The 72,089-nt window shown below is 35.1% G+C and overlaps 1 protein-coding gene across 1 annotated transcript; it reads left to right on the forward strand.

Moving 5' to 3' along the window:
• Window positions 1-21,602: 21,602 nt before the first annotated feature.
• Window positions 21,603-58,829, forward strand: ATP6V0D2 (ATPase H+ transporting V0 subunit d2). Its single transcript, XM_051970796.1, has 8 exons — window positions 21,603-21,868; window positions 38,604-38,775; window positions 46,705-46,883; window positions 49,637-49,716; window positions 51,370-51,447; window positions 54,718-54,894; window positions 58,176-58,253; window positions 58,493-58,829. The coding sequence occupies exons 1-8, from the start codon at window positions 21,739-21,741 to the stop codon at window positions 58,652-58,654; spliced, it is 1,056 nt and encodes a 351-aa protein (XP_051826756.1). The 5' UTR covers window positions 21,603-21,738; the 3' UTR covers window positions 58,655-58,829.
• The last annotated feature ends 13,260 nt before the right edge of the window (window positions 58,830-72,089 follow it).

The raw sequence follows: 72,089 nt of genomic DNA on the forward strand, positions 1-72,089 counted from the left end.
ATGCTACTTATTATCATACATTGTAAAATAAGAGTTCTGATGTAACCACTTATATATTTGAGTTTTTGAGATAATTAACCATTACAGGATTTTGAACACATCTTTGTCCCACAGAATTATGTAAATTCATGAATAAATCTTGAAATGAAAAACTGAATGGACAATCTGAATTGAATTTTTTAAAATTTATTCATAGTTCCAAGAATTGTTTTAAGGGAGGCAATAAGCATTCATATTATTATTATTCCCCTTTTACAATTGAAGAAATTGATATATAGAGAGCTTAAGTGTATTTCCCAGGGTCATACAGAAAAGAAGTGTATACATTTAGTTAAATTTGAACTGATATCAATCCCAGTATTCTAACCACTACCTTGTATAGCTATCTTTAATAAAGATGCTGTGAAAAGAAACAGGAAAACACTTGGATAGTGTTAAAGCAATCAGCTTTTTCAGGGAATACTTACTCCGAAAATAAAGGTGGGAGCAAAGAGAGAAATGCCTTTTAAAGATGCAAGGAAGTTACTACAGATCATACTCATATGTTTTCAGGATCCTGTGCCATATGCTGGTTTAAGACAAATCAAAAATGTGTGACTCTTTAGTTCTCAAAGTCCATTTAAATCCAAGAAAATATTGCGAGAAAAGGCTCTTTTCTGTTTCAGGTATAAATTAATAGCTTTTAAAAATACTATTGTGTTAAAGCCACAAAAGCATATGGTACATTATATCATGTGAAGATTTTAGATGTTTGATTAACTTGAAATCTTTTTAGTATCTTTCTAATTAATGATAGCCAGTGTGGCTCAAAACACCCACTATAAGTAAAAAATTGTCCCAGATCATGAAAAAAGAAATGAATCATTATTGTACATGAGTAGAGCTAGAGAGTCAATGACTGAAAAAGGGAGAGCTAAAACTTATGGTTTTCTATTGAGAACCAGGATAGCTATTTTGAATCCATGTTAAGAAATATTCTGCTCATATGCAGGGAACAAAGAATCACATGTTTCTGATTTGTCTCAAACCAGCACAAGTAGGACATGAGCTCCTGAGAACACATGAGCATGAGCTGTGGTGTACAATTCTTGCATCTTTAAAAGATCTTCCCCTCTCGGCAAATTATTCACTGCAAAAAGATGGTTCCCTTGGGAATGTCTAGATGCTAGTCACTTGGGAAGAGGGGGAGGAAGAGGGAAAGGCTGATTCCACCTTGATTAACTCCAATCAAATATAATTTAGAACTAAGGAGAACAAGATTTATGAATAACTGTGTTGCAGCTCTCCATACTATCCATTTACTGAAAAAGTCTATCTTCTTCAAGGTTGTCATATACAGTCATGATTTCTAGCTTCCAGTTAAATGCAGAGAGAGGTGTGACCAATGCTGTGCTGATAAATGTTTAACCGCCAGCTAGCTCTAAAGGAAAAAAATACACACACACACACACACACACACACACACACACACACACACATACATAGACACATACACACATTTGTTAAACGCAACCCCAAGGAAATGTTTCTGAGGCAAATTTTTAAGATTAATCTGCATTATTAACATTTCTCCAACATTTCTTGAATCCACACAATCAACAAAACAATAAATAAAACTGATTTCTGAGGCTCAGGTATTTAACTAGCTGTGTTTTCCTGACCTGCACTTAAACATCTGACTGCTCCAACTGTAAACTGGGGATAATATTTCTTAGGACTCTTGTGAAGACCAAACGAGATATTTGTAAAGTACTTAATATACTTCTTGGCACATTCTAGGTCCTTAATAAATGCTTGTTTCCTTCCCTTCCTTAAATTTGTGTCTTCTTGAACCAAGTACAAGATCCTACTACTATTCCACCTTGCTTCTCACTGTTTACCAAACACTATAAAATGGAAGAGACATAATATTTAAAGGAAAAAAAAAAAAAAGGAATCTGTTCTCATGGAATTTGCAGCTTGTTTATTCCAAAACATTCTTGCACTTTTGTGGGCACTCCCCAGGTACTAAGGTATACAGAGCACAGTATGTCCTGATTCAAAAAGATGTTTTTGTACTTTGCTTCTTTCTGTATGTCAATAAATATCCCTTTGTTGTAAAATCGAATTCATGCTAATTATATAAATTAATATCAAGACATTAATAATTGATTAAATGATATTAAATTGATATGGAGGAACTTACCAGATGGGAGGCTTATGAGAAATAGTACTAAAGAAAAATAACCTTTATAAAATGGTGTTTGGACTAGAAGGTTTCATAAAATTTCTCCCAGCTTTAAATCTAGGATAATACAACTAAAAAGTTCTTGTAATGATTCCAAAGCTTCTCCTTGAAACAAAGGCTCATGTTTGTACTATCAACATTGTTCCATTATTATTGTCTGGCTGTAAGTAATAGAACACTATGATCAATGAAGAATTTAAATAGAGATTCACCCAAAAAGTAATGGTAAAGTATATGATAGATATGAATAATCTGCAATATATCACAAATAACAAATTAGGAAGGCAAAGGATGTCATCAAAAAGATTTGATCTAAAAAGAAGATTGGTTGATCATGTGGTGGATATAAAAGATAATTGATAGATAGCCCAACAAAGCTCTTGTCACATTAGATAGAACACTGTAGTGAATTGATGAAAAGATATGGATATGAGCTAGATAGGAGAGATAGCCATAGCTAGTGGTATTGTTGGTGGAAATATTTACCTTAACAGTGTCAAAGATCCATCTGAATATGATAAAAACTGTTCATAAATTTTATGTTTCTTATAGAGAAAACAAATATGATCCAAAATGTTTTTAAAATATCTTTCACTCTTTATGGTTCTGCCTCAATTTATTGTAAAACAGGTTTCCAGATTGAATTTGAAGATTTAATTGGATCTCCATTCTGAGACAGTTCTTATGTCAAAGTGATCTTTACTTACTGGGATACTAGTGGAATGCAAGTTTTAATAGGTCCTCTACCAACTTGGAAAGGCCTTAAGTGTGAGTTAGCAATATACTGTTTGTCCTTGCCTTGAGAAATGATCATGTAGCAAGGGGCTCATGCCAATGGAAGTTGCTGGAGCTTTAGCTGCTCCTGGTTCCAACTATCTTGGGCAATGCTTACAACCCTTGGTGATTGGGGGAGCAGTGCCAGAGATAGTGACACATTAATAGCATATAAGACCTATCTTAATTGGAACATCCAGAAGTCTGCCATTTAAGTGAAGACCAGTCACAAATATCCTTTGGCCATTTCTGCTTTTTTTAGAAAAGAGCCTGTCCCAATAATGTTTCTTATTACCAAAGTCTTGAGTACTGTCAAATTTATCAATATCAGAAATGGATGCTGTTTTATCCATAGAAAGGACACTAAAAAAGATGCATTGCTATCTACCTTGCTACTATACCCAATGGGTAATTGAGTCTTTCCCTCTACTTTGCTGGGGATGATTTTCTATGTCTCATCTCCTCCTAACAGAACATAAGACCTTGGAGAACAGAAATTTGCTTAGCTTTTGTACATCTATTTCCTTTGCTTTGCACGTAAATGATCAATAATTTTTTTTTTTCATTCATCATCAAGGTAGTCACTGGTAATAATTTTATGTGTGTCAGCAACACAAAAAAATCTTTGGAAGGAGTAGTCATACTATCTCTCTTCAAGTTTTTGAAATATTGTTGAAAGAAGAAGAAAAATCACAAAAAAAATTTAGCTTAATTAGTGTAGCAATAATAATTTTGGCATAAAAATATAAAATGTAAAAAGAAAAATAAGAAAATATTTCACTTGAAGTTAAACTTATTAAAATCTGCCAAACTCACTACCAAAACTTGCCATTTCATTTGAACAAACAATTGTTCAATTGCCTACAATGTGCAAGGTACTATAAAAAACTACAATATTATATGTAGATAGGTGTGTGGCACAGTGATTAAAATGTTGGATCTAGAATCAGGAAGACCAGAGTTCAAATCAAGTCACAGACACTAATAGCTTAACACTGGTTAAGTTACCTAAACTCTGTCTTTCTTAATTTCTAAGATTTTGTCTTTGTTCTTCTGCTCTTTTCTCTTGATACACCCCCTCTAAGACTTTGTTCAATTCATTGACTTTAAATATTAATATGTTTATGGATGATTTCAGTACCTCTCTAAACTCTCTCCAAAGTTCTAACGGGCATCTCCAAATGCTTATCAGATGCTTTCATCTTCCTTTCTGTTCCATTTCTACCTCCAAGATGTCAAAACCCATAATTATTTTAATTATTATTATATTAATTATATTATTCTATAATAGAATAAATAATATAAGTATCATTATATTAAATAACTCATCTTCCCTCTGTTTCTCCCTTTGACCTCCATATTTCAGTATATGATAGCACTATTCTCTCATTCTCAATGGATAAAGATTGAGTCATTTTTAATCTCTTCTTTTAGATATTTCACGCATCTATTCTCCCCTCCCCATTCTCACTGCAATATATGAAAAGGAAGCCACAAAAGATGAATTAATATTCATCTTTAACGAGGACCAAGTTGAAAATAAATAGAATTTTTCTGAGATTAAGTCATAGCTAGGCAGTCACAGAGATAGGCATTCAGCCAATAAAGTTTATAGCTTTCTGTAGTAGAGTTCAGCAGTCCAGGAACTGGAGAGGATAAAACAAAAATTGGTGAGAATGACCCAATTTGTATGATGACATTAGTTAGAGAATAGAAGGTCAGTTAGGTACCATTGTGAAGATAACCTTGACTTATGGATAAAGAAGGCTCATGGATTGTAATTCTGCCTCAGATATTTGTTAGGTGTATATGAACCTAGACAAATCCCATATACTAGGTGCCAAACATTATGCTAAGCACTTTATAATTAGTTTCTCACTATCAGGAGTCCTCAAATTTTTTAAATAGGGGGCCAGTTCACCGTCCCTCAGACTGTTGGAGGGCCAGACTACAGTAAAAACAAAAACATTGTTTTGTGGGCCTTTAAAGAAAGAAACTTCATAGCCCTGGGTGAGGGGGATAAATGTCCTCAGCTGCCGCATCTGGCCCACGGGCTGTAGTTTAAGGACCCCTGCAATCCTCACTACAAACCAGGCAAGTAGCTGCTGTTATTATCCACATTTTACAGATAAAGAAATTGAGGCATATTGAGATTAAGTGACTTGACCAGAATCACACAGCTACTCAATGTCTGAAGCTAATTTAAATTCAAGTCTTCCTGAATCTAAACCTAGCACTCTATCCAGTGCACCACCTATAGTGCACCTCATCTATAAAATGGGGACAGTAGCAATACCTACCTCATAGGGTTATTGCCAGGATTGAATGAGATAATGCATGTTAAGTACCTTGTAAACTTTAAGATATTATATAAATGTTAGTCATTGTTTGAGAGATGAAAAGATTTAGGATGTTAGACAGGATAGCTTTGAAATGTCTGACCAAGGTCTAAGAGGGCCAATGAGGCAAGTGAAATGAGACAAAGGTTTCTTAACAATTAGATCTTTAAAAACTAGAGCTGGATTGCCTTCGTTAGATAATGGAATTGTTCAGGCAGGGTAGTTCTGTTAGGAAATCATTGAGTTTGCTAGTCAGTCAATAAACAATTATTAAACACCTACTATGTGCTCAACATTGTACTAAAATTGATCTGTTAACCTCTCTTTTAGCCTCCAGTGCAATATCTCTAGCTGTCTTTTAGATATTTTGATTTGTATGTTCCATAGGCATCTTAAATTTAACATTTCCAAAATGAACTAAGTATTTTTTTCCCAAAACTTTTCTTTCCTCCTAACTTTCCTATTACTGTGTAGAATATCATATCTCCTCAGTCACCCATGCTCAAAATTTAGATATGATTTTCAACTCCTCATTTTTTTATCACCCTCCAGGTCCAACCAATGATTAATTCTTGCCCTTTCTACCTTCATAATTTTTCTAATATATATCCTCTTACCACTTCATGCTAAAACTGTTGTAATCAACTTTCTCCTCTTGCCTTAAGTCTCCCACTCCAATCCATCTTTCACTCAATCGTCAATGTGATCTTCCTCAAATGTAGATGTTAGAATATCATCCCCTCTACATAATAAACTCTAGTGGTTTCCTATTATCTTCAAGATCAAATATAAAATCCATGTCTGGTTCCCAATTCCAGTGATCTCCTATCACCTCCAAAATCAAACAGAAAACACTGTTTGGAATTTAAATTTAAATCTGCAGCCTCTATATTTCCATCTTTTTACACCTTATACTACTCATGGATTGTGGAGCAATGACATTGACATATAGTGTTCCATGAACAGGACATTCTATCTCTCACCTCTGGGCATTTTCCTTGGCTTGCCTGGAAAGCTTTCCTTTAACAATGCTATTTCTGCTTTTTTCAATTTTAATCTAAAGCCTCATCTTCTCCAAGAAACCTTTCCCCCTGTTCTTTGTTTTTAGTGCTTTTCCTCTAAGATTATCTCCAATTACCCTTAAACTATAATTTGTTTTCATGCAGTTATTTGCAAGTTGTCTACCTCATTAAACCTTTGAGGGCAGGGAATGCTTTGTGCATTTCATTGTATCCTCAGACTTAGTACAATGTTGAGCACATAGTAGGTGTTTAATAATTGTTTATTGACTGACTAGCTTTTTATATCCTGTACTTTCTCAATGTCACATCTTAAAACCCTTGGCTTTCTTCAGATCTTGACCACCTTATAGATGAGACTTTCCCTAATGCTTCTAGTAACTAATGTTATATTAATACTCAGCCAAAATATACTTTTTATTTCTCATCTATTTAAATGTGTATATTGTTGTCTGGCAACTGGGTGGCACAGTGGAGTGCTTCAAAAGTCAGAATGATTCTTCCTCCTCAATTCAAATCTGGCTTCATATATTTACTAGCTATATGATCCTGGGCAAATCACTTGCTATTTCCTCATTTGTACAGTAAACTAGAGAAGGAAATGATAAATCACTCCAGTATCTTTTGCAAGAAAACCCTAAATGGGGTAATGAAGAGTAGAATAGAATTTAAAAAGAATTGAACAACAACAAAACATATTGTCTTTCTCCAATAAATTATAAACTCCTTAGAGATAAAGACCATTTTCTTTTAACCTACTTAGTGCAATTCTTGACACATTATTAAGAGCATTTGTTCATAGATTTAGTCAGAAAAGGCCTCAAAGGCTAGCTAGACTACCTAATTTTATTGATGAGAAAATAAACTTACAGAGGCAAAGTGATTTATCCAAGATCACATGGATAATAAATGAACAGTAGTAACTCAATATAATATTTTATTGATTGAATCTAACTTTTCAGGGCAAATATTTGTTCAACTGTTTGATTTTTCCCCCCTGGAAATGAACTGATAAAGTCAAACACATAATACAAAGAAGTCCCAGAATATCTATGGAGCTATGGCATCTGATTACATTTAGCACTGTGATTCACTGCTTTTTCAAACTAATGATTTATCTGGAGAGAACAAGAGGTTCTGTTGGGTCAGTAGCCAGCAAATCAGTCTTCTGGCAACTCTGCTAAAACCAAACAGTCCTAATTCTGAAGCTGACGCACAAAATTCCAAATATACTTTCAAAAATAGCTGAGAACTTTTGAAAAGATATGCTATTTTGAAATGTTGTAAAGTTATAAAGAAACTTTTCAAAATATTTTTATGCTTTGGACTTTACCCATAAAGCTTCTGCTTTATTTTGCCCAGAGCCTGACCTCCAGGCATTCCCTTTCTATCTCCACTTTAGGCTACCTGCTCTCCAGACATCATCCCCATTCTCCTCCCACTGGAAACATGGACTCTGCGCTTGGGAGCCTTTATTTTTATATGTGAGCTTTTTTGCCTAATTTTATTTGGAACTAGGCTTCTATATCAACTATTCTTTTCTCTCCTGCTTCCTAATTTTATTTTAACATGTTATCTTAAAGAGGCTTTATCAAAGATACTTGCTATAAAGATTATTTCAGTTTTCTGTTTTCCTTGGTTGCATTTTTTATTTGTGTAAACTCTTATTAATTTATTAAAATCAAAATTATCTATTTTACATTTCATCATGCTCTCTATTTCTGATTCGATCATGAACCTATAACTCACTTAACTTCTTCAAGAATTTGGATACCACACTACTTGGTGCATATTTGTTTAGTTTTGATATTATTTCTTTGTCTATCATATTTTTTAGCAAGATGTAGTTTCCTTCCTTATCTCTTTTAATTAGATCTATTTTTTTGTCTTTTTTTTTTTTTTACTTTGTCTTTTACTTTGTCTGAGATCAGGATTGTTTCCCCTACTTATTTTTTTTATCTTCAACTGAAGCAGAATAGATTCTGCTCCAACCTCTTACATTTACTCTGTGTGTCTCTCTGCATCAAGTATGTTTCTTATAAATAACAGGTTGTAGAATTGTTGGTTTTTTAAATCTACTCTGCTGTCCATTTATTTTTTATGGGATATTTCATCCTATAATTACTATTTCCCACCATCCTATTTTTTTTCCTGTTTATTTTATCTTTTCTTTCACCCTTTCTTTCCATGAAACTGTTTTGTTTCTGTTTACCACCTTCCTCTGTTTGCTCTCTCTTCATCAGTTTCTTCCAGCATCCAAAATTCTGGCACCTTTACTTAATCTCCTCCCTTCCTACTTTGCAGTCCAGACATTGTTCCTCTTCTGAGTTTGTCTCGATCTTCTTCTCTGTCAACATCATAACTTTCTAGGGTTGGATTCTTTTTTTTATTCTTTTTTGTTCATTTTTTTTCCTGGTCTTTTTCTTTTCTTTTAAATTTAAGTTTGCTCTCAGGATGGAAGAGACACTGTGCCAGTGGCTGCAGGCCCTGACTGTTTATCTGATTTTGTTCTCCAGTCCACAGGCGACTCTTGTATATGATGATGTATATGAGGCAGCTTATATAGTGCAGAAGTGGAGTCCTAGTGAGGTATCTAAGGCCAGTGAAGTGTTTCTGCATTTCCTGGGCCTACACTAAAGCTCAGTGGAAGATGACTATTTTCTAGGGTCCATTGTGGTTCTTGAAGCCAAAATCTGCCATCTCCCCTGGATCTGCTGATGCACATAAGGGATCCTAGTGTTCGTATTTATTTGTTTTACTACACTGGGGTTCAGGATCTCCTGTTGGTTTGCTGAGATGGGGCTTGCTGTCCCGGACTGTGCTCTAGCTTTTACCTGAGTGAGATAGAACTTTCTTGACAATATTCAAAATTTCTTGGGCTAAAAGAATTACATTGCATTACAACCTATATTTCTACAGCACCTCCAACATTTGTTATTTTTTTTCCATCAACTTTGCCAGAATCTCAATTGTTTTAATTTTCAATTTCATTAGTTATTTAGAATATTTTTATGACTATTGATAGTTTCAGTTTTGTCTCTTGAAAACTGTCCCATTCTCCAGTTGATAAATGGTCAAAGGACATGAACAGACAATTCTCAGATGAAGAAATTGAAACTATTTCTAAACATATGAAAATATGCTCCAAATCATTATTAATCAGAGAAATGCAAATAAAGACAACTCTGAGATACCAGATTGTCTAGATTGGCTAGAATGACAGGGAAAGATAACGCAGAATGTTGGAGGGGATGTGGGAAAACAGGGACACTGATACATTGTTAGTGGAATTGTGAACACATCCAGCCATTCTGGAGAGCAATTTGGAACTATGCTCAAAAAGTTATCAAACTGTGCATACCCTTTGATCCAGCAGTGTTTCTACTGGGTTTATACCCCAAAGAGATACTAAAGAAGGGAAAGGGACCTGTATGTGCCAAAATGTTTGTGGCAGCCCCGTTTGTAGTGGCTAGAAACTGGAAAATGAATGGATGCCCATCAATTAGAGAATGGTTAGGTAAATTGTGGTATATGAATGTTATAGAATATTATTGTTCTGTAAGAAATGACCAGCAGGATAAATACAGAGAGGCTTGGAGAGACTTACGTGAACTGATGCTAAGTGAAATGAGGAGAACCAGGAGATCATTATATACTTCAACAATGATACTGTATGAAGATGTGTTCTGAGGGAAGTGGATTTCTTCAACAAAGAGATCTAATTCAGTTTCAATTGATCAATGATGGACAGAAGCAGCTACACCCAGAGAAGAAACACTGGGAAATGAATGTAAACCATTTGCATTTTGTTTTTCTTCCCAGGTTATTTCTACCTTCTGAATCCAATTTTTCCTGTGCAACAAGACAACTGTTCGGTTCTGCACACATATATTGTATCTAGGATATACTGTAACCTATTTAACATGTAAAGGACTGCTTACCATCTGGGGGAGAAGGAGGGGGAAGAGGGAGGGGAAAAATCGGAACAGAAGTGAATGCAAGGGATAATGTAAAAAATTACCCTGGCATGGGTTCTGTCAATAAAAAGTTATTTTTAAAAAACTGTCTATATCCTTTGACTATTTGTTAGTTGGGGAATGACTCTTATTCTTATAAATTTGAATTAGTTATTTATATAGCATAGATATGAGATCTTTACTAGAGAAATTTGCTTCAAAGATTTTTTTCCCCCCTGTAACTAGTTTCTCTTCTAATATTAGCATGTTTTAATCTATCTTTTTGCTGGTTCTGCTGTTTCAGAATTTTTTCTGGAGCTCTCTTTTATTGTTGCTTGGATTTGAAGATAGAAGCATTATAGCAATTTATTGCTTTTCAGTTAACCTTTTAAAAATAAAGATGCAAGGAGTTCTGTAGTAATGGAATATTGCATGATCTTTCAGATGAAGTCACTGCTTAATTGTTTTGACTTGGCTAAAAGAGACCTCTCATGGAGGGAGGATAATCTGTAAATGTTTGCAATATATAAAAACAAAACACATCAGTAAAATTCTAAAATGTCAAAACAAAATACTTGGAACAAAAATGCAAATACATAGTAAAGCAAAACAAATGTTCATATTAACTATTCCCAAAAATAGTTTCATTTAAACCAGGGTTGCTCTTTGGTGATCTGAGCATTTGGTGATACCTTGTTATCATCTGAAATCATAGTTGATCACTGCACTGATCAGAGTTTTATCTTTCAAAATTTATCTTTTTATAATGTTGCTATTTTATAAACTGTCCTTTTGGTCCTGCTCTTTTTTACTTCATATTACTCCATATAAATCTTTCCAGGTTGGGGCAGCTAGGTAGTGCAGTGGATAATCTACCAGTCCTGAAGTCAGGAAGACCTGAGTTCAAATCTGGTCTTGGACATTTATTACTTTCCTGGCTGTGTGATCCTGAGTAAGTTAATTAACCCCAATTGCCTCAGGGGAAAAAGAAAACTTTCCAGATTTCTCTGAATCTTTTTCTTTCATCACTTGTTACAATGCAATGGTACAGTCCATTAAAATCATATGCCATAAATTTGTCCAGCTATTTCCCAATTGATTTTCACCTTCTAAGTTTTCAGTTTTTTTCACTACAAAAGGAGCCAATATAAATATTTCTTACTTTCTTTGATCTCTATTGATCTAGTAGTAGTATTTCTGGATCAAAAAGTATAACCGGGGCAGATAAAGTACCAGCCCTGAAGTCAGGAGTAACTGAGTTCAAATCTGACCTCAGACACTTAACCCGTCCTAGCTGTGTGACCCCAGGCAAGTCACTGAACCCCAAGGGCCTCAGCAAAAAAAAAAAAAAAAAAAAAAAAAAAAGTATAACCAGTTTAGTTACTTTGAGAGCATAGGTCCAAATTGCTTTCTAGAATAAAAATACCAACTCACAGAGCTACCAACAGAATACTAGTGTTATCTATTCACTTGTTGTTCAGTCTTTTTCAGTAGTGTCTGACTCTTCATGACCCCATTTGGGGTTTTCTTGTCAGATACTGGAGGAGTTGACCATTTCTTTCTCCAATTCATTTTACAGGTGAGGAAACTGAGGCAAACAGGGACCAGTGATTTGCTCAGGATCACATGGCTGTCTGAGGCCAGATTTGAATTTGAAAAAAAAGTCTTCCTGTTTCCAGCTTCAGTACTCTATCCACTCTATGTCATATCTATGTCAGCCAGTGATAAATAGTATGACTAGTATAATCCCAGCATCACTCCCCATTTTTAGGCCTAGATAGAATGGTATTGTTAAGGGTAATTTTCCTAGTTCTCTATTCCTCATTCCCAGTTCCATGTTCCTCATTCCTCTTCCTTATTAGGTAATCTAGAAAATATCTGTATTTTATTAGTTCTGTAGATAACAGAACAGTCTCATCATAATCATACTCTCTCTTTGTCTCAAATGACACATAAGGCAAAGCCTTGAGCTGTCTGAGCCTTTGGAGTATGGATCTCCCACCCCTCTGCTAATAGCAACTGTTTTCTATTTTCCTTTGTAAGTAGCAATAAAAATTGTTACAGCTACCTCTATGTTTTTTATCTGGACTTTTCATCTGGACTGTGTCTGCATTACAACCTATATTTCTACAGCACCTCCAACATTTGTTATTTTTTTCATCAACTTTGCCAGAATCTCAGTTGTTTTAATTTGCAATTTTATTAGTTATTTAGGATATTTTTATGACTATTGATAGTTTCAGTTTTGTCTCTTGAAAACTGTCTATATCCTTTGACTATTTGTTAATTGGGGAATGACTCTTATTCTAAAATGACTCAAAATCCCAAAGGAATGACACCAACAAGAAGCAGTGGCTTAGTGGGGAAAATGAAAAGGGAGGAGGAAAATTAAGATTATGGTAAAGAGTGAATGATGATTTGAAAGATGGAAACCTAGAGTCTAAAAGAAAACACGATGGTATCAACAGATATAAAAAAGTCAGGCAGAGGATTTAGCAAGAAAGAGAGTTGTAACATGCATGACAGCATGAACATACAATGCTTTGCGATCTTAAAGCATTAAATACATGCTAGCTATTTTAATACTTATTTTTAAGTTCATTTCGAGGCATGTTGAATTGACATGCCTGTGGAACATTCAGGTAATGATGTCCAGCAGCCAACTGAGAATACAGGACAGGAGCTCAGAGAGAAGACCTGAACATAGATTTTTACAGTCTTACATACAGAAAATAGTTGAAATCGGAGGCAATCTTGTTATCTGAATCAAATATCAGGATGCATAGTATGACTCTGAGAATTATTATTTAAAGAGGCAGAGTTTTATATATCTCATCCTAGATTTAGATCTGGAAGTGACTTTAGAGAAAATTGACAAGCATTTTTTTCTTTTGGGCAAATCAGTGAGGTTCAGGGACTTGCCTAGAGTCACACAGCTAGTTAGTGTCAGATGTCTGAGGGTAGATTTGAACTCATTCATCCATTGCACCACCTAACTCCCCCAACAACCATTTCTAAATCTTTTACTATCTGCTACTCCTTGAGTTGACTTGAGAATATAATAAAAATGATGAGCAATCCACAATGAGCTTATATTTTAATGGTAAAGGCAAATATATATGTGTTTTTGTGTATGTGTGTATATATATATATATATATATATATATATATATATATATATATATATATATATATATATATATATATATGCTGAAGTGTCACCTCCCTTCTTAAAGAAGGATAGTGGGAGTAGCTAGATGGTGCAGCCGATAGAGCCCTGGCCCTGGAGTCAGGAGGACCTGAATTCAAATTTGACCTCAGAAACTTAGCACTAGCTATGTGATCCTGGGCAAGTCAACCCCAATTGCCTTGCAAAAAACAACAGCAACAACAAGGATTTCCCAGAGTCAGGTTGAAAGAAAGAACATTCCATGTTATTGTTCTGTAAAAAATAACCAGCAGGATGATTTCAGAAAGGCCTGGAGAGACTTACACGAACTGATGCTGAGTGAAATGAGCAGGACCAGGAGATCATTATATACTTCAACAACAATATTATATGACGATTGATTCTGATGGACCTGGCCATCCTCAGCAATGAGATGAACCAAATCAGTTCCAATAGAGCAGTAATGAACTGAACCAGCTATACCCAGCAAAAGAACTCTGGGAGACGACTAAGAACCATTACATTGAATTCCCAATCCCTATATTTTTGCCTGCCTGCATTTTGGATTTCCTTCACAGGCTAATTGTACAATATTTCAGAGTCCGATTCTTTTTGTACAGCAAAATAACAGTTTGGTCATGTATATTTATTGTGTATCTAATTTATATTTTAATATATTTAACCTCTACTGGTCATCCTGCCATCTGGGGAAGGGGGTGGGAGGAAGGAAGGGAAAAATTGGAATGAGAGATTTGGCAATTGTCAATGCTGTAAAGTTACCCATACATATAACCTGTAAATAAAAGACTATTAAAATTTTTTTAAAAAAAGAAAGAAAGAACATTCTAGATTAGCCAGTGAAAAGTTTCATAGAAATGTAATGTGGTGTCTAAGGAAGAATACATAGGCCAGTATAGCTCTATGGGGACAGTATGAGGAGGAAAATAGAATGTAAAAAAAGTTGGAAGAATAAAAAGAGTCTTGGTTATGAAGGACTTTAAATGAGAAAAGAATTTATATTTAACCCCAGAGTATATCAAGAATAACTGGAGTTTAATGAGTAAAGAGAGTGTGACATGGTTAGACCTGTTTAAAAAAAAAAAAATCATGTCAGCTGCTGAGTGGAGAAATAAAATGGGAATAGTTTTGAGACAGGTAGACTCTAGATCTCTCTTTGAGATCTCCGAAGGTTATTGTAATAGTCCAGTTATGAACTGATGAGAGTAGTGGTCTAATGAGTGGAAAGACAGTAATATATGGAAAAAATGTTTTAGAAGAAATTACAGTATTTGACAGCTGATTGGATATTGGAATGAGCAAGAGAGACTATCAAGGGGTAGTTAGTTGTAGTGGATAGAGCCCCAGCCCTGAAGTCAGGAAGACCTGAGTTCAAATCTGACATCAGATACTTAACACTTCCCAAATGTGTGACCCTGGACAAGTCACTTAACCCCAATAGCCTCAGCTGGGAGAGAGAGAGAGAGAGAGACAGAGAGAGAGTGTGAGTGTGAGTGTGTGTGTGTGTGTGTATGTCAAAAATGACTCAGGTTGTAAACCTGGGTGACTGAAAGAGTGGCAGTTTCTTTGATAATATTAGGGAGGTTCAGAAAAGGGTTGAAATTAGGGGAAAGAATGAGTTCTGCTTTGACTATGCTGAGTTTGAGATGCCTATGAAATATTCAACAGGTGATTGAAGACTGCTGCTCAAAAGAAAACTTAGCGCTATGTGAATATATCTGTGAATCAGCTGCAGAGAAGATAATTGAGCCCGTTAAGTCACAGCCAGGCGGCACAGTGCAGAGAGTGCCTTTTCCAGTCTTAGACTGTGTTCCCCTCCACATACACTATGATAGAGCTAAACTGGCTGGAATCAAGAAGACTGATCTTCCCAAATTAAAATCTAGCCTCAGAGACTTACTAAGTATGTGTCACTGAGCAAGTCACTTAACCCTGTTTGCCTCAATTTCTTTCTCTGTAAAATGAATTTGAAAAGGAAACAGCCAACTATTCCATTATTTTTGCCAAGAAAACCCCCAATGAGGTCACGGAGAATCAGATATAACTGACTGAACAACAACAGACCATATTGTTCAATCCACCTTTCTTCTAACTGAGGAAAATGAGGCACAGGGAAGTAAAATGATTTACTACAGGGAATGCAGGGCAGAAAAGACAGCACTAGGATTCAAAGTCCAGCATCAAACATAAAATACTATTTCACATTTAAAGCCCTTAACAACTGGACCCCCTCCTTCCTTTTCCAGTCTTAGACTGTGTTCCCCTCCACATACACTATGATAGAGCTAAACTGGCGTAATTCCTCTTCTTCTCTTCCCTTCTTGTAATTCATTTCCAGATTATATTATTTTTCACTTGTCTGCCCCAAACACCTGGAACATGTTCCCTCTTCATCTCCATCTCCTGGCTTTCGTGACTTCCTTCAAATCTAACCCGCAAGAAGCCTTTCTACACTCCTCCTCCCCCCAGTTAGCAGTATCTGCTTTTGTTTTTCTGAAATTACCTTTCATTTACATTGTATGTATCTTTTATTGATCAATAAACATTCGTTAAGTTCCAGCTAGTGCCAGACACCGTACTAAGTACTGGGAATTCAAAAAAAGGTCCCTGACATCAAGAAGCTAACAAACTAATGGGGGAGATACTTGTTCACAAAGATATGTACAAAACAAACCATATACATGACAAACAGGATATAATTCACAGAGGCAAGGCACTGAAATTAAGAAGGATTGGAGAAAGCTTCCAGTAGAACAGGGGTGGGGAACTTTTTTTTTCTGCCAAGGCCCATTTGGATATTTATAACATCATTCATCAACCACACAAAATTATCAACTTAAAAACTCAAGCAGCAGGAGGTTGTTGTTGACAGAGCCAAACCAAATGATTTCCTGGGCCTTGCACAGCCCATGGGCGGAACATTACCCATCCTTGCTGTAGAAGATGGGATTTTAATCAGGATTTAAGAAAGCCAAGGAGGTCATTAGTCAGAGGGAGAACATTTTAGGCATGGAGGACACCAGAGAAAATGTCCAGAGCTCAGAGATGGAGTATCTTGTTTGTGGCACAGTCAGGAAGCCAGTATTACTGGATCAAAGATTATATGTCAGGGAGTAAGGTATGAAATGACTGGAAAGGCGAGATTATAAAGGGCTTTGAATACCAAACAACATTTTCTGTTTGATCATGAAGGTAACAGGGAATCACTAGAGTTTATTGATTTTACAGGGAGGGTAGGGTGAGGGGGATGCAGTGAGATGATCAGACTTATATTTTAGGAAAATTACTTTAGTGCCTGGATGAAGGATGGATTGTAGTGGGGAGAAACCTGAGACAGGCAAACCCACCAGCAGACTCTTGCTGAGTGTGAGGTGATGAGGAGAAGCAGACATCAGAGGAGAGAAGAGATTTTTAGGAGAGATGTTGCAAAGAATTAATCAACAGACCTTGGCAACAGATTGCCTATGAGAGGTGAGAGATAATGAGGAATCCAGAATCACTTCTAGGTTTTTTGTCCTAGCCTGGAAGGATGGTAATACCTTCTATAGTAATAGGTAAGGTGGAGGGGTGGAGGATGAGTAATGGTTTAGGAGAAAATCTCCATTTTAGACAAAATGAGTTTAAGATGTCTCCTGCACATCCACTTCAAGATGTTTAAAATCTAGTTGGAGATATGAGATCAGAAATTAACAAAGAGATCATGTGTACATAGCTATTTATGTTATCTCCCCGTTAGAAAATCAATTTCATGAGTGCAGGGATCATGTTTTTGCCTTTCAGATACTAAGTCAAAGCCTAGCTTAATTACTTAATAAATGCTTGTTTACCACTGATACCACACTAACACTTTTGCCATATTACCATAATGCCTCTTTAATTGCTACCATATAAAAAAAAATCCCTAATATAGTAGGTGATTACAGTAAGTATATCTAGAGAAGACAGGTATATCTAGAGAAAGCAACACCTAGCTGTCCCTGTGTTCAAAATGTTAAAGTGAAAGTCATAAATTCCAGTTATTATTTTCTTCAACTTAGCCTGATAAAATCCAATAATTTGCTTTCAAAATTCAATAATTCAACTCAAATGCCAACTAAACTAAGCCTGTTCTGATCTCCCTTCCCTCTTACCCTTCTTGTTAACATCATCCCTCTCTCTTGATTTGTATTTATTTTATTTTTATATTTATAGTTCTTTTTTCCTTCATATGTTGTTTTCTTCTTTCCTAAGAACTTGATTTACATTTACTTATATATATTTTATGGCTCCTTTTTTTCTCAAGTGTTGTTTTCCCTTCATGAGAAGGTGAATTTCTTCAGGACAGAAACAATTTTTATACATAATGGTTTGTATGTTATCTGTCCTACTAGATTTAGAGCTCCTTGAAATCAGGGATTGCTTTTTTACCTTTCTTTCTATCTTCAGTGATTAACACAGTGATTGGAACACAGTAGGTGCATTATTCTTGACTTGCATAATGCGTGGCAAGAAGTATATGCTTTATAAATGTGTATTGAAGTTATCAATGATTGTTTTGTATAATTTCCCACGTGGTTTCTTAAAGAGGCCTTGGAGTGGAGTTAAGGGAGAGAATTTGGAATTCAAAAGTTAAAAAAAAAATGTAAAAAACTGTTTTAAATGTTTTAAAGTTTAACTGAGGGAAAATATTAAATAAGTTTAAAAGAATACTTGAAAAAAAAAGAAATTATGAATGATTGAATGAATGTCAAGAGAGATAAGTGGAGGTAAGAAAGCAAAAAGGAGAAATGAAAATCTATCCTAAGAGTTGGTTCTACTGACACACCAAAGAAGAGCTGAGAATGAAGTACCTGTGAGTTTTAAAGACCTGACAGAATTGGTGTTGACAATGACCCAGGAAATGAGCCAGTAAATGTTTATTGCTGTTGTTCAGTTGTACCCAAATCTTCATGACCCCATTTAGGGTTTTCTTGGCTGAGGTACTGGAATGGTTTGCCATTTCCTTCTCTATCTCATTTTATAGATGAGGAAACTGAGGCAAACAGTGAATTGCTCAGGATTACCAGATAGTAAGTGTCTGAAGCTATATTTGAATTCAGAAAGATGAGTCTTCTTAATTCCAAGCCTGGCACTTTAGCCACTGCCCCTCCAAACCAGGAAGAAGCAGGACTGTCTGGCTCTATCTTATTTTTCCAGACAAATCATATTATCTCCCTTTACCTAAGCAAGCTGACGAACATGCTCTTCCCCAAACTCAACATTCCATCTGTATCTTCAGTCCCATTGTATCATATGTTGTTCCCATGTTGGAACATAAGATCATGAAACTGAGGAAACAGAAGTCAGTGGGAGAGATTCAGAGCCAGGATTCAGAGAGAGCTGGAGGCTGAAGACTAGCAGCAAGAGGTATCAGAACCAAGGAGAGAGATAGGTCTCAAAGAAAGCTAACTAGGCTATTTTGAAGGAGACAATAAAGGATCTGAACTTTTAACAGCTGGCTGCATTTGAAGTGATTATTGAACTGAACTGAAACTAAGGCTGCCTCCAGAAGCTCCCCAAGAAACCTGCTCCCAGAGAAAGATTATATTTTAGAAAGGAAGAATATTACATTTTGACCCTTCCATCAAGGCTAAGCTCCTGCCCTATCTCCTGCCTAAGCTCTCTCTCTCATTGTCAAATAGGAATGTTCCCTTTGGAGAGAGAGAATGAAGTTGATGAATTTGTGTAACTCTGTCTCACTTAAATCCAATTCACATTCAATCGGTCCCCTTTGAAAATGAAAGACAAAACCAAACAGTAAGAGACAGAGAAGTTCCATTTAAAATAACTGTAGAAAATATAAAATACCTGGGAGTGTACTTGCCAAAAAACCTAGGAACTCTATGACAATTATAAAATGCTTTTTACATAAATAAAACCACAGCTAAACAATTGGAAAAATATCAGTTGCTTATTGGCTGATTCTAATCTAATAAAAATAACAATCTACATAAATTAATTTACTTATTCGGTGTCATATTAATGAAACTAATAAAATTATTTTATAGAGCTAGAAAAAAATAATCACAAAATGCATGGGGAAAAACAAAAAATCAAGAATATCAAGGGAACTAATGAAAAAAAAAAAAAAGCCCACCCATACCAGATATCAGACTATATTATAGAGCAGCAGTCATCAAAACTATTTGATACTGGTTAAGAAGTAAAGTGATAAATAAGTAGAATAGATTAGGTACCCAAGACACAATAGTAAATGATCATACAATTTATTTGATAAATCCAAAGAACTCAACTTCTGAGACAAAAATTCACTAGTTGACAAAAAACTGCTTGAAAAACTGGAAAATAGTATGGCAGAAACTAGGTATAGAATAACATCTTATACTGTATACTAAAATAAGGCAAAAATAGATGCATGATTTATACATGAAGGTGATGTCATAAGTAAATTCAAAAAGTGTGGAATAGTTTATCTTTTAGATCTATAGAGAAGGGAACAATTTAAGATCAAACAAAAGAGCTTTATGGGATATAAAATATATAATTTTGATTAAATTTTTAAAAGTTCTTAGACAAACAAAACCAATGCAATCAAGATTAGAAGGAAAGTAGAAAGCTGGAAAATAATTTTTACAGCCAGTGTCTCTGGTAAAGGCCTCATTTCTAAAATATATATAGAACTAAGTCAATTTTATAAAAATACAAGTCATTCCTTAATTGATAAATGGTCAAAGGAAGCAAACAGACAATTTTCAGATGAAAAAATCAAAGCTATCCATAATAAGATTTTTTTTTAAATGCTCTAAATCCCTGTTCATTAGAGAAATGTAAATTAAAGCAACTCTGAACTACTACCTCATACCTATCAGATTGGCTAATATGACATAAAAGGCAAATGATGAATGCTGAAAAGAACATGCGAAAATTAGGACACTAGAGCATTGTGGGAAAGCAATCTGGAATTATGCCCAACTGGCTATATAATTGCATACCATTTAATTCAATAATATCATTATTAAGGGCAAGAAAAGATCATAATAAAACAGAAAAGACCTATTTGTGCAAAAATATTTCTAATAACTTTTTGTGGTGGCAAAGAATTGGAAATTGAGGTGCTGCCTATCAGTTGAGAAATGGCTAAAGAAATTAAGATATATGAATGTAACAGAATACTATTTGTGCTATAAGAAATAATGAGCAGACAGATTTCAGGAAAAAAAAAAAAAACTGGACTTACACGCATTGATGCAAAGTGAAGTGAGCAGAGCAAGAAGGATTTTGTACACACTATCAGCAACATTGTGTGATGATCAATTATGGACTAACAGCTCTTTTCAGCAATACAATGATCCAAATCAAGTCCAAAAGACTCATAATGGAAAATCAAAGCATATTATTTTTACTTTTTTTTTTTTGGGGGGGGAGGTGTTTTTTCCCCTTTCATTCTGTTTCTTTTATAATTTGACTGATATGGATATGTATTTTACATGATTGTACATACATGACCTAGATCAGATTATTTGCCATCTTGGGGGAAAGAAGGGAAAAATTTGGACTTTAAATTTTATTTTTTAAAAGAATTTTAAAATATATAATAAAGTTATATAAAAAATTTTAAAAGAAAGTGAAGGGGAAAAACCAAGACAAAAAACTAGCTGCAAGATTTGGGGGAAATAATTTATTTAATCTCTCAGTTTTCTCTGAGAATTCTCTAGGACAATAAATTGCAAAGCAGATGCAGATCTTCATATGTAGAGTGGATTCTCTTTTTACTAATTCCTCACATTAGAGGTGGGACAAGAATAACCCCAATTTTAGAAGGTACTAAAATTGGATTAGCTGGGGAGGGAGGAAGAAGATTGGAGTAGAAAATGCTCAACTCAGTGCTTTGAACATAGTAGGAGCTTAGTAAATATTTGATGAATTGAAAGTCAAGGAAGAGGGCAGTTAGAACTAGTTATATGTGATGTGGTTTGGTATAAGAATATGAAATTATTCTCCCAACGAAGGAACCTACTGCCTAATAGGAGGCTAGGTTTGTAAATCTGACTGATTAGCTATTGTTGTGTAAGCAGGATTGAGCTGTAGGCAATAGGAGCTGGGGGAAACTAGTCAGTGAAACCCTTACCATCAGCTGACTATCTTTAGTTCCTCAGTCTCGTCTACCACCTTTCCTACAGGAGTAAAACGCTTCTGTGGCTGGCAAGAAAAGGATTAGAGGTCTGCTTCTGCTTTAATCAACTCAATTATTTCCTCCATGCTACAACTTGCCGAATTTTATTTCAATGTGGACCATGGCTACCTGGAGGGTCTGGTCCGAGGACACAAAGCCTGCCTCCTGACCCAGCACGACTACAATAACTTGGTGCAGTGTGAAACTCTCGAAGGTAAGTGCTGTCATTTTCAAACTAAATAAACAGGAGATGATAGAGCTCTATGTAAATTAAAAAAAAAAAAAAAAAAAAAAAACCTGCTTCTAATGGCATGAGGGCCCGAAGAACTTTGTACTAAGTCTAGCCTAAGGTCTGACTTTCTGAAAGTCTCTTCTCTTAAAAGTATAAGGAAAAAAAAATTGGAATCTGCCTCTCCACCCTCCCTGGTGGTGTGTTCACATTTTGAAGTTCTCTTGAGATACTGCTAAAATTTTTGCAAAAAGTACATTAATGTGCAAGACTGCTACACTAATTGATCTGAGGGGAAAAGGCCAAATCAATATTTACAGCTTACATTTAGTTAGTACTTTAAAGTTTACAAAGTGTTCTGTGTATATCATTTCATGATTTAGTTCTCACAATCAGCCTAAGAAGTGAATATCCCAAGTGAATATCCCAAGATGAGTAGTGAAGGCTTCCTGGCTGGCTCTGGAGTAAGGTCTGGCTTCTAATACTGGCATTTACTAGTTTTGACCTTGGGCCTCTTTGAGCATCAGTTTCTTTTCTATAAAATAGGGTTGATTGTAATTAATTAGCCACAATCACAGTCTTTTCTCGAGAAGAGTGACTTGCCAAATTTTAGGCAAAATAAATGTGTTTATCCTCATTTTACAGATGAGTAATTCAGGCTCAGAGAGGACCAAATGACTTACTCATAATCATGTGCTCAAACCTAGCTCTTTTGACTGTAACCACTACTTTTTACACAATGCCAGGCTACCTTTTAATTTCAGCATAATTTTGATATTAACCTAAATAAAATCGATCACTGTGGATAAAGCATACTAGAATCATAAAGACTTGGTTTCAAATCCAGCCTCAAGACACTTAATTGTGTGACTACGGGCAAATAAATCATTTAACTTCTGTCTTGCCTCAGTTTCCACATCTGTAAAAAGGGAATAATAATAGTATCTACTTCTAAAGGTTGTGAGGGCCAAGTGAGATCACATTTGTAAAAAGTCCTGGCACATAGTAGTCTATATAATGCCTATTCCCTTCCTTTTCCATTCTTTCCCAGCCAACCCCCACTTCCCTGCAATTCGGGCTAATTCAAGAAACTGACCTATGCTGTAAGGAGAGGAATGAAAGTTAAGGAAAAAAAGCTCTTTGAAGGTGACTTTGTGAACTACTTGAGTGAAAGTAGTGACTGCCAAGCCATGGCCCAGACTGGTTAAATCCTGAACCTGCAGAACAGCAGTAACAACAGAAAATCTGCAGGTGCTTTCATTTGAAATAGGAACAGTCAGAAACTATAATGATAAACCCAATTCCATTTTCCATAAATTCATTGCATTAGTAGCAAATAATCCAAACTGAAGATAGTTAATTACCTTTACACTACTAATGTGCTTCAATAGTGGCAAATTGCAGTATTTCTGAGAAGGGGGAGCTAAGTGAATTCCTTTTTAATCTGTGGACTAGTTTTTTGAAGTGAACCGAGATTGGAGAAAGTTAATGAAATCAAGATTTGCACCAAAATTCAAAAAGTTGACTGGCTGCCTTTGTGGGTTTCTAAAAACAAACAGGTAAAGAGATTAGTATCTGGAGATAAGTTTTTGCAAAGTAGTCCCTCCCTCCTGTTCTTGTTATTTGGTTAATTTTTATGCCTTTAGGGTATTAGTTTAAAGCCAGTTCCCCTTTTTAAAGGTAGGTGTGGAAGGGGAGTAATCATCATTGTTATCATCTTCAAAGTCTTGTAGTGTCCATCACTTAGTGGGTACTATAAAACAAAGGTGATAACAATGATGATTAATCACCGAGCTAAGTACTTTATAATTATTATCTCATTTGTACTTTACCACCCTTGGGAAAATGAGGAAACTGAGGCAAACAGGTCAAGTTACTTGTTCAGTGTCACACAGTTAGTGTCTGAGGTCAGGTTTGAACTTGAATTCCTGATTCTAGGATCTATTCACTTGGGAGCACCACCAGCTGCAATATAATGGGGGTAGGCAGGTATTGCTTCCTTCCTCTTATGCTTTACAGTTGTGTATGATAGAAGATGTGGGCGCTCTCATGACACTGGTAAAGAATGATAAGTAGATAGCCAAAGTGCTCCTTTAGTATCTTCTCAAGAGAAAAAAAAAAAAAAAAAAGCCTCTGGATGGCATCTTGGGTTGGAGGGACCCCCTGGGAAAAACTTAGTGTAACATGGAAATAGCATCACAAGATAGGGAAGAATGAATGGATTCTGACTTACCATTTGGGATGAGAATGCTGAAGAAGAGGGCTTCTTTTCTTTCTTTTTAAAAATACATTTTATTTTTATTTCATTAAATATTTCCCAATTGCATGTAAAATTTTTATCATTCATTTTTAAAATTTTTGAGTTCTAAATTCTTTCTTGCCCCTTTTCACCCCTTGATAAAGTATATCTTATTAGCTACATTGAAAAAGAATACATACTTACAAAGAAAAATGTAGTTTAAAAGTATGATTTAATCTGCCCTCAGAATTCATTAGTTTTCTCTCTGGAAGCAGATAACATTGTCATTTTAGGTCCTTTGGAATTGTCTTGTATTATTGTCTTGATAATTAAGTTTTTTCATAGTTGATCATCCAAAAGAGGGCTTCTTAACCATTTTTGAGGCCCAGACCCCTTTAATAACTAGGGAACTCTGCTCAGAATGTTTTAAAAATGTTTAAAATACATAGAATGACAGAGAAAATCTATCTTATTGAAAAAAGAGCAACCAATTAAAAAAAAAAAATTGCAGAGACCAGATTCAGAATTTTTACTTAAAGCATTGCTTTATATCTACTATAACACCAGGTCCCAGAATTTGTTTCCTCAGCTTCATTTTTTTTTCTTTCCAATTGTCAACAGATAATTCCTACTTTGTTCTCTCTGACACTTATTTACTTGGTCACTAAACTGCTTTCCATCAATGATAACATTTTTTTTTTTTTACCCCTATTTTTTTTTAGTAAATATTTTATTTGTTCCAATTACATATAGAGAATTCAACATTCATTTTTTTATAAAAGATAGTTTTCAGCATTAATTTTTTTAATAAGATTTTGAGTTCCAAATGTTTCTCTCTCCCTACCCTTCCCACTCCCCAAGACAGGAAGCAAACTAATACAGGTTATACATGCACAAAATAATAACAATTTCATAGTATTTAAGGCTAAAAATACTATTTAAAAATACAGTTTGTAAATGAGGAGTTTTTTGAAGAACACCAAAAAGTAAATTCTAGATCGGTAGAATCTGGAGCACAAAGAAGCCTCACTGTCACCTAGTCCAACCGAATCATTTTACTTACCAGGAACCAATAATCCAGAGAATTAGCCCAAGTCTCAAAGTCCATGGTAGAACCTAGGCCTCCTCCCTGGTTTCTAATCCCATGATCCTTCACCAGTGTTACCCAATTGGTAATTTAGTAATTTAGTACTCACAATTAGTAATTTAGGACACATGAATACTTCCCCAGGTTCTGTGTAGATTTCAGCTCATCGTCACTCTGGGAATCATAATAATGGCTTTTCTCTTGACAGTTCTCCCAACAGTTATGTTGGGAGATAATTTATAGAAAGTAATGCTACTCTTATATCTGGTTGCACTTGAGTGGAGACCAGCCAATAGGTTTTTTGTTTGTTTTGTTTCTTTTCAGATCAGAAAATGGGAATTTAAGAAGAGAGGATTATAGTTTCAAGGGTAGAGATGTAAGAAGAAATTTAAGGATTAGGACTTTTCTAAACAGAATGTCCCAAATGTCTTAGTGCAATTTTAAGCTTTTAATGACAGAAAAAAAATGCATTAATGATTTTTGGGACAGCCTTTACTCTTGCATGAAAAAATGATAGGCAAATTATGTGTGAGAGAATACATCCCCCAAATCATTTTAGCCCAGTATATAAAACCAGACACTTTTTGGTAATTTATTGCCATGTCAGAAAAGAACTTTTAATCCTAAAAGAACATCTTCCCCTGTGATTCCAAGCTTTTATTTATTTTATTTTATTTATTATTTTAGAAACAACTTCATGGACAGATGTAAATATCAAAAAATAAATCTACAAAGATAAAATATAAGGTCACACCACTAAAATATATATTTTAGGAATGATTATTCACAAACATTGTCTGGTCTGAGATATTCCAAGATGTGCTACTGACTGACTCATTCAGTAACCACCACTAAAAGCTTAGTTTTCCCACCTCTAAAATTGGGGAACTGATTCATGCTGTTTTTGTCACTGGGGACAATCTTGTTACTGGGATTAATTAAAGCTTGGGCTAGATAAAGGCTGATCCATTTTGCAGTATTCTCTTATCCTTAATCCAAAAGGTGTCTTTGATCTTATAGAATCCCATATCTAAGCTTTGAAGACAAGAGAACCTGAGTTCAAATGTGACCTCAGACACTTACATAGACGCTAAAGAAGTCACTTGTCCTTATTACACTCCCTTTCCTCCCCCCGCCCCCCAAAAAAAAGATTCTATATCTAGAGGTAGAAAGAGACCTTGGAAAACATTTTGTTCAGCCCACCCACTCCTCATTTTACAATAAAATTAAGTTAAAAGTTTTTCAGTTAAGTGACTTGCGTGAGGCCATACATCCATTAAGTGACCTAACTGGAATTCCAAGGCTAGTCCTATGGATTCTAGAGCTAAATCTCTTCCATCCAGCCCGCTCATTTTATAGAAGAAACAGCCCTAAGGAAGTGACAGCAGCTTTTTATCTGAATCTAGAACTGCAGAGCCAATTCTTTGTATCATACCATACTGTCTCTAGTCCAGTCCTTCCCACCACCATATCTCAGGAAGCTGAGGCCCAGAAAATTTGTGATTTCCCCCAAAGTTACACAAATAGCAAGTTGCTTTCTTGGTTCAAATTTATTACTCTTTCAATTATACCAAGTCCTTAAAATGATTTAATTAATGAAAGTAATAATTTCTTTCTACTATTGTTAAAAATATTACAACCTTTCTTATTCATGATCCTCCTTAATGTGCTTCCTTTGACAGTCTGGATCCACATAGTGTCACTCTCTCCTCTCTAGGTGATATTGCTTCTCTTGGTTCTCCTTCTTTCTACCCAACAACTCTTCAGCTGACTTTGCTGATTTTTTTCCCCTTCAGTTGCTTCTACCCTGGACTACTGCAAAAACTTTCTAACTGGTACTCATTTCTCAGGTGCATCCTTATTACCCAATCCCCAACCGTTCTCCACTCAACTGCTGTCATTTTTTTTTTTAAATAATAGCTTTTTATTTTTCTAAATACATGCAAAGGTAGTTTTGAACATTCACCCTTGCAAAACCTTGTGTTCTAAGTTTTTCTCCCTCCCTCTCACCTCCCCTAGACAGCAAGTAATCCAATATAGGGTAAATATGTGTAATTCTAAACATATTCCATATTTATCATGTTGCACAAGAAAAATCAGATCAAAAAGGGGAAAAAAGAGAGAAAAACAAAACAAAACAAGCTAGCAAACAAAAATAACAACAACAGAGGTGAAAATGTTGTGATCCACATTCAGTCAAAGTCATTTTCTAAAACTTAGGTCTGACCATATCATAGACACGCCCACTGTCTTCAGTGGGCTCCATTGATTCCTTATTTCTAGGATCAACTCGCTTCTAGACTTGTTATGCCACAGTTCCTTGAGAACATCCCTCTAAAATATTCCAAGATATTTCACTAACATCTTTATCTCTGGGTATTCAGACATCCTGTCTCTGGGTTCCTTTTTGATTGATAGCCTTTTCCAGCTGGGCTTTCCTGCTCTTTCCTACTCTTTCCCTCTTCTTCGTCTCTAAAAGATATCTAAAGGTTAGAGATTCTCCATTCATTGCTGGAGAATGGCGGCTGGTGGTGGGTGCTGGACGCTGGATTCTTTGGGATGACAGTCTCCTCCAGACCTGGGACCAACATGAATTCCTTGGTCCCAGTATATCTTTATCTCTGTCTGACTGGATAATTTGAGACGAGAGTCCTGTCCAGTCAATCTTACTCTCCCATTAATAATATTAAAAACTCTCTAATCTCTCTCCTGCCTCAGTTTCTCTGGCATTACAGACTTAGCTTAAATGCCACCTTCTTCGCAAGATCTTTTCCTTTCCTTTTAGATGTCTCCCTCCTCTCAGACTATTTACTTTCATTTACTTGTTTGCATTTATTAATTAGATTCTCTTCTCCAGCAGTGTGTCTGTCTGACCTTAGGCAGATACCTGTTTACTTCGGTTTTCCTCATCTATTAAATGCTCTTAATAACAGCATCTATCTCCCTAAGATATCTCCCTAAGATTGTGAGGATCAAATGAGAAAATTGTAAATGAACATTGTAAATGTACTTAGCACAGTGCCTGGCACATAATAAGCACTATAAAACTGTTAACTATCATTGTGATGATGAGGATGAGCTTCTGGGAGGCAGAAACTTTTCCCCTCTTCCTTAGAGTTGAGTGGTCTGGTAAGCACTCCATTATTGAATTCTATGGCTTGGATTGTCTTAGAAACTTTGTTATTACTGATCAACTGATTGTTATCTGACAACCTGCATTGTTTGTGGGACTACAGCGCTCCCAAGGCCAGGTAGCCTTAGGGTTATTGCTACATCTTCCCTAGGACCTACATTACATCAGCCTGAGGCACATAGAAAGTATTTAATGTTTTGACTATTGTAATAATAAACATTTCTTCAGTAATAACATCATTTTAAAATTTTGCATATGCATCCATTTCTCTTTCTGCAGAACAGTTAGACCTGGTAGCAAAAGGAACATAAAAACCGGTATTGCTCAACTCTCCATTTGTCTATCTCACATTAAATCATTGGGAATTTTTATTATATCCAACCTATTTTTCAGGAAGAAAGAGGATTCGTTGTGTGCAGGACGAGAGTGGACCCAGGTTCCCTTAGCTAAAATCTAATCTCTTTTCTTTTCTTTCTTCCAGTAGGTTTTTAAGTAATGAAAGCATCACAACCCTAAGATTCTCGCATCCTATTACAGCTAGTTTTTGTGTTGGCTCTTTCCCTTTTCTTGTTCCTCTAAATTCTCTAGGTAGAAAGCCAAAATGTCCTTCCCTTACTTAGCTTCTATCAAATAAATAAAATACCTCCACCCATTTCATTGTTGTGCCAACTGCTTAGGACTGGATTTCTGGATTTTAAACATGCATTTCCTTTTGGGTGGAGTGAAATGGGTTTGTTCTAATAACTTTTAGTTCCATGCAAATAAATCTAGATAAAAAAATTAACACCCAGGAGCCTTGAAAACATGGTACATGATTAGCTATACACTTGTTGCAGGTCCATATGGTTTTTATTCAAGTAACAACTTTTATTTGATCCCCCTTGACAACTTATCAATTCCTTATTTTTCACCAAAATGATTTTCCAAAAGCCTTTGGTCATGATGTCTCTATTTTTCTCAACAAATTCCTGTAGCCCACTATTACCTCTCAAATATAAATATTAAATATAAACTGGAATTTAAAGATCTTCATAATCTAATCTGTTCCTACCAGATCTCTTATACATGACTCCTGTTCTTACACTGTTTACACCATGTCTGTACCTTTGCACTTTTGCTGCTCCCTTCCCTAACCTTGCAATATACTTTCTCCTCCTCCGCTTCCTTTCTAGGAATTACTGGTTTAAGGCTCCACCCAAGTGTTACCTTCTAAGCAAAGCCTTGCTGGAATACATAAACTGCTAGTGACGTCTACTTATAAACTTCTTTATATTACTTTTATTTAAATATATCCGAATATAAAATTCTTGAAGGCAGGAACTGTCTTATATTTTGTCTTGGTTGTCACACTCTTGAATTTATTCCACTTACAGCTCTTCTTCTGTGTTATCTTTGACCATTATGAACTTTATTATAAAATTATAAACTTTTGGAGAGCTAACGCCCTTGCTCCCTTATATTTGTATCTCTAATACTTAGAATTTTGTGACAGATAGCTATACTTAATGTTTTATATTCTGCCTGTACCTTGCAGGGACATCTGGGTGATTTATAATTGCCTTTTTTTTTAATTGAAGCTTTTTTATTTTCAAAACATATGCGTAGATAATTTTTCAACATTGACCCTTACAAAACCTTGTGTTTAAAATTTTCCCCTCCTTCCCCTCACCCCCTCCCCTAGATGGCAAGTAATCCAATATATGTTAAACATGTTAAAATATATGTTAAATCCAATATATATATACATATTTATACAATTATCTTACTGCACAAGAAAAATCAGATCAGAAATAAAACAAAATGCAAGCAAACAACAACAAAAAGAGTGAAAATGCTGTGCTGTGGTTCACACTCAGTTTCCCACAGTCCTCTCTCTGGATACAGATGGCTCTCTTCATCATAAAATCATTGGAACTGGCCTCAGTCATCTCATTGTTGGAAAGAGTCACATCCATCAGAATTGATCATGGTATAATCTTGTTGCCGTGTATAATCTCCTGGTTCTGTTCATTTCACTCAGCATCAATTCATGTAAATCTCTCCAGGCCTCTTTAAAATCATCCTGCTGATCATTTCTTAGAGAATATTAATATTCCATAATATTCATATACCATAACTTGTTCAGCTATTCTCCAACTGATGAGCATCCACTCAATAACTGCTATTAAGTGATTGTTTCTGAATGGTATCATTTTAGTCTAAGGGAATCAAGAAATTCAGTGGAAAGCTCCTTAAGATTCTGAGGGTTTTTCTGTCTTCATTTTTTCCTTAGAAAGTTATCCTTAGAAGTTGACATAATGCCTGGCACATGGTGCTTAATAAATGTTTGTTTATGTTGTTGATGATGGTGCTGGTATTTGCTGAATTGTTTAGTTGACTACTGTGGGAAGAATGTACAAGGTCACCTGAGTCATGTTCCACTCCAGAGCCATCTGGGTGCAGTGGAAAGATAAAGATTTGGACAACTGGATATAATAGGAGACTGATCTTTTTTAAACTAAGTTCTTCTACAGGTTTCAGTTTGACTGGGGCGGCACCCATTCAGTAATTTCGACTAGATAGCAATTGAGACAAAGAATCTCTCCTTTTACCTGATCCATAAACAAAACAAAATTTTTAAAATCCCAAACAAACCCATAAATAAATAAGTAAATAAGTCTGGGAGGGGAAGATCCTCAGGGTTTCTGACTTTAGCAGAAACAATTGCTATTTACTTTCAATCTGAGTCTATTCGGGATTCAAATTATAGCCAAATAGGACTTGGCCTGGGACCTATTGATGGTCAATGAGAATCTAAGTCGTTTTGGTTTAAGACATGATCCTTAAGAAGAAATCCAGTCTGAAAACTCCAAAATATCTTGGGAGGATTCAGAAATCCAAAAAGAAAAAAAAAAGGCATCTTTTAACAGCATCTGTAGGTAAGGGTATAATATCCTCTGTGGACAGAGGCAGGGGAGGGGAGAAGAAAGGAAGGAGAAGTACAGAAGTTGGGGGGGAGGGGAGAAGAAAGGGGGTTTTCAACTAACTGTTCCAGTTTGTAGGCCAGCTCTACTCACAGAAGTTGCTGTATTTCGAAATAAAGCAGAGGAATCAGAAGAGAAAGGAAATAAAAATATACACAAAGGTTGCTGAGGTTGTTTTTTGTCCCTCATTCTCAGAGGAACTGACATCAGGAAGGGGGTGCCATGACACATGAGTGAATTGAATTTAAGGGAGGGAGGGCTGTGCAAGGTCACCTGCCTCATTTTCCCCTCCAGAGTCCCCTGAGTCCAGTGGCAGGATATAGATCCAATTCACTTGTATGTCATGGTGAGAAAGAAGGATGAACAAGCAGCTCTGTGAATAGAGTTGGCCCACAAACTGGAACAGGTCAGCTGGAAAACTCCTTCCTTCCTTTCTTCTTTCCTTTCCTCTTTCTCTTCCCTCTCTCTGCCCACATAGGGTATTATACTCCTGATGAGGGATGAGAAAGTGGCAAGGCCTGAGAAACCCTAAGACCAGCTGACCTTGTGGGCTTCCTGAGAAGCTCTGAGACTACCTACCTTGAGGGCCACAATCAATCCTGGCCAATAGCAGTAATTCAATACTAATTCTGTTGGTCAGTGAGCTGTAGAACTCAATGATGGGAACTGCCCCACTGAGGAACTGAGGATTTGTACCTCTACACCACAATATTAGCACATCAACCTAATTTTTGCTTCTCTTTCCCATAAAGTTGGGAATCCCTTGTTTCTGCCTCTTTACTAAACTTTGGAACTTTAGCCTGCTGTCCAATAGCATAAAAATTTTAACTTGGAGACTGAGTATGTGAATTCTTTCACCAAAGTCACACTGATTTGAGATATATCCTAAATTGTGTTGACAAAATGCTTTTGGGGTAGCATTCTAGATCCCTTGGATGGAATCTATTTGGAGCAAAGGAATATCCAGATGTGTTCAGGGGAAATTGTCCGAAGAGTTGTCTGATATAATGGTTCTGAATTTGGAATCAGTAACTAATATGACCTTGGTTGTTGAGTTGTTGTTGAGTAGTGACTAAGTTTCATGACCCCATTTGAGGTTTTCTTGACAAAGATACTAGAGTCTTTTGCCATTTCCTTCTCTATATCATTTTCCAGATGAGGAAATTGAGGCAAACAGGGTTAAATGACTTGCCCAGGGTCACACAGCCAATGTCTGAAGCCAGATTTGCACTCAGGAAGAGGAATCCTGACTTCAAGCCCTACAATATGCATTGTGTCACCTATTGACTTTAGACAGTTCACTTTATGAACATGAGTTACTTTATAAAACAAGGGAGTTGGACTAGACAACCTCGAAGTTCCTTTCAGTTATAGCAACCTATTTATATTACGGAGAATTTTCTCTAGTTGTCCTTCATACTTGAAATGTTACCCCTCTTATTCCAACAAATTACCTCTTTGGTTTCTTTATGTTCTGTACCGAATACTTTCTACTGGAAGCCTTCTTTAGCCCTTCTTTCAAAGCTTTCCTTCTTTTAATTACTCTCTTTTAATCCTGTACATAACTTATTTTGTATTTATCTTTTTGCATATTGTTTACCTTCTTATTATGTAAACTTTTTTCTTTTGCCCCTTTTTGTATCACCAGAGCTTAGAATAGTACCTGACACATGGTAAGCCTTTAATAAATATTGATTGATTGATGCTTTGATCTCTAGAACAATGTAGGAAACATGTTTACAACTGAGGAGTAAACACCTGTCCCATCATTGTTTAGGCCATGGTCATTTTTCCTCTGTAATGCCAGAGAAACTGAGACAAGATAGAGATTAGAGAGTTTTTAATATTTAATATTTTATTTGGATTTCTGAGAGGGAGAGTTTGTGCTGGGGGCATGATGCCCCCAGGGCTGATGACCAAAGCATCCAGCAGCTAATGTCCATTTACCATGAAATATATACCCTTGGCTCTAAGCTCTTGTAGCTAAACAAAGACAAGTGGTGGAGTCCAAACTCTGGTGATCAGGAATCTCCAGTTAAGGACCATCAATCCAGTTCCAACAGGCTGGGGTGGGGTGGGGGGTGGGGGATAGGACCATGAATTCTTACTAATTGGGAGTTAAGAAGGTGTTCAGCTAGAGCCAGGAAGTCTGAAACTTAAGCATTATGAATAATGCCAGTTAGGTACCTGAGATAGGACATCTGGAGTTTTATCTTTTGGAATGCCAGATCTCCACAGCCCTAATTATCTCAGTTCTAATAAACAGAAAAGGGGGTTGCAACCAGGGAAACTGAGACAGAACAATTAGGGAAACTGAGGAAGAACAATTTCAGGAAACTGAGGCTGGACAATTAGGGAAATTGAGACAGAACAATTTAGGGAACTGTGGCATAACACTCCAGAGCAATAATAACAAACTCACATAGAAATAAGGATCACTAAATTATATATAAGGATGCCTGTTGACAGAATACTGACTTAGACCATATATTAACAATTATCTATGTTCTATTGTATTTTATTCATTTTGCTAAATATTTCCCAATTATATTTTAATCTGCTTTTGATCCCATTGGCCCAAGGACCAATCATTTGACACCTCTGCTCTCAACTATTGTAATAATTTCTTGAATAGTCTCCTTTCCTCCTATCTGCTGCCCAATCCATTCTTCACACAACTGCCAAAATAATTTTCCTAATGCATTGTTGTTGTTCAGTCATTTTCAGTCATGTCCAACTCTTTGTGACTTCATTTGAGGTTTTCTTGGCAAAAAAACTAAAGTGGTTTGCCATTTCCTTCTCCAGCTCAATTTTATAGATGAAGAAATTGAGACAAATAGGATTAAGTGGCTTGCTCAAGGTTACAAAGCTTGTAATTGTCTGAGGCCAGATTTGAACTCAGGGAGAAGAATCTTCCTGACTCCAGGCCCAGTATTCTGTCAACTTTATCACTCAGCTACTTGTCTTAATGCACAGATCTTATTATTTCACTCCTCCCTTACCCATCAAAAACCTTTAAGTGTATACCTAGCTCTCTAGGATAGGGTTACAAACTACCTTCCCAACTTGCCTTCAAAACACAGTTCAAGTGTCAGTCACCTACAAGAAACTTTTGATATATCCTTCACCTGCTTCCTATTATCCTGTTTACCCCAATTACAATGTATTTATTCTATACATTTTGTATAGGATTTTGTGCATTGTTTTCACTCAATAGAATGTAACTTCCCTGAGGTCAGGAACAATTCTTGTTTTTTACTTGAAATCAACCTGCTAATCACTGCTTACAGAGCAATAATATTTCATTACATTCATGTACCATAACATACTCTGGGCTAAATACAAGTGCCTGGCAGATAATAGTAGGCACTTAATAAATGCTTATTGCACCGAATACATGAAAAGACATTTCTGTGTGAGTCACGAGGGATGTAAATAGATGCACTATAATTGTGAGAAGACTATTTTTTTAAAAGTTCAGATGCAGAGCAGATGAGAAAGCTTCATAATCCTAAAGTTTTGGTGGCTAATACAGATAGAAAGGCACCAGGGTCTTTAGGTTATGTCATTAAGTCAGATGACAATGCTAAATCAAGTTGGCTACCACCATTATAACCTTATTTGTATTATGCCTTTTTTTTTCTTTTAAACATTTCACACCTACTTAATATAATGTAGCTCCTACAGGGCAGGGAGAGTATTACTTTATATATCCAGTACCTAGTACAGTGTCTTGGACATTAAAAGCACTTAATATTTTCTGAATTGTAGATTAGTTAGCAAAAGAAAGAAGAAGAAACAATTAAAGATGCAGATGATTAATTGAAAGAGTACAGTACCAAAAGAACTCTGGGAGGAGAGTATTTTAAGAAGGAAAATAAACTTTCAAGAATAATAGAACTTCTGGTGTTTATAAGGCCATAAATATTTGGTAGATTTGACAAATAGTTTAAAGTGAGGAGTTGTGAAGACCGAGTTAGCACCTGGATGCCTCAGAATCAGCCAGAGTCAGGAGAAGCAAAAGTCTTTGGTCTTTATTCTTGATCTTTAGGGGTAGAAGTGAACAGGATGGACATAGGGTCTCCATGACCTTCCTTCTCTTCATCTCCTGCCAAAGTGACTCTGGCTAGTCTTACTCCACCCCCAATCCCTCCCACAATTATCTGTATACACCAATTATTGAGCCAGCACAGAATAGTGAGAAGGGCCATTTTCCAAGCATATGCTAATAGAGTATTGGCCAATTGGTAATTAGCCTTAAGTGCTTGGTTGTCTGATTCCAGTGCTCAGTTTCAGCTTTTACATCTCCCACTTACTTTTGTTTTAGAACACAGGTGGTCATGCCCTCCTTGACTTCTCAGGAAGAGAGATGAAAACCACCAAAGGGAATTGGGAAGTCAAGCCAGATATTGCTAGTGGGTTTCTGGGTTGAAGGGTCTTATTAGAAACAGATATGCTTAAAATTATCAGCATGGGGGGTATTGCAAAAGCACATGATGCTTGGGATGACTCTCTCCATAGCTGGTGCAGGCTCAATGTGGTGTAACAAACATGAATTGTACATGCAAGTAGTGATATAACAAACAATATGAATCAACATGGTGTTGTAAAAGGTTTCCAGAAGTCCTAGAAGGAGGGTACGTAAACAACAATTACATATATGCCTCCTTCAGCAGCCAAGAGATCGTCCAAAACCAATCTATTGTCCATTGCTTTACATGTCAGGGAATCCAGTGATCCCCCAAGTTTTTGAAGTCCTGCAACAGTCTTTTTATGTGTTAGGGAATCCAATGATTCCTGAGGGTTTTCAAGTCCAACAATCTCATCATGTCTTAGAGAATCCAATGATTCCTGAGGGTTTTGAAGTCCAACAATTTTTGATGTCCATGATTCAAACGCCATAACTGCTATGTTCTTTCAGTGGTGAGCACAATCAGCAATGGAACCACCTGATGTTTCTTGGATCTTCTCCTTCGTTTCAAGGGTCTGCTCCGTGTCTCTGCAATGGATAAGGCGAATATGGCTCTTTGTCACCCATCTGATTCCTTCTCCACCTGTAGAGATACAAGCAAACCCTCTCCCCCAAGCAGTTAGCCTATCTGTTCCCTTCCATTCACCACTTTCTGGATCTCTCCACATCACCTGGCGATTATCTAAAGATAGTGGAGCTGCTTGCACTGGACACTGGACACTTTGAAAAAAAATAATCGGAATATTTGTAGGAAGAATAAGGAGTATGGGTTAAGATTTTGGATAGTTGAAGGTGAAATAGAATAACTTCAAATTTCTGAAAGACTCAGTGGAACAAGCAATTAAAATTAAACAGTAAAACTAGAGAGCACAGAACTCAAACCATTGCTATATGTATTTGTGGAGTATCTACAAGAACAAGAAAATATTTGAAAACTTGAAGTAAGAACAATAAAAAGCTTGGTAATTTTCTTAAAAAAAAAACATAAAATAGAAAACATTTTTAGAGCTAGAAGAGGTCTTAGAGATCTAAATTTCAGTCATACTGTTCATTTTACAAATAAGAAAATAACCCAAAAGAAGTCAAATAACTTCCTTGAGAGCATTGCTTGTGATTTATTTGGAAACTTCAGAATGAAAATTTTGGTAGACTATTATAGTCCCCAAACCATGAAATATATAGTAAAACAATTGAGCAAGTCACTTAAATTCTGCTTTTCAATATTCTTATCTGCAAAATGAGGATATATTCCTGTCCTGCCTATCTCAATTCAATTCAACCAGTATTTCTTAAGCCCCTGTTATGTGAAAGACAGTGGAGATACAAAGATTAATTTTTTTTCAAAATGTTTTATAAATTATAAAGCATTAATACACATGAGCTGTTTCTTTCTCCTTTTTTTTACATTAGGAAGAGAAATATTGAGGTTAGAACTGAGAACCACTCTTAGTGGTTCTCCTTTTTAGCTTCAGAACTTTTTCTGTTTTTCATCTTCTACTAGCTAAAATTTTTTTCTCTTGTCTCAGTTGTCTCTTCTCCTTAAATCCTACATCTTCAGAAAATCTACCCAGGTGGATAACTATATTTAAAATAAAACCAAATATTCAGGTAGAACTGAGAAAAAGTCCATGTTTGAATCTAGGTATTAATACATTCTCAAAATTTGTATAAATAATCAAATTCTGAGAGTTTGCATTAGAATGATGATCATTTGAGTGAAATGAAGGGAATGGATGTGTAAGATGTATTATGAAGATAGAATTTATAAAACTTGACAGCTGATTAGATATAAAAGATGATACAAAAAGTTGCAAATATGGGTGATGGAAGAATGGTGATGCCATCAACAAAAAATAAGAAGACTAAAAAGAAACAAAAGTTTTTTGGGAAAAGGTAGTAAGTTTTGTTTTGGACATTTTGACTTTGAGATACCAGTAGAATACCAGTGAGAAAAATCTTATAGAGTTGGTAATACTCTATTAGAGAGTTCAGGAGACAAACTGGGGTTGCACATATGGGAGTGGAAATCATTAAAAGATATGATACTTTTGTTATAAACTAATAAAATAATAAAAAATAATAAAAAAATAAAAAGAGTCCTTTCCATTGGGCAGTATTATTAGCCTGATGGCTATGTATGACTCTAGATATCAAACTTTTTATCTGATATGTTTCCTAAAATTAATTTTCTCAAACTGCTCCTTCTCTATTCATTTTAAAGATAGTGCTTTTTGTTGTTGTATTAAGCATAGTACTTTCTTGTTTGCAAAATTGTTTCATTTTTCTGTAATCAAACTAATTGACTTTGCCTCTAAGGATGTTTTTGATTTGTTTGATTAAAATATCACTTTTCTTAATTTAAATAAATAATCACATTGTTGATTTTTGATCCACATGGCAAAGTATGTTATAAAAATATGTCATGTAGACATGATATAAGGGATACTGGAGATCATTGATGCAAGTATAGAACTAGGTTATGGGCTTATGTTAATATTAGTAATTTCTTTTCTGGGATTATATTTTATTTATTCTTTTTACATTATGTATATACATAGTTATTTTCATATTTGTTTCCCACATTTGAATGTGAGCTTCTTGAAAGCAGCAACTGTTTTAACTTCTCTTTGCATTTTTGGCCCATAACAGTATCTAGTATAGAGTAATCACTTAATAAATGCTTTTTGATTGCTTATAATAAATATAATGCTTATAAGAATAATCAATTGGATGAACATATACAAGTTAAGTAAAATGAAGATGTAAATGAGCAATCTTAGCTGCTCACTCTAGGGACTAATACAAATTTTATTGGGTTGTGTTTCAGACCTGAAAATTCATCTTCAGACTACAGATTATGGCAACTTTTTGAATGAAGAAACTGTCCCACTCACAGTTTCTACCATTGACAACAAAATGAGAGCAAAATTATGTAGAGATTTTGAGCATTTAAGAAACAACTCCCTGGAACCACTCAGCACATTTTTCACATATATGACGTAAGTAAAAAGTTAGCTCTATATAGATCTTAGGCTGCCGGTTTCTTAACTGATCCTTCCTGGCTATTTAAAAAGTGAGACAATAGAGTAAATTCTATTACCTTTTCCACTGTTTATACATTTTAATATATAAATGTTAGGGACAATCTGACTTAGCAAAAAAAAAAAAAAAAGCCTTGGATTTGGAGTCCTGGTCAGACAACTTACTAAGTTTCCTTATCTGTAAAATGAAAATATTGATGCCACCACAATTACTTATTTTAAGCTCCCTGGAATCAGTTTCATGTTTTTCATGGCACCTAGGTCATTTCTAACACAGATGGTGATGAAAGTTTGTAGAATTAAAATCAATATATCAAAAGAACTTGTGATAAAAAATAATAATAAGTACTATTTATTATCTCCATTTTATAGATGAAAAAAAAAACTGAGACTGTTAGATTAAATCCAGTGTCTGAGGTAGGATTCAAACTTTGTTTTCTGATTCCAAGTTGAATGCTCCAGCAACAGCCCTATCTAGTTGCCTTAGAAAGAGTCGCATGGATTATTTATGATTACTTAGAATTTCAGTAAAAATTTTAATGTGTTATATCTAAACAAAATGAATGACAACTATAAGTTTTTAGGGAGTATCATGATATGTGAAGAATTTGCAGTATTTCATGAGCAATGTGTATTCTAATAATGGTGATGTTCTCATGTCATCACATTGCCAAAGAAATCTGAAAATACCTGCCAAGATGATCATATAAAGTTTCTTTCATGGCTGATGCTTATGGCTGAGGTATTTCCCAAATATTTTGTTGGCAGTGCCCTGTAAGGATATTTCAAGAATTAGGTTGCTTCTATGAGAAATAACCCTATATTTGGATGTTGTTTGGACAGAGATCTGCCATTACCTTGTTGGCACTCCAAATATTTATAGAAATTATACAAACTTATTCTCAGTACTCTCTGCCTCCTCCTTTTTTTTTGGTCATCATCACTATGGTTTCCATAGCCGAGAACTTTGTCTCTTATTTTTAAAATTTTCTTTATTTTTAATATTTCATCTTTATTTTTATTTTTTAAATAGTATTTTATTTTTCCAAATACACATAAAGATAGTTTTGAACATTCACCTTTGCAAAACCTTGTATTTCACTTTTTTTTTCCCTTCCCCTTCTCTCTTCCCAAGATAGTAAGCAAACCAATATGGGTCAAACATGTTAAGCACTCTTTTCTAATCATACAGGTCCTCGATAATACCATTTACATCACTTTTCATATATGAAGCATTGCTTACACATTGAAGAATGTGTTTTCACTGTATTTTGCATTATTTCAAAATGATTAGTTTGAAATTTTGTTGCTCTCTGCTTTGAAACTACATGACATCATTATAAGTGTATTGATATTAAGAAGATGGACTTTTATGGTATATGAATGTTATGAAATATTACTCTTCTATAAAAAACAATCAGCAGGATGATTTCAGAAAAGGCCTAGAGACACCACCATGAACCTATGTCAAGTGAAGTGAGCAGAACCAAAAGAACACTGCACATAGCAACAACAAGATTATGTGATGATCAATTCTTTTTTTAAAAATCAGTTAATACTTTTTTTTTAATTAAAGCTTTTTATTTTTCAAAACCTGTGTGTGGACAATTCTTCAACATTAGCCCATACAAAATCCTGTGCTCCAATTTTGCCCCCCTTTCCCCACATCCTCCTCTAGATGGCAAGTAGTCCAATAGATGTTAAACATGGTAGAAATATATGTTAAATCCAATATATGCATACATATTTATACAATCATTGTGACACACAAGAGGAAAAAGTGAAGCAAAATAAAATGCAAGCAAACAACAAAAAGAGTGAAAATGCTATGTTGTGAACCATACTTTCGTATGGTTCTCTCTAAGTATAGATGGCTCTCTTCATCACTGAACAGCTGGAACTGGTTTGAATCATCTCATTGTTAAAGAGAGCCACATCCATCAGAATTGATCATCGTATAATTTTGTTGTTGCCATGTATACTGATCTCCTGGTTCTGCTCATTTCATTTAGCATCAGTTCATGTAAGTCTCTCCAGGCTTTTCTGTATTCATCCTGCTGGTTATTTCTTATAGAAAAATAATATTCTGTAACATTCATATGCCACAATTTATTCAGCCATTCTCCAACTGATGGGCATCCATTGAGTTTCTAGTTTCTAGCCACTGTAAAAAGGGCTGCCACAAACGTTTTTGAACATGTGGGTCCTTTTCCCTTCCTTTAAGATCTCTGTGAAATATAAGCCCAATAGAAACACTGCTGGACCAAGGGGTATGCACAGTTTGATAACTTTTTGAGCATAGGTCCAAATTGCTCTCCAGAATGGCTAGATCCAGTCACAATTCCACCAACAATGTATTAGTGTCCCAGGTTTCCCACATCCCCCCCAACATTCATCATTATCTTTTCCTGTCATCTTAGCCAATATGACAGGTATGTAGTGGTATCCCAGAGTTGTCTTAATTTGCACTTCTCTGATCAGTAGTGATTTAGAGTACTTTTTCATATGATTAGAAATAGTTTCAATTTTTTCATCTGAAAATTGTCCATTACCTTTGACCATTTATCAATTGGAGAAGGGTTTGAATTCTTATAAATTTCAGTCAATTCTCTATATATTTTAGAATTGAGGCCTTTATCAGAACCTTTGAATGTAAAAATGTTTTCCTAATTTATTGCTTCCCTTCTAATCTTATCTGCCCTTGTCTCATTTTTAACTGAAAAGAATGCAACCATTAATCAAGAGTTCTCTCTTCTCCTTTCTCAGCTCAAATCACTCAGATGTCTTCCTCTACTTTCTCACAAGATAATGTGGCTCTTCCCCTTGCTAAGGCAAACTTTTCCACATGTACAAATGACTGCATCTTATTTTGTTTTCTCCAGCAAATTACCACCTTTACCATCATGACTAATTTATATTCAATCTCTTCTTGTCTACTGATTCTTTCCCTGCTGACTACAATGTCTCCTCAGCCTCCAAGAAACCCTCACTTGATCCCTCTAACCCTGCTAGTTATTGCCACATAGCTGTTCTCTCTTTTGTGGCTAAATTCCATTAGAAGGCTTTTTTATAATTTGGCACCTCTTCTTAAATCTCTGCAATCTGGCTTCAAACTTCATCATTCTACTGAAACAACTTCCTTCAAAATTACCAACTTTAATCACCAAATCTAATGGCCTTTTCTTAATCCTTATCTTTGACCTCTCCGGTGCTTTTTACACTGTCAATCATCCTTTTCTCTTTGTTATTGTTTTCTTTCTAGGTTTCTATGACTTAGCCCTCTCCTGAAACACATGCTACCTTTCTGTACTTATCAGCTTCCTTTGCTGGATCTTCATTCAAATTATACCCACTCACCATGGGTGCTCCCCAAGATGTTGTCCTGGATCCTTTTCTCTCTCCTATTTTACTTGGTGATTTTATCAGCTCCCATGAATAAAACTGAATTTTTTATATAGATGGTTTGCAGACCTATTTGTCCAGCTCAAATCTCTTTGCTGACTTTCAATTTCACATTTCAAACTGCCTATTGGAAATCTCAATCTAGTTATTTTGTGCACATACTAAATTCAACATTTCTAAAACTGAGCTCATTATCTATTCTACACATTTTCTCTTCTTCTAAAAGTTCCCATTTACTGTCAAAGGTACCATTATCCTCCCAGACAATCGAAACTTAGATGTCACCCTCTCACTTGTCATAACCAATCACTTTCCAAGACTTGTTATTTCTACTTTTGTAACATCTCAATGTTCCTGAGTTGAGGACCTTCATTACATTCCCCTTTACAACTTCCTTTGTATGTTGTCTTTGCTCCTTTGATAAGTTCCTTGAAGGCAGGATATTATCTTTTTACTTTTATTTGTATTCTCAGCACTTAACAGAGTGTCTAACACACTGTAAGAATTTAATAAATATTTGTTGTCACAATAAATGCTTTTTGATTATGCTATGTTGTTTCTCTCCTTATAACGCTAACACCCTGGTACAGGTCCTCATCACTCCATTCCTAGACCACTCCAAAATCCTGCTGCTAGGTTTCCCTGCCTCAAGTCTTTCTCCTAAGTCTATCCTCCACTTCACTTTTTGTTTTGTTTTGTTAAATTTTTAAAGCTTTTTATTTTCAAAACACATGCACAGATAATTTGATGACATTGACCCTTCATAGCCTTGTGTTTTGGATTTTCTCCTCCTTTCCTCCACCCCCTTCCCTACTTGTCAAGCAATCCAATATATGTTATACATGTTAAAATATATGTTAAATCCAATATGTATAAACATTTATACAATTCTTGCTGCACAAGAAAAATCAGATCCAAAAAAGAAAGAAAGTGAGTAAGAAAACAAAAGGCAAGTGAACAACAACAAAAAGAGTGAGGATGTTATGTTGTGATCCACACTCAGTTCCCAGTTTTCTCTGTGGGTGTAGATGGCTGTCTTCATTACAAGATCGTTGGAACTGGCATCAGCCAATCTCATTGCTGGAATCAGAATTGATTGTTGTATAATATTGATATTGCCATGTACAAAGATCTGATTCTGCTCATTTCACTCAGCATCAGTTTATGTAAGCCTCTTCAGGCCCCTCTAAAATCATCCAGCTGATCATTTCCTATAGAACAATAATATCCCATAACATTCACATACCATAATTTATTCAACCATTCTTCAATGGATGGGCATTCCCTCATTTTTCACTTTCTTGCCACTATGAAAAGAGCTGCCATAAATATTTTTGCACATGTTCCACTCCACTTTTAAACTGATCTTCCCAAAGTTCAAGTCTGACCATAGCACACCCTCATTGAATAAACTCCAATGTCTCCCTACTGCATCCAGGGTTAAATATAAAATCTTCTGGTTTGGCTTTTAAAGTCTTCTATAACCTGACCCCCTTCCACCTTTCTATCTTTCTACTCTGCTCTGCTTTGTGTTCTCTGTGGTCTAGTAGTACTGATTTCTTGGTGTTCCTTGCATATGATACTTCATCTTTCGATTCAGGGCATTTTCATTGGCTATTCCCCATTTCTGGAACTCTTTGCTCATCTCCATCTACTGGATTCCCTGGCTTCCTAAGTCTCAATTAAAGTCTCACCTTCTACAAGAAGCCTTTATCAGTCTCCTTAATCTAAGTATCTTTCTTCTAATTTTACCTTCAGCTTACCTTGTACATATCCTGTTTTTGTAAAGCTATTTGCAACACAAAACTATGAGCTTCTGGAGAGCAGGTAGTGTCTCTCTCCACCTTTTGTGTGTGTGTGTGTGTCCATAATATATAGCACAGTGACTAACACATAGAAGATACTAAATGTTTGTTTGTTAGTTGATCATACTAATGGAATCACAAATCCAGTTTATATATCTATCCAAGATCTCTTTACAAAAAGAAGCTATCAGTTAATAAACAAGTATATATCAAGTACTTGATTTTATGTGAGTTACTTTGCTGGTGTCTGGGGACACAAAAGACAGAAGTAAAAATCATCCCTGCCTTCAAGAAGTTTAGAGTCTTACAGAGGAAACAATATAGATAGGTAGATATAAATATATACACATATGAGAAAAGAGAGAGAGAGAGACAGGGAGGGCATTTTACAAAATATATACAAGGTAATGATGTAAGAGAGGTACATAGGAGACATCAGATAAGGCCTCTGCTAACTGTATTATATATTTAAAAGGATTAGCAAGTGGTACATAATAGACATGCAGTTTCATGGGCAAACATCTTTTTTTTTTAAATTATACTATGTTATGGAAATGTTTTATTACATAAATTAAAAACTGACTAACCAAATGAATATATAAATACATAAAAGACTTATGTGGATTTGGAGAGTTGGAAAAGAGGCAGGAATATGTTCTAAGTATAGGTGACAACCAATATAAAAAGAAGAAATAATGAATGTCAAGAATGAGGAATAGTAAGAAAGCCTGTTTGGATGTACTACAATGTTCCTGGAGAACAGTAAAAGAGTAACAAGTCTGGAAAGATAGGATGTAGCTATTGTGAAAGACTTTAAAAGCCAAACAGGAGTTTATATATTTATATTTGATCTTAGAGATAATAAGGAGCTTAGAGTTTACTAAAGTAAAGTAACATAGTCAGATTTATGTTTTAAAAATACAAGTTTGGCAGCTTTGTGAAGAATTTATTGGAGAAAGAAGAGATTTGAAAACAGAAAGATCAATTTGAAAGCTAATAAAATAGTTCAGACCAAAGAGTGATAAATGGCTTAAACTAGGATAAATAAATGTGAATAGAGAGAAGAATACAGATATGAGGAAGGAAATAATATTTTACAAGAGATGGGACATGTCAATAAATAAGAATGAGGAATCTACATTGTACACAGCAATAGCAAGATTATACGATGATCAATTCTGATGGATGTGGCTGTCTTCAATAATGAGATGATTCAGATCAGTTCTAATGGTCTTGTGATGAAGAGAGCCATCTATATCCAGAGAGAGAACTGTGGAAACTGAGTGGTTCACAATATAGCATTTTCACTCTTTTTGTTTGCTTGCATTTTATTTTCTTTCTCATTTTTTCTGGTTTGATTTGATTTTTCTTGTGCAGCAAATATGTATGTATATATTGGGTTTAACATATATTGCTACCATATCTAACAATTATTGGATTACTTGCCATCTAGGGGAGGGAGTGGAGGAAGGGAGGAAATTGGAACACAAGGTTTTGCAAAGTTTATTGTTGAAGAATTATCCATGCATATGTTTTGAAAAATAAGCTTTAATTAAAAAAAAAAAAAAAAAAGACTGAGCAATCTAGAATAATGTCAAGTTTTCAAACCTGTTTGGTTGACAAAGAGGACGTGCCCTTGACAGGAATAAGGAAATTTTGAAGAAGAGTAGATTTGGGAGAAAGATAATGAGTTCTCTTTTGGACATGTTGAATTTGAGATGGTTCTGGAGACATCCAACTGAAAATGCCTAATAGTCACTTGGCTAAATGGAATTAGGGCTCAGAAATTAAGAGACTTTCTAAAGACTGACTTTCTAAAATATAAATCTGGGAGCCATCACCATAGAGCTGTTAATGAATGAAACTCACATGAGTTGATGAAGGCACTGAGAGAGCACAAAGAGAGAAGAATAGAGGGCCCAGGACAGAGCTTTTGGATATACATAACTAGTTATGTTCTCAATAATGAGTCAGCAAAGGAGATAACCATAGAACTATCAGATAGAAAGAGAACCAAGAAAGAACAAGATTAAGAAAACCGAAAGAGGAAAGAGCACTTGGAGACAACAGGGTCAACAACTTTAAATATTACAAAGAAGTGAAGAACTGAGTAAAAAACAACAAATGGTCAATCAGAAAATCCTTGGTCACTTTGGAGTGGGCTATTTCAATTGAATGATGAAATTGAAAGTCAGATTACAGATGATTTAGGAGTAGAAGGAGAGAAAGAGAATGCTATAGAAAGAGATAGCTTTTCCAAGAAATTTGGCTGAAAAAAGTGAGGAGAAATGTAAATTACAAAGATGTTAGGACCTAATGGGCTTTTTCAGGATAGGGAAGACTTGAGTGAGTTTACAGGTAGCAGCAAAGGGCAATATTAGAGATTAATAATAGTCTTCTCTTAGATAACTATTCATTGGAAGGTTTTCCTTATATCAAGCAAATTCTCTCTCCAGTTTTGCCTTCTGAAGCAGGTGAGGGCTCTTTAAACACCCAAAGACAGCTCTTCTATTCCCTCTTTTCTTCTCCAATGTGAACATCCCCTGTTCATCATCCTGACTGAGCTCCTTGGGACTCTCCAGTTTATCCATGTCAGTGAACTGAATTCTTTCAGGGATACTTTTATGGGTCTTTGGAAGTCATTATTATGCATATATTTAACATTCACTCTCCAACTCAGGTGCAGTTATATGATTGATAATGTGATTCTGCTGATCAATGGTGTGCTACAAAAGAAATCTGTCAAGGATATTCTTAAGAAGTGTCACCCCCTGGGAAGTTTTTTGGAAATGGAAGCTGTCAACATAGTAGAGACACCCTCAGATCTGTTTGATGCTGTTCTGGTTGAAACACCTTTGGGTATGCAAGTGTATATAATGCTTGACTTCTTTATAGATTTCTTAATAAATACAGACAACATCATTGAAATCCATACCTTACTTTTCCGTGTTTGATTAGTTAATGAATTAGAATGCATAGCAGGTGAATTCCAGTATTTTCCATTTTTAGGGAGGACTTTATATCACTGGTTTCTTAACCTTTTATTAAAGCTTTATGTCTATAAAAATCACAAAGCAAGCATTATAAGTATATATAATATAAGTATATGTTAAGTATAGATATATATGTTTATGTATATGTATGTGTCTGTGTGTATGTGATATGTAGCCTTTCTGAATGAGAACCTTAGAGTTTCTAAAAATAATCTGAAAGAATATTTTTTTTCATATTTTGTACTGGGTTATAATTAATGTTGCTAAAAGCAGTTTTAATCAATTCAATGTAAGGGAATACTTTTGTAAGTATTATCCATTTAATATTTGTTAGGAAAAGTGAACAGTGATAGTTTGCTATGAAGATTGCTCACCAATGTGGCCAATTTCTATTACAAAAACTAAAAGAGAGTAATTATTATAACAATTAACCTTCACTTAATTTCATAGTGCACTATAGATTATTCTTTTAGTGTCCCATCCTTCTCTGAATTAGAGTTATAGAATCGTGGAGTCAAAAGCAATATTTAAGATCAAAACCTTTTCAATAGTCTTATGAGAATCTTGTCTTCTCCTTCCCCCAAAGCACAAGATAGACAAATTATATTCTTGCTTTTATTCTATAATCTTCCAATATAGTCTTTGCTTCAAAATCTCTAGCTACAGGGAACCTATTCTCTCTAGAGACAGCCCTTTCCACTTTGTGATAGCTCTAATTGTAGGGAATGCTTTTCTTACATTAAACTCAGATCTATAATTTCTATCCATTACCCCTAATTCTACTCTCAGAGTCAAGAATAAATTTAATCCCTTTTCCATAAAACAGTTCTTTATATGCTTAAATGTAGCTTTCATGTCTTCATCATTCATCTCTTTTCTGTGCTAAATATTTCCATTTCCCTCAAATCATCCTCATGTCATGTGCTCTAAACCTTTCATCATCCTATTTTGCAAGCGCTCCAGTTTGGCCTGGAAGGAAGAATGGGCAGAGTAGCTAGTGCTGTAGTAGCTGGAGTGCAATGCCTGGAGTCAGGAAGACTCATTCCCCTTAGTTCAAATCCAGTCTCAGACTCGTACTAGCTGTGTAACCCTGGGTAAGTCACTTAACCCTGTTTGCCTCAATTTCATCTATAAAATGAACTTGAAAAGGAAATGGCAAATCACACCAGTACCTTTGCCAATAATACCCCAAATGGGATCAGAAAGAATCAGGCACAATTGAAATAACAATCCATTTTATAGATGGATAGGAAAAGGGTTGACAAACCTCTTAGGTGCCATTTTACCTTAAGAATAGCCTAACTTTCCCCTCTCACAGAAGCTGAGGTTGAAAAAAGATAGTATCATTGTAGCATGTCTTTTATAATATATATTTATTTAATATAATAAATTTTTTAATAATATAATCATCTTTATTATAAAGGATTCCTGGGTAACAAAGCTCCTATTAATACAGGTTTTTTCCACTGTAATTGTATTGCCTAGGACAACAATAAGCAACTTGTGAAAGATCAAATAGCCACTATTTATCAAACTTGCCTAAGTTTTCCTAGTTTTGAAGCTAGATCTCATCTGCTCATGTATGTAGAATATGAAAGATTCACATAGAGTCTTGCAGGAACTGCAAGACATGATTTCTGATCTCCAAGAATTTATTGTGATTGTGGGATAAAATATGCACTGGAAATTAATAACAGCCAAAGAAAGTGAATTGTCAAATGAGTACATAGATTATAAAGGCTTTAGGACTTCAGAGGAGGAGGGATATTACTATGGGCTGAAGTGATTAAGAAAAGCCTCATGGGAGAGAAAGAATTGTATACACAATACCTTCTGTATGCCAGGCACTGTACAAAATGCTGATTAAAAATAAACCAAAGCCATTTGATTATTTTTCTTTTCTTTTTTTTGCTGAGGTAATTGGGGTTAAGTGACTTGCCCAGGTCACACAGCTAGGAAGTGTTAGGTGTCTGAGGCTGGAGTTGAGCTGGAGTTGAACTCGGGTCCTCCTGATTTCAAGGCTGGTGCTATATCCCCTGTGCCACCTAGCTGCTCCTCCATTTGATTCTTACAATGACTGAGAAACAATTGCTGTTGTGATATCCATTTACAATTGAGGAAAGTGAGAGAAAGGTTAAATGACTCGCTTGGTGTTACATAGCTAGTAGTTATCTGAGGTCACATTTGAACTCAGATTTTTTTGACTCTAACCACTGTCCTCCCTAGCTGCTTTATGAAGAAATAGGACTTAGTTATTCTTTGAAAGCATGGGTACAATTGTGCAAGAGTAGCACTGAATAAGGAGCCAAAAGATCTGGGTTCCGATTCTCTTTGTCAGCATGTCCTTAAACAAATCCCACCATCTCTCCATTTCATTTTCAATAAGAGCCCTGCACAAGGTAACCTCTAACATTCCTTATGTCTCTGAAGACTCATTGGTCTATGACTATTGCTTTAGGAATTTCAGTAGAATTCAGCATGAGCAAATGGCCTAGGATTAGCATCAGAAATAAGTGAGATATGTTTGATCAATACTAAGTCAGTATCAGTCACATTTATCAATAAAAGCACAGTCAAATGTGTAGCATGAATTAATCCTGTGACCATCTCTGATTTCAGCTCCTTTCTTTCAAGACTGCATGTCTGAAAATACTCTTAATGAAGTGAATATTGAAATAATGCGTAATAAACTCTACAAGGTAAATACTTCTATAACATACTATATTTTGTAGTAGAGAATGCCTAAAAAATTGTTTTACAGTAAGTTATAAAGAGAAAAGTTGCCATGATGCTGCTACATATACCGTGCCCCTTTATACCACAGTTGTAAGGTATAAACCACAAACATTTCAATTCAGGGAGTATTAAGCGTTGACATAGGTAGGTTTATACTGCTGTTCTAGATTGATGGATGATTCAAAGGAGTCATGAAACATAATCTCTTGCCTTCAAAATGTTTATCAGTTTGAATCACCTTGCTCATACAGTTCCCATATGTGGCTGACAGTACATAGCTGGAAATCTATGACTATCAATCCTGGGTTTCCTTCAGCTTGTGCCATATTCTATGGAAGCACATACTCACCCTCCCAAATCCTAGTATTCATCTCCCCCACCCCAATTTAGTTTTTTTATACATGTTTTCTCTCAATATATTATAAGCTCCTTTCATTTTTGACTTTGTACTTCAGGAGAGGCAGTATGGTATATAGGCTAGAAGTGGCTTTATAGACAGAAAGACCTCTCACACCTACTTTCTATCTGACCTTAAACAAGTCACTGAACCTAACTTCTAATCAATTCTTTAAAGCCAAGCTGCTATATTGATATCAGGAGTTTCCTCATCCAGGAGTTCCCTGTACTAATAAAATTACAAATCAACTTGCCATCTAGGGAAGGAGGAGAAAATTTGGAACAGAAGTTTTGCAAGGGTCAATGTTGAAAAATTACCTATGCATATGTTTTGTCAATAAAAAGCTTTAATAAAAAAAAAATTACAAGTCCAGTCCCTTTATTATCAAATTAGGAATGGCATTTTTTATAGGCTGAGCAAAAGATATTTTGTCTTGTTCAGTCAACAGGAATAATCTCACAGTTTTTTTTAAATTTAGTTTTTTTATTAAATCTTTTTATTTTCAAAATATATGCATAGATAATTTTTCAACATTGACCCTTGTAAAACCTTGTGTTTCAAATTTCTCTCCCCCCCCTTCCCTTAAATGGCAAATAATCCAATATATGTTAAACATGTTAAAATATATGTTAAATCCACTATATCACATCACAATTTAATACATTCCAAAATATACATTTCAAAGTACAGGGAGACATACATATAGCCCTTGACTTTGTGGAAATCTGAGTATCTGAAGTTTCTTCTCTACAAAGATACACAAAGGAAACATCCCAGAGGCCATAGCTCCCATTGGAATATTCTCCTAATAGTAGAGAAGCATTCTCCTTTTGTCTCTGCTAGGTACATGGGCCACTTTAAATACAATCAATATATGATCAGGCCAAATCAACTTGTTCAGCTCCTATGGACCCTACTGCACAGGAGACTACAATTTTGGGGGTTGACAAATGCTTATCTAAGGGAATTGGAATGATTCGCTATATCACAAATCTAAGTTATGTGACATAGATGATGAGTATAGATTGTATTTAATTCTGCCTTCTCTTTGCTATTGTCTTTACTAACATTGTGTGAGTTTATCAAAATACAATCTATACAAAATTTCCCCAGGATAAAAGGATGTAATTCCCATTGCAACATTTAGTAACTAATGGTAAGTTAAGCATTTAATTTTTTTAAAGGAAAGAATATTTTATTGTCATACAATTTTTTTTAGTCATACCTTGAGGCTTTCTACAAATTTTGCAAAGAACATGGTGATGTCACAGCAGAAGTAATGTGCCCCATTCTTGAGGTAAGAAAGAGGTCATTTAAAAAAATACTATATGTGCCTAGTTATTTTTCAGTTATTTTAAAGGATTTTTTTCTTACCTATTTATCATCTAGATGATTCCTTTTTTTTTTTATAATTTAAGCCACCACTAGGCAGTTATTTGTTTACATAGCATAAAACAGGATATATTAGCTTTTCTAAGCTATTGGAATGTTTCCCTTCCTTTCTCATCAAATCTTGTTGTAGACTTTGATTCACTTTTGGCATAATTACCTTGTTGCCTCAGAATGTAATAGTTATTCTTTGGAGGTTATCTATCTTAAATATTTTCTTCTTTCCTTCTGTCTTTCCATCTTTTCTCCTTCCCTTTTTTTCTTCTTTCCTTCTAATGTATGTATATATACACACACACACACCCCATAATTGTATATGTATATATTCTCTTCTATATATGGTTTATGTGCAGGACAATTCACATGCATGTGTGCTTATAGGCATGTATATATTTCATGAATACATGAGAATGCACATAATAATAGATGCATATACATGTATCTATATAAATGTGGAAACAGATATGTGAATACAATTATAGGATTTGTTAATCTTGGCCCATAATTCCAGACTGATTCCTAGTTCTGTCTTTAATATATTAGTTATGCCAAATACTTCACTATCTTTAGGATTTGAGCAGTCATTTAATATTTCTATCATTCAACTAACTTATTTGCAAAATGTGACATATATTACATTTATCACTGAGTTGATGTGGAGATTAAATATAATACTGTATTGATAAGCACTGCATAAGTTGAAATTCTGATAATATTCTTTCTTTTCTTTTTTTTTTTTTTTTTTTTTAGCTGAGGCAATTGAGGTTAAGTGACTTGCCCAGGGTCACACAGCTAAAAAGTATAAAGTGTCTGAGGCTGGATTTTAACTCAGGTCCTCCTGCCTTCAGGGCCAGTACTCTACCCACTGCATCATCTAGCTGCCCCTAATAATATTATTTCACATACAGTTCTACTCAGACATGTTATTTGATGTTTAAGTCTTTGCAACTTGACCTCTTCCTACCTTTGCAGTTTTCTACTTCCCTCCATATACTCCATGATCCTTAAGAACAACACATAATTTCCCATCTTTTTATGAGCTGTTCCCCATGCTTTGAATGTTCACTTACTGGCTTCCCTGGCTTCCTTCAAGACTTAATTCAAATCTCATCTTTGCAGGTGGTCTTTCCTAGTGACCTTCCTGCCCTCAACACATGCAATTAGAGCATTCCCTCTCAGATAACTTTCCACTTATACTATATAAATCTGCCACATAAATAAGTTGCTGCATATTATCTCCCTCACTATAATGTGTTTGCCAAAGATAGGGATTGGGCTTTTGCCTTTTCTTGCATTCTTAGTTCTTGGCATATAGAAAATGGTTAATAAATACTTATTAACTGAATGGCCATTGTCTCATTTAAACAATACATAAACGTGCAGTGTTGTCAACCTATAACTAGAGATGAATTAGTTGATATAGCATCCAATAAACTGAATATGATACTAGTGTTAACATCAAGTTTTATATTATTAGATTTCACAATTGTAATTTAATTTAAACAAATGTTTTAATATGCAAGTATATGGTCAAGTTTATCTTAAGTAAGTATCTTCAAGTACACTATGCTATTCGCCCTTAAAGAACCTCTTTGTTCTTTGTGCATGTCGTTTATAAGGAAATAGTAATAAAACAAATACGTGGCTCCAGGAAGTGTTTTTAATATATTTTCATTAGACTATTTTGCTAACAATAGTAAGGCTAAGGTTTTGAAATAAACCTTGTTAGTTTTGCTTTGTTTATGGTCTTAGACTTTACCCTTCTACATCTGTTATATAGATGCCCTTAAATAGTTACAAGGGATCTTGATATGAGAGCAGACCTGTATTTATACAAATTGATAATGACTTCACAAAAATAACTGACTCTTTCTTGTCTTCATAAATGTAGAATAGTTTGTTGCTATTGCATTTGTAGAATTCATATGGTGCACCGTAGAATTACTTAAGTCAGTGGTTTTTAAGCACTGCTATTTCTAAGTAGAAGGATGCTGTCAGGGAGAATAATATCATTAGCTTCATACAGGCTTATGGAGGTATCCATGGTCTTTCTCCTTGATCTCATTATGTTTCAGAATTTTAAAGAATACTAGATATCATCTAATAAGAGACAGTCTCCCCAGTGCTGCCCAAATCAGATAAAAATGAAATTGACCGTAGAATAACAAAACAAATAAAAATACAAAATAAATAATATCAACTTGTGGTTTTCTAAATCATTATTAAGATCCTGGAATTCATTTCTATTTGAATTTGATACCACTGCTCTAGTGCATGTGTGTCATTTGCCTATCAACACATCCTAGATTTTTTCCAATGCTCCCATGTAGATAACTCCCAATTCATGGTGTTTTCATGATTTCATGAAAGCTATCACTGAGCTCCTTCAGCAATAGGGATCCATGAATTGGGAGCCATATCCAATTCATTAGCTATTTTATTATGTATAGGAAACTGTGCTAAACCATACAAAGACAAAACTAAAGCTCATACAAGGAATTTGCAATCTTAAATTTATGCAAAATCTTATTGATAAAGCCTTAAACTGTGTGGAAAAAAATCTGTAGTTACATAGAGAGTGGAAACAAATTGCAAATTACAATGGAGGAATGGGAAAACAAAGAGAGACCAGTGTTGAGAGCTGATATAGTGAAGTCCATCACCTAAATTTATTATTCTTTGTGCTGGTCCTCCCAACATAGGGCAATTGCTTTGGGAAGGGAAGAGAATGAAATAAGCATTTTTAAAGTGTCAGGTACTGTGCTAAGCACTTTATAAAATAGTATCATAATATTATCTTCTCCCTATTTTATAGTTGAGAAAACTGGCAGACAGAGGTTAAGTGACTTATTCAAGAGTCACATGGTTAGTAAATATCTAAGTCCAAATATGAACTCAGATCCTCCTGAGTACTCTATCCACTATATCACCTTGCTACTTTGGTACAGAAAAAGGTTAAAGAAATTCAAAATGATAATATGTACTATAATAGTTAGCATGCATATAGTGCTTTAAGGTTTATAATTTGTAAAGATGTGGATATATCTTAATCAACTGCAAATAAGAAAGGTAATCAGATTGCTTCAGAAATGGATTTGCCTCATTTTAATCCCAACATCTGCCAAAGTATTTAGCAGATGATTAGCTCTCTCTATAATCTTGTGTTTTATAAATTCAGTTTGAGGCTGACAGACGTGCTTTTATCATCACACTTAATTCCTTTGGCACGGAATTGAGCAAAGAAGACCGAGAGACACTGTATCCAACCTGTGGTAAACTGTATCCAGAAGGATTGCGCCTGTTAGCTCAAGTAGAAGATTATGAGCAAATGAAGATTGTGGCTGAAAACTATTTAGTAAGTGACATTGGGCTTTTTTTCCCAGAGTGGGATGCATTACTCCTATTAATTATTGTTTAAAAACATATTCATGTGTAATGAAAACTGATGAACAGGGCATCAGGATGGTTGGCTGATGAACTGTCCATGTGGAAGAGCCTGAAGAGACAGCTTCCAGAGGAGAATGCCTTGGAAAGATTTGGAGCATACACAGACTTTCTGTAGCTTTCAGGAAACTATGCTTGTCATATACTCCATTCTTAATCTTCTGCTGGCTTGGTCTCTTAGCCTTTCAAAGTTCATGAGGTCTTAGATATTTTCTTTCTCCTTTACCTCAAATGAAAGAAAGAACAAATGCTGAGATAAATGCTGAGACCATATTCTTGATGTACATGTTGATTTTGGATGGACATGATTTGAGACCTCTATTTTCAAAGCATTGTCCTTCTCTCACCAAAATTCAGTAATATGGGAAGGAGTCAGAACAAGAAACCTTATTATGGTTGACAGGTGGCTTTTTGAAAATCCCCAATTCTAACTAGAGCCAATGAAGAGGTTCCTCTTCATCATATGATTAGTGGACTAGAATATTAATCCATACTCTGAAGTCCTCTCTGTGCATGCTCATAAGGACTATACTTACTGGCCATTCCCCCATTATACATGAAATATACTTGACCTAAGCTACAACAATCACATTCTACAATCTTTTTAGGGAAACCAAAAACAGTCAGAGCTACCAATGCTGTTGCTCCCTGATAGAATGTAAGATTATTTTTTTAAAAAATTAAAATCACTTTATTCAAAATCCCTTAAACAAAGACAGGTTACTAAGTAATGATCACCAAAGGTAGCTCTATCAACACAAAAATGGTCATTTGGAAGAAGGCTAATAGAATGACAGATTAGGATGCACAGTCATCTTAGTTCATAACCAACACACAATCACATTACTCCCTTCCTGACTCCTGGGTTCTTTTCTTTTAATTCATCCTTCTTTGAGTTAGATAGGATCATGTACTAATGCTTATAAGAGCCAAAAGAAATCTTAGATATCATTCAGTCAAATCCACTAATCATACAGATGAGAAAATTGAGGCCTAAGAGCACAAGATCATAGTAAGTGGCAGGTAGTAACTGGAAAAATTAAAATTGTAATGGCATTCTTTAAACTCTAAGTCCTATATTTTCATTCTAGATGGTCTGGGAACCTTTCTCCTTTTGGTTTTCTCTAGTTAAAATCCTTCTCTTTTAAAATATATTCTATAGGTGCAGGGGTCCTTAAACTACGGTCTGCAGGCCAGATGCGGCAACTGAGAACGATTATCCCCATCACCCAGGGCTATGAAGTTTCTTTATTTAAAGGCCCACAAAACAAAGTTTTTGTTTTTACCATAGTCCGGCCCTCCAACAGTCTGAGGGACAGTGAACTGGTCCCCTATTTAAAAGGTTTGAGGACCTCTGCAAGGCAAGTCATTTTATCTCTCAAGGTCTGTTTTTTTCATCTATAAAATGAGACAGGAGATCTAAGATCTCTCTCTCAGAGCTGTTAACCTGTTATACTATCATATGTTCTGTAACTTACATTACACATATATCCTATAATTTACATTACAGAGACTATTAATTATCCTATAGAATGTAAGCTTCTTGAGGGAAGAGGTTAATCACTGTTTTATAGTTGTATATCATTACCTAGCACACACAGTGTCTTAGCTCATAATAATAAATCACATTCTACATGATTATATAAGAGTGATATATAAGACTATGTCATGACATAAGTAATGGAAACAAGTAACTAATTATGGCACTAAAAATGGATTCTTTATGGATTGTTTTGTTAGAAACAATGCCCTTAAAAAATGCTTTCAAAAATATTTCTACCCCTAAACCCAATGGTTTTTAACCAAGTTTTTATCTCCAAAGAATGTTTGCATAATTGTTTCATAAAGAAATTTCCCAGGCATACCCTTTGGTCCAGCAGTGTTTCTATTGGGTTTGTTTCCCAAAGAGATCATAAAAAAGGGAAAAGAACCCACATGTGCATATATGTTTGTAGCAGCCCTTTTTGTCATGGCAAGGAACTGGAAATTGAATAGATGCCCATCTGTTGGAATGGCTGAATATGGTATGTGAATGTAATGGAATATTACTGTTCTCTAAGAAATGATGAGCACATTGTTTTCAGAAAAGTCTGAAAAGACTTACATGAACTCTTGCTAAGTGAAGTAAGTAGAACCAAGAGAACATTATACACAGCAAAAACAAGATTATGTGATGATTAACTGTGTCAGACTTGGCTCTTTTCAACAATAAGATGATTCAGAGCAATTCCAACAGGCTTGTGATAGAAAGAGCCATCAACATTCAGAGAGAGGACTATGGAGACTAAAAGTGGGTTACAACATAGTATTTCCTTTTTTTAAAAAGTTTTTTTAATAGCTTTTTATTTTCAAAATACACACAAAGATAGTTTTCAACATTCACCCTTGGAAAATCCATATTCCAAATTTTTCCCCCTCTCTTTCTCAATCCTCTTCCCCAAGATAGCAAGTAATCCAATATGTGGTAAACACGTGCAATTCCTCTATACATATTTCTACATTTATAAAGTTGTACAAGAAAAATCAGATCAAAAATGGGGGAAAAATGAGAAAGAAAAAAAGCAAACAAATAACAACAAAAAAAGTGAAAACGCTATGTTGTGATCCACATTGGGTTCCCATATTCCTCTTTCTGGATGTAGATGGCTCTCTCCATCACAAATCTACTGAAATAGTTCTGAATCACTTCATTGTTGAAAAGAGCCACATCCATCAAAATTGATCATCACATAATCTTGTTGTTACAGCATAGTATTTTTACCTTTTTGTTGTTTGTTTGGTTTTTTTCCCTTTATTGTGTTTTTCCTCCTTTTGATCTGATTTTTCTTGCTCAGCATGATGAATATGTAAATCTATAGTGGATTAATTGTTGTCTAGAGGAGATGAGGGAGAGAGAAAAAACACAAGATTTTGCAAGGATGAAAACTATTTTTGCATGTATTTTAAAAAATAAAAAACTATTATGTAAAAAAAAAAATTCCCATTGGGTACCCAAAATAATTTTGTCATGTGATTGGGTTGTGGATGGTATATTCTCTGTTAGTTACAAATTAGAACATAATTCCTCCTTTCTTCCTCACCCACATGATTTTTGTCCATACCTTTTCATAAACCACCTATGTACAATTTACTTAGGAGTCTGACTACCTTTCTGAGAATTCCTCACCAATATTTCTCTTTGTGTTTTTTAAGGAGTACAAGCCATTGTTTGAAGCTGTTGGTGACAGTCCTGAAGGAAAGTCATTGGAAGATGTATTTTATGAACATGAAGTAAGAGACTATAAATCAGAAGTTATTCTAATATAACTCAAGATTTAAACTTATATCTTTTAACTCAGGGAACATCTATTTAACTTTTTCAATATCACACACTTTGGTTATCATCAGTTTAAATGCACATGGGCAGAAAATATATATATATTGTATCCAATTTATTTCTTAGTATGTTATGAATGTAAAGTTTTTCCCATATGGGTTGATTTTCTTTATTTTTCTCCCTCCTTTGCCAGGTAAAACTGAATGTACTGACCTTCAACAGGCAGTTCCACTATGGAATATTTTATGCTTACATAAAGCTGAAGGAACAAGAGATGAGAAATATTGTATGGATTGCTGAATGCATTTCACAAAGACATCGAACAAAAATTAACAATTATGTTCCTATTTTGTAATTGAGTGGGACAAACAAGGTTAGAAAATCAACTAAGACAAATGTGGCTCTTGTGAAAAATGATAATGGGATAATGGGATAATGATAATGCTCTGGGCCACACAAAAATAAACAAAACTTTATCTTACTATGTAATGAGATCTGTTATTAAACCTTATAAATTAACACTACAATAATAGGTCAATTATTTCTTTCTCTAGTAGAATTAAATCATTATTTATACATTTATAGCTCATCGTACAATAGGCATGAGGCACTAATTTTAAATTATTCTAAAATCAATTATAATTTATTATGCTTGTTTTATATACTAAATGTCTTTTTTTCTAAATGTTTCTTATATTCTATTCTCCCCATCCTCCCAGTTATTCACAGAAAAAATCCTGACTTTACCCCTCCCTTCCTATCTCCCCATGCTCCAGATCTCTGAGTATTCAATTTTTCTGTTCTTTTAAATTTTAAATTTACTTCTCTGAGCTTCTACACCTCTTGAAAAGGCAAGGATGCCTTCATACCTTCATGGCAGCAGCCAATAAGCACTGTCTTAGCATATATGGGCTTTTGTATGAATGTTGATTTGTTGTTTGGGGACAGCAATACAACTTAGAATTTAATTTTGCTTTAATGAAAACATGCTAATATTTATTAAGTCTTTTCAACCCAGATCTCCCTAATGTAATATATCTGCACATATATTGGCCACCAAAGAAGATGTCAGCCCTTCCACATTCTTGTCTAGATTTTTTCATAGATTTCCCATAGATAATCTACCCTATATACTAGGAGACAAAACAGAAGGAGAAGGAGAAGAAAGACAACAACAACAATAATATCCTCCTTTTCCTTATGTATATCATTAGCATAAAAACTCAATCTGTTCCCTTTTTTTCTCACTATATAACAACCACTTCCTTTTTCTCACATTTGTCATTTATAATGTATACCTCTATTTTTCCCTGCTATCATTTTTTTAAAAAAAATATTCATATAGTGAGAAAAATGTACCTTTGACTTGAGAAAGAAGGTAAAAGACTAATTGTATTGTACTATTCCTTTAGTTTAATAAATCCCTGAACCATAATTCTGCAGTGCAGGGTTTCTATTAGTGGAGCTCTAAATCGGTCCACTCATTTTGGAAAGCAACTTGCAGTTATTCCCCTCAATAAAAGTGACTAAAAAGGCCAAAACATTCAACCTAAAGACTCACTGTCAGGCATATAATATCCCAAACAAAAAGGTCTAAGATGCATGAAAGCAGCACTTTTGTGGTATCAAAGAATTGGTAATAAAGTGTGTAGCTTAATAAATCATGGTATAAAAACATAATAGAATATTACCCATGCCATAAGAATGAAGAATTGAGTATTCAAAGACTGAACCAATACAGAGTATAGTAATCAAAACCAGGAAAACTATTCACAATTACAACAACGTAAATGGAAAGAACAATAACAAATATTCTTGAAAATTGTTTTAAGAGGTTGGTGAAAATAAATATATCTTACACACTTATATACAGGATATGCCAGGTATATACCCTGTGTACTCTGTTAGAATTAATTGACATATTAATTCAGTTTGCTGAACTGCTTTTTTACTTTTTTATCTTTCTTTTTTATTCTTGTAATATTGGGTTATTGTTTGTATTTTGTTTTTGAAGAGTATTGATGATATCATGGATTATGTTTTGACTTGCTCATGAATTGGATTTAAGTGAGGCAGAATTGCTCAGTCAATAGCCTCATTCTCCAGTGGCTAGACAAAAGTCAGGAAGACTGGTGGTAGCCTGGGATGCAATGGATGACCTTGGAATATTTGATGTCTGACAGAACTCTAAACATTCCTTGTCACCTGCTTCAATCACCTTTTTGGTCATTGAAACATTGTTCTCATCCAATCATTCTGATTCTTTTCCCATTCTTTCTGGGAAAGACTTCACATGTTTGGGATAGAAACCCCTAACTCACCAATGGGTTTGAGGCCTGTTGGTTACCCCCAACCTGGTTTAGGCCATCTACTCAGTTGGTTTTTGCCAGGATACAGCCTTCGTGCATGCTACATACACTATATTGGAGTCACAAGTAAGAGTTGGGTGAAAGATGAATATCAAAAATGGATGAGCAGCCCTGAAAAGGCCTCTGCAAGCCCACCAGAAGTGCTAGTCTTCTCTAAATTCTTTATACACTCCACTCCAGTATCTTAATCCTGGGTAGAGGAGAACAACAATATAGGTTAAGAAGTATGGAACAGTAAAATAACACATTTAAAGCTTAAAAAGGTGATTTTCTGAACTTTGGTCACAAAGATTAATGGTAGACACCATTAATAGTAATCTTTGATTACCAAGAATTACTCTATATCTCTAAAGAAAAAAATTAATCTGAAAAAATAATAGTTCAAGAATATCAAGGGAATTAATTTTTTTAAAATAGGAATGAAAGGGGCTTAGTAGTACGTTATCTCAAGCTCTACTACAAAATCTTAGCAAAAATTGTCAAAACAATTTGATATGGTGTAAGAAATAGAGAGGTTGATAATTGGAATATAGCAAACATGCAATATAATCTAGCTTTCTATTAGCCTAAGCTCCAAGCTATTGAGGCAAGAATTTACAATTTGCCAAAAATTGGGGAAAACTGGAAAATAGTCTGGCAAAAACTAGATATAAATGATCTCATACTATATACCAAAATAATATTCAAATACATATATGGTTTAGACAAAAAGGGACACAAACAAATAAGGGGAAGTTCAGAAGAAAATAAACTGCCAGATCTTTAGGAAAGTGAAAATGAACATGTCCAAAGAAAAGATAGATACATGGAAGGTAAAATGGACAATTTTGATCATATAAAATTAATAAAATTTTGTATAACCAAATTCAAAAAAAAATTAGAAGAGAATCAGGAAACTGAGGAAAGAATTCTTTGCAACAAATTTCTCCAATAAAAGTCTTATTTCTAAAATATATAGTAAACTGAGTGAAATTTACAAGCTTAAGAGCTAATTGTTAATAGTCAAAGAAAATGAATAGGTATTTTTTAGAGCGAGAAATCCATACTATCAATAGCTATATGGGGAAAAAAATCATTCTCAATTAAACTAATAACTAGAGAAATGCAAATTAAAGTAACTATTTGGTATTACCTCTCATCTGTCAGAATGGCAAAATTGACAAAAAAAGGAAAAAGAAATACTGGAGGGGTTGTAAGAGAACAGAGATTTCAATGAACTATTAATAAGATTGCATTGCTCCAACAATTATGGAAAAAAAATTAGAACTATAGTAAACTATTAAACTGTATATGTTCTTTGACCCAGGAATACTGAAAATAAGTGTATCACACAAAGAAATTAATAAATCAATAAACATTTAGTAATGACCTACCATATGCCAACCACTGCTAAGTACTGAAGAGTCTGCCCTTAGGGAGCTCACAATTTAATGGAAGAGATAACAAGAAAACAAATACATACAAACAAGACATAGACTGGATAAATATGAAATGATTAACAGTGAAGGAACTAGGATTAAAATCCACTAAAAGATGGGATTTTTCTTGGGATTTAAAAGGACCCAGGAAAGCCAGTAAGAAGAAGTGAGAGAGCATTCACATATAGGGATAGTCAGAGAAAATGCACAGAGATGAGAAATAGTATTTCTTGTTCAGGATAAATGAAAAATAATTAACAAAGAGAAGGCACTAGGATTAAGTGGCTTCCAATTGAAAGAGATGGGATGTTTTATTTGTGGAATACCAGGAGGCCAACGTTGTTAGATCAAAGAGGACCTATCAAAGTTCCAAGAAAACTAGAAATGTAAAAAGGATCAGGTAATGAAGGGCTTTGAATGTTAAATAGAGAATTTTGTTTTTATTCTGGTGACAATAGGAAGTCCTTAACTATATTGTTGGGGGGCGGGGGCGGGGAGAGGAGGACGGCGAGGGAGGGGAGGAGAGTGAGGAGAAGGGGAAGGATGACGTGGTCAGACCTGCACTTTAAGAAAAACACTTTAGTGTCTGAGTGAAGGATGGATTGAGTTGAAGGAGGTCTTGAGGAAACATCACTAGCAGGCAATTGCAATATTTCAGCCATGAGATATTGAGATCCTGCACTAGAGTAGGGTCAGTTTCAGAGAGAAAAAAAGACATGAGATGAGAAGTGAGGAATATATTAGATTTTGTAAAGTAAAGTAGACAAGCCTCAGCAACTGATTAAATTTGGAGGCTGAGATCATAAGAATAGGAAAAGGACTCATATGTACAAAAATATAATGGGCCTTTTTTTGTGATGGTTCCAAACTGGAAATCAAAGGTATGTGCATCAATTAGGGATTAGTTAAATAGGCTGTGGCATTTGCCATGAAATTGTGCTAATAAAAAGACAAGGGAGCAGCAAGATGGCCTTGGAGTCAGGAGCAACTAATTTCCAATCTGACCTCAAATAACTATGTGACTCTGGGCAAGTTACTTAACCCCCATTTGTCTTGCAAAAAGAAAGAAAGAAAGAAATGACAAACTGATGATTTCAGAAAAACCTGGACTTAGAACACTGATGTAAAACAAAATGAACAGAACCAGAAAACACTGTACACAGTAACTAAAATATCGTTTGATGAAGAACTATGAATGACTTAGCTCTTCTCAGCTTTACAATGATCCAAGACAATCTCAAAAGTTTAATGATTGGCCTCCAGAGAAAGAACTGACTTTTTTTTGAATAAGACTAAAGCATGCTATTTTCACTTTCTTTTATCTTTTTTCTTTTATTCAAGTCTTCTTGTACAAAATGATTAATATAGAAAGGTTTTACATGATTGTTTTTGTATAATCTATATCCAATTACTTACCATATCAAGGAGAGGGAAAGGGAAGGAGGGATAAAATATAAAACCCAAATATAATTTGGGATGGGGGAATAAAATATAAGGAGAGTAAAAATAAAAAATATATTTTTAAAAGATGAGAATTCTAGGCATAGGAGACAGACAGTACAAATATCCTGAGTGTTGTGTACAAGGAACAGCAAAGAAGCAGGTGGTCACTAGATATGAATATCTGTGAAGACATATTAGATACAAGAAAACTAGAATGCACCCAGTAGAGAAGTGAGCATATGCAAGGCAGGAACTCATCAATCAGAGGAGGACCTAGAAGCTGAAATATCTCCAGGATGAGAAGGCTTCTGGCGAGCTGATAGAGAAATGCTGAATTTAGGAATAACATGAGGGAAAAAATTGAAAATTCTGAGTTTAAATCTATGTAAGCCACTTATTAGGCATGTGAATCTGGCCAAGTCACTTGACTTTTCTTAGTTTCAGTTTCCTCATCTGAAAAAATGGAGATAATAGTTGTCTTCTTTACAGTATTGTTGTCAAGACCAAATGAAATTACAAATGTAAAATACCTTTTAAATCTTAAAGCACTATATAAATGATAGTTGTTATTATTGTGTTTTTATTTTTATTTTTATTTTTTTTACAAATGTGCCAAACAAGGAACTTGAAAACATATATGTTTCACTTCTCTTGTCTATTACACCATGCTGTCTAAAGTTGTATTTCTTATCTCATATCTGCTTCCGGCTTTTTTCAAATGCATTCTGAAGATATTTGGGGAATGAGAGCAAATTGGTGTAACACAGAGAAGCAATCTGGCCAAGTATCTAGAATATTGTATTTGGAGCTAAGAGACCAGGGTTAGAATATCCTTCTCAGATATTTACTTTCTTGAAGAGCTATACTAAAAATTCCTGAACTTAGGGCAAATTCAGGTGGTGGGGGCAGACACAAAGTAATTATTAGTGCTATTGCATCTATCTTTCAGAGTCCATCTGACCAATGCCTCAATCTCCACATGATCAAAAGAAGATAGATGGAAGACAGGCTCACCCTCAGAAAGAAAGGGAAATCATGGCAATAGGACTCTGGGGATGAGGGAGCATGACCAGTGAGCCAAAGATTGCTGCTATGTGGAAGTATATTCACTTTATGTTTACCCCTCAAAGAAACCTCTTAATGCTCCAAACCAATTATGACTTTGACTACTATGATCATGGGCAAGCCCCTTAATCTCTTAATAATGGGAATAATAAAACAGTATTTCCCAAGGTATATTGTAGACCTTGAAGAGCTATACAAATGTGAGTCATTGTTAAACATCCAGAAAAGTGAAAGCAGCCTTTGGGATACTGGAAAACTGGAATCCGCATTAGAAATCTTGCTTTGTTTATCAGTTACAAATCAGTTCTGGGGTTGAGAGCACAGATAACTGTGGGAAGAAATATGACTTTGGCATTCTTCTTTGCCTCATTTACTTTCAAAAGGCAGACAGCTTTTCACCCCATCGATTTTTTTTTTTTTAAGGGATCATTCCATTTATTTACAATTCATTTTCTTTGCTGCTCAGCAGTTCTCAGGATTTGTGTCTCTTTCTGTACTGATCATAATTTGCTGGCTATGGAGTGACTGCAACAATATCAAACAATGACATCTTTATTGACTGTCTTCCTTTTCTTTTGAAATAGCTTCTTTTATTAAAGCCCTTCACATGCTCGCCTTTCCCAAAGTTTCCAGTCTCCTTACACCTTATTCCTCTCTGTGACACAGTGACTCTGGACACTGGCCTCCTGGCTGTCACTTGCCCTAAACAGTCTGTCTAGATCCTCAAGTTTCCTTGGTGGATTCCACTCAATTAAAATCAACAAATATTAAGTACTCACAAAACAGTCATTGTGCTAGGAATTAGAATTAAAATATCAGGGACACTTAATTGGTATAATGTATAGAGCACCAGCCCTGAAGTCAGGAAGAGCTGAGTTCAAATGTAACCTCAGACACTTAACATTTCCTGGCTGTGTGACCCTGGGCAAGTTACTTAACCCCAATTGCCTCAGCCCAAAAAAAAAAAAAAAAATTAAAAGGTAAAAAACATCCTTAGGGAACTAATGTTATGTTGAGTAGGTACAATGGGAATACAAATAAGTTAATGGAATAGTAAGTTGAAAAACAAATAATACAGGGGAATATATCTGAAAAGGCTTGCTTTGAAGGAAGTTTGGAATGTTAAGAGATAGAAATGAAAATATATTCCAGGCTGGGGAGTTGATTTATATAATTTTATGGGGTAGAGGATACCATATTGGGTTGTAGGGATGACAAGTAGTCTAATTTCACAGGAGCACAGATTTCTTGAAAGGTAGTAATATAAAATAAGGTTGGAGTGTTAAATGAGAGATTTTGTAAGTTTTAAACTAATTTTTAGTGAGGCTATACCATATGGGGAGGAGAGACACTGGTATTAAGGAAAATCAGTTTTGCATATTCCAGGCCATTGTAGATAAGGGACTGAATTAGGGTAGTGGTTCTGTGAGTGATAATAGCTTGATGAATGAAGACACATTATGGTAATCAAATCAACAAGAATTAGAAACTGATTGGATGAGCAATGGGTAAGAAGGAAGAGTCAAAGATGATTTCAAGGACTGAGCAGATGCCTATCAGTTGGAGAATGGCTGAATAAGTTATTTTGTATGAATGTTATGGGATATTGTTGTTCTATAAGAAATAATCAGCAAGATGATTTCAGAGAGGCCTGGAGAGACTTATATGAACTGATGCTGAGTGAAATGAGCAGGACCAGGAGATCATTATACACGGCAACAGTAAGATTATATGATGATCAATTCTGATGGACGTGGCTCTCTTCAACAATGAATGATTTAGGCCAGTTCCAATAGACTTGTGATGGAGAGAGCCATCTGCATCCAAAGAGAGGACTGTGGGGACTGAGTGTGGATCACAACATAGTATCTTCATCTTTTGTTGTTTGCTTGATTTTTGTTTTCTTTCCCATTTTTTCCCCTTTTTGATCTGATTTTTCTTGTGTAGCATGATAATTGTGGAAATATGTGTAGAGGAATTGCACATATTTAACATAGATTGCTTGCTTTCTAGGGGAAGGAGTGAGAGGAAGGAAGGGAGAAAAAATTTGGAACACAGGTTTTGCAGGGATGAATGTTGAAAATTACCTTTGCATATATTTTGAAAATAAAAAAGCTGTTATTTAAAAGAAAAAGATGACTTCAAGTTATAAATCTGGGTGACTAGAATGTTGATATCCTTACATGAAATAGAGAGGTTTAAAGAAAAGGTTGGGTTTGGAGGTGAGATTGGGTAATGAATTCCATTTTTGGATAATTTTAATGTTTGCAGTATCATCTAATGTCCCAACTTTTGATGATTTAGCCTCTTCTATATTCGGCTAGGCTGGTCTTTCTGACTATAGAGCAATAAATCCACTCCAAAATCCAAAGTCTAAGTCTTTCAAATGTGGAATGAACTAACAGCTTGAATTGAACTAGCCTATCCTCAGAGAGTTTTCATGTCAGGTAATATGTTAATGAGGAATGCAAATTGTTGTCATTAGGAGTGAACACTTTGTTTCTTACTAGTTTTTCAATGCCTGCTTGATGAAAGCGTTAAAATACCAGAATTATAGATATAAAATTTTTCATAAGCCTCTAATTGAGAACCCACAATAAACCTTTAGGCCAAAAAAGAAATTACTTAGAAAGGTTTTTTCTCCAATGCAAATTCATCATCATGCTATTTTTGTTTTTAAAGAAGCAAGACTCTTTAAAAAAAATAGGATTCAAACTTGCCATTATTCTTAAATTGCTAGTTTTATTGTTGCTTTTTATTTTTATACCAGTCACTTTCTCCTAAGTCTTAATCTCATTAAAACTTTCCTTATAACAAAGAAATGTCACTAATATAGCAACCTCTTCTGCTGCACTCCATTCTTCATCTTAAGATTCCTACCTTTCTACTGAGAATAGGGAAGTCCTGGACTAGTAATATAGTCTTGATAAACCAACAGAGTTCAACTGTCATTTAGTGGAATGTTGTGGTTGTTTTATATTACATTTTTACATTTGTTACTACCATGTTTCCCCGATAATAAGACACTGTCTTATTATTTTTTTGGACAGAAAAACACTAGAGGACTTATTTTATGGGGAGGGCTTATTTTAATGAACATTGACAGCAATCTTAATAAACGGGTAAATGTGAACAAAAAAAAGTACCTTTATTCAATAATGATCATGTCATCTTCTTCAACAACATCATCATAAGTGTCCATACCCTGAATTCCGTCCTGGATGTCTTGCGCCTTTATTTCCTTCAGAAGAAGTGGACCCAATCTGTCATGTCCAGCAATATAGCTCTCTTTAAATGAACATGTCTTGTCCAGGTAACCTGCTCGTAGTGCCTTGGCGACACAGCTGTCAGTAATTTTATCCCATGACTTCTTCACCCAAATCACGACTTCTTGCAGACAGGGCTTCACAAAGTTTCCACACTGATTTCTTTCCATTCTATTTTCAGTGTAGTCATTGACTTCCATGCACAAATGGTCCTTGAATGGCTTGTTTATTGCAATATCAAGGATCTGGAGATAGGCAGTCATTCCTGCAGGAATCATTACTTGATCTATTCTTCTCTCTGCAAGGAAGTTCTTCATTTCTTTAGCGCTGGCTGAGTTCTTCTTTTATCCTCTATCATGCCCCTTTTATCTTCCATCATGCCCCCTCACTCCCACTTACATACTGGGTTTTTATGTTGTCCTGCCTCAGCTCTCCTCCGCGGCACTGCTCTCAATGCGCCAGCAAGCAAATCACTGGGGAAGAACAGGATGACGCGCTCACTGCTGCAGCTCTGATTGGATGCAGCTTGGAGCGCAGTGTGCATTTCACCGGGAGGGAGGGGGGAGGGGGAAGGCGGGGACGGTGCATACAGAGGGTACCGTAATGTAGTGTGTAGCGCAGGGGATCACCTTCACTACAGTAGCAATCTCAATAGGGCTTATTTTCAGGGAAGGGCTTATTTTAGAGGAATCTTACACAGTAAGGGGAGGGCTTATTTTCGGGATAGGTCTTATTATTGGGGAAACACGGTATATGTGTGTGTATGTATATATGCATATACACATATATATTTACATAGTATTTTGTATAATATATAGTATATATGCACATATATAATATGCACATAACCACATGTATGTATATATGTGTAAAAACATATACACACACATAAGTGGGGAGTTGTATAATTTTCTGCTTATTTAGCTCTACATTAGTCAATACAGTTCTCATGGTTTTCCAAGTTCCTCATATTCATCATTTCATATGATATAATAATATTCCACTTGATTCATAGGTCACATGTTTAGCCATTTGTCTCTTGATAGGCAAACATTCTGCTTCCAATTTTTTGCTACCACAAAAATACTGTTATAAATATTTTGATATAAGTTGAACCTTTTCTTTCTTTGATTTCTTTGTCTAGTACTAAAATCCCTGATGCAAAGGGTATAAACAGTTTAATGATTTTTTTTCACATAATTATAAATTATTTTACAGAAAGATTGAATTAATTCATATTTACCAATAAGGGTATCAGAGGAATCCTCTGATCTGTTGAACTATGGAGGGAAAGGAAGGGAAGAGAAGGAAAGAAAAGAAATAATTATTTATTTTTCACCTACTATATGCCAGATACTGTGATAAGTTTCCAGGTGTTTTTTTTTTTTTTTTTTTTTTACAAATATCTCACTGATTCTCACAACAATCCTGCAAAGTAGGTATATTATTATTATTCCCATTTTCTAGTTGAACAAACTGAGGAAAGCAGATTTGCTGAGGAAAGCAGATTGAGTGATTTGTCCAGAGCACATAGCCAGTTATTGTCTAAAGGCAAATTTGAATCAGGTCTTCCTAATGGCCTAGTGCTCTATCTACTATGAACTAGCTGCCAGATTGGGGCCTATAACAGTTGAAACAAGGGGCTTCTCTGATTATAGCTCCCAAAGGTCCCCATCCAGATGGGGCAGTTCATCTGATTACCTATCTTCCTTTATCCAACACTATTCCATTTTTGTCATCTTTGTTAATTTTATGAATATGATGTAAATTCTTAAGTTGTTTTAATTTTTATTGTTCTTATTGGTGATTTGCAGCTATGTTTCATGTGGTTATTGTTTAATTTTTAATTCTTTTTATGAAAATAATTTCCTCATATCCATCGATCACTTCTCTATTAGGGAATGGCTCTTGGCCTTAATACTTCTGGTAATTCCCTTCATATTCTGAATATCAAACAAACAAAAAAAAGAATTTGGGGGCAAAAGCTTTTAAATTATATAATTATATTATATGTTTTGCCTTTTATTATTTTCCTTATCCTTGTTGCATAGAAATGTCCCTTTCCCCCATATCATAGTTTTAAAAGTACTTCCTTCTGTTCTTTTTTCTTTTTCTTTTTTATAATATGACCTTTCATATTTAGGTTTTATGTCCGTCTGAAGTTGTGACAGGCTGGTCTGCATCTAATTTCTTCCAAACTGTTTTTTGTCTTTCATAGCAGTTCTTGTTAGACAGAACTGTACTTGAAAACATTTTAATGAAAATTGAACAAGCAAGAACACCAGTACTTCCTGAGGCTGACAAGGGAGACAAAACAGTTAGGGTAGAATGGCCTACTTGAATCACACCTGACACTGGTGGGCCATAGGAAAACCAGTTGATGAAAATTTTAGTTCAATTGATAAATTTTAAAGTCTCTCTTCAAGACTAAATGAACAAGTGAAACAATGTTAACATTAAAGCAATTTCTATAGTAAAATGGAAAAGAACCACATTCTAATCTTCTCAAATATAAAAATGAATCTTTGAAGTTGGTTTAGTCAATTCATAAATTGAAGTATCTAGAGTTAGAGAGGTGGTAAACTACATATGCAAAATGATGCATATGTTGTCAGATGTGTTCAGTATCTCCAACTTTTTCATACTAATTGTATTTGGCATTGAAGAAAGAAAGAGAGAGAGAGAGAGAAAAGAAGAAAAAAAGAAAGAGATTGATGACAGTTCCGTTCTGGCTCTCAGCACTCTAACTCTGCCCCTACCTGGGTCTACCACAGTAGCTGAGCCACGTGTATGTTTATATCATTGAGAACTCAGGCTGCTGGATTCTAGGAGCCCATAGTATCATTCAGCCCTGGGACCAAACCATGGATCTTTTTGGTCCCAGTAAATCTCTCCCATTAAATAAATTATTAAATAGTCTCTTATCTCTACCTCGCCTCAGTTTCTCCAACATTGCAATATGACAAAATCCCTAATCCTAGGAGAGTAGGTGGGAATTTAAATCAGCATATTTGCTAGATGTGTCTTAAATTGCCATTTTAAGATAAGGCTGTTAAGGAAAATATTCCATGCAAATTGAAAAGGAAGGTCTGGACAGATAGCCAGAATTCCCTTAAGAAGCAGTATGAAACCTGAACAATAAGGAAGCTGGATCTGATTTAAGACAGGAGTCATTCATCATTCAAAAATCTGTGAGAGCAATGAGGAAGAGAGAAACAGAATGCTTCTGGAATAACAAAGGAGAGATTCTGGCCATAAATTCAAGAAAAACCCAAACCTCAGTGGAGCATGACATTTCAAGAAATGACCCGTGAGCTACAGCCACAGAAATTGCCTACTTGGAAAGATTCTCCACCAGTAGAAAAACAGCTTAATGCAAAATACCCAACCACTGGTAAGTCAGGGACAGAATCTTTATCTGAGAAGGACAACACATTAATCATTTATTCCTGGAGGCTGTTTTTTTTTTTTTTTCCCCTGAGTTCTTTTTTACTTCCTCTTATATATTATTCAATTAAACTTAAACTTGTCCAAATATTGGATCTGATTAGAAAAAGGATAGGGGAGGAGTCTCAGAATAAAGAAATATATGCTATAACCTTCAGGCACTGTGAAATATGGAAGGTTTAATTCTCAGGAAAAAGACTAAGCAAATGGCATTTTTTACATGTTCAGGGGATTGCTGCTGACAACTAGTAAATTGACCCACAGCTCAAAGATGTCCTTGATACACAATCAGCTAAGGTAATAAAAAGGTCTGTAGGGGTGTAAGTGTTGGGCTGAAATAGCAGCTAGAAAAATGGGGATCCCCACTTGTTAAATGGGGAAGAACAAGAGTGAGAGGAGCATTCCTACCTTCATTTTCTCTGAACTCTCTTACAAAGCCTCAATGTGAAGCAAAGTCCTAATTTTTATTGTCTTGTTGTTTTCCTCCAGTCTCTTCTAGACTTTCAATAGTGCAAATTTGTATTCACTGATTTGTAACGTTCTTTTCCTTAGCATGGGTCAGATTTTTAAAAATCAATCAATAGGCATTTATTAAGTATTTACTATATGCCAGGCACCTTGATACTTTAGGAAAAGTTTTTAAGGAAACATATACTTCAGATTAAACAAAACAGTAGCTAGAGAATTTTTGCCTTAAAATAAAATCCCTAAGGCTAAGTTACTCAAGATACTAAGAGTCTTAAGTTAACTCAGGATTCATGGTTTCCCAGTTGTGGGAGTGA

The sequence above is a fragment of the Antechinus flavipes genome, chromosome 1 (assembly GCF_016432865.1).
Source record: "Antechinus flavipes isolate AdamAnt ecotype Samford, QLD, Australia chromosome 1, AdamAnt_v2, whole genome shotgun sequence".
Classification (NCBI taxonomy): Eukaryota; Metazoa; Chordata; class Mammalia; order Dasyuromorphia; family Dasyuridae; genus Antechinus; species Antechinus flavipes.

Bases quoted from the DNA above. Each gene is read 5' to 3' on its own strand.
- ATP6V0D2 (XM_051970796.1), top strand. From the start codon at position 21,739: ATGCTACAACTTGCCGAATTTTATTTCAATGTGGACCATGGCTACCTG. The intron at 21,869-38,603 runs GTAAGTGCTGTC...GTTGTGTTTCAG, and splicing joins GCAGTGTGAAACTCTCGAAG to ACCTGAAAATTCATCTTCAG. The intron at 54,895-58,175 runs GTAAGTGACATT...GTGTTTTTTAAG, and splicing joins TTGTGGCTGAAAACTATTTA to GAGTACAAGCCATTGTTTGA.